Here is a 65,366-nt window from a genome sequence, read left to right on the forward strand (position 1 = left end):
AATTGACTCGATTACCCGGCAAACAAAAACAACTTGCCAACATAAACATGACAGACCAATAAAAGTAACAAAAAAAAGGGCAGCAAAACAAAAAAAATGCCACATAAAAACATTGTGGCAAGTGCAAAGAGTGCGTGTGAATGGATGTCGAACGGTCGGGAACATGGGTTAAGTGTGGGACGACCTCTGTTTAGTTTCCGGAGTCCTTAACACTAGATTTCACCCATCGCACTAAGGACTTTTCTGTCCGGATTCTCTGTGTGTTTTGATTTGAATAAATGTTTTTGATGCCCCATCCCTTTTTTAGTCTTTATTGGCCGAATTATTTACGCCGTTGCGAGTGCTTTAACCGCATTGTACTATTTGTGTTATTGTTATTTATGCCACAATTCACTTTTTTGCGAGTTTCGAAAAACGTTTCTAAAAAAAACCGCAAATCGTTTTATTGTATGTGTATTTTTTATTGCGAATGAAATATTAATTGGCATTTATGAACTGGCATGCACACAAAACATATGGCAATGTCATGTTACCTGAAAATAAATATTACAAATATTTTCAGATTCAAAAAAATGTTAAAGGTAAGAAAAATATAATTTGGCCTATGATTCTGATTTTAAAATTTTGTTTTTATTTTTATCTGAAATAAAAATAAATTGTCAACATTATTGGAAAACTAAATGTTCCAATTTTCATTTAGTTGATGTACATTATATGTATACTTTTAATTATTGTAGATACATATGTTCATTTTGGATTAAAAACTTTTCTTTAATGCTTAGAATTAAGAACTTCTTAAACAACAATCAGAAATGGAAAATTGGAGCTGAGCACCGCTGATTTAAAATATTCCTATTCTAGGCTAAATAATATTTCACTGAATGTACGCAAGATTTTCACTCCCTTAGTCCGCAATCCTCTTGGTCTTTTTTTTCTTCTTAGCACTCGATATTTGCTCCAGAGATGAATAGCCCGTGGACGTTGAATCACGACTTTGTCGATGGGTGTGAAGAGGCTTTTTGGTTAACCAGAATCGAATGAGAAAGTTAAACTCAGCCTTTAGAGCAAGCATGGGGGGTATCTAAAATGCATTTCTTTCTTAATTAAATTGTTTTTTATAAGAGATAAAGTTAACTTACCCTCTCCTTGACTGCAATGCGCTGCACATGCCACAAAAATTCTGCGACGCCGATCACAAATGCAACCATTACGCCTATGATCAGGACCACAAATAGACCCCCAACCGAATCCATATCATACTGGTCGGCTTTGGTGGTCGAGGCAGCCAGGTTACAGGTGCTTTGATTGTTGTTAAACCATTTGTTGCGCAGATTATAAAGCACCCCCTTCTCGCTGAGCTTGAGAATTCCCACGCTGAGATTGGAACGGAAGTTGGCATCTATCGCAAAAATTTTGGAAAGTCAAAAAGAAATTAAAGTTTTTATCACGGGTATGTAGAACAAGAATGAACTCTATACTTCAGTTTCCGAATATTTGATACCCATTACATTTTAACATTTAAAGGACTAATCTTTTATCTTTATCTTAATTTATCTTTATTTGTGTGCATCAACTATAATCAGCATTTTTTACACATCTGATCTGTTTCCGAGATTGAAATTGATAAATCTAACTGACGGTGGTTTAAAAAATTATAAAATTACAATTTACCTATTGTATCCCTAACATAATACCAATATTATTTTTTGATCCATATATTTTCATACACAGATAACTTTGATAAATATTGAAATCCTTAGCTTAAACATTAGTTTCGGTAGATAGCTCTTCTTTGGAACTTAAAACACCCTATTGACTTACTCAGTGGAACTGCAATCCCGTAGTGCTTCTCTCCAAAACTTGCCCCTGTCTGAGTAAGCTCGCAATTTCGCTGAACGTAGTACTGCAGATTGGTGGTCTCCATCAGGAAGGAGTAGGTTCCTTTGCTCAGCTTCACACGATCCACGCCCTCCTCGTTGTTCTTCGTAAAGGCATCCGGCTTAAAGGACAACATCTTGTTCCAAGCCATTCTGTTTTCAGTGTCGTTTGATTCCGAGAAATAAACCGAGGTAGCCCCTCCACGAACAGTGCCAAATTGCACCTTGTTCTGGTCAACAAGGCCGTGCAAGGAGCCTATTTCACCAGCAATTTTCGAAGAGGTAATAAATGAAGCTAACTTTGCTATGTAGGTCTGAGAGATTAGAAGGGCAAAGATCCACCAGAAAGCAGTCAGCAAACGCATGGGCAGTCCCCTGTAGAAAAGATCAAAATGTTTCTTTATTAGATAACTCCTGCAGTAGAAATAAGACTTTAGGGAAGGTTCCATTCTGATAGCTTTAAAACTGAGAGACTAGTTTTTGTAGAAACGGACAGACAGACGGACGGACAGACCGGCATGGCTAGATCAACTCGTCTAGTGATGCTGATCAAGAATATATATACTTTATGGGGTCGGAAGGTCTCCTTCACTGCCTTGCAAGCTTCTAACTGCAAGGGTATACAAATGAACTTAAGACTGTTTTAAAAGGATTTTATCTGGTAAATAACCAATTCCAAACTGGAACAACAATAACAATTAAGAACGCTATAGTCGAGTACCTCGACTATCAGATACCCGTTACTCGGCTAAAGGGACCAAAGGGAAATGGAGATATGCAAGCAGCAAAGCGAGATTGAAATGCGCCACCTATCGGCGGTAGGCAGCGTTATGGGCGTTATAGTGGGCGTGGCAAATCTTTTTTTGGGTCAATCGATAGGTATTGACGAGACCAATACAGGTCAGTTAAAATTTTGTATCTAGCATGAAAATTGTGGACGCCACAGGCTTGGGCGGTTTGTGGGCGTTAGAGTGGGCGTGGCATATTCGCGTAACAAACTTGCGCTAGGTACAAGGCTACGGAATCTAAATCTGAGATCCCAATTCTCTATATTTAATAGTTTCCGAGATATCCACGTTCATACTTACAATTTTTTGAAGTTTGTGGGCGGTTCGTGGGCGTAAAAGTAAGCGTGGCAAACTTTTTTTTGGGTCAATCCATAGGTAATGATAAGAACAATACACTTCAGCGTACTCTGCACTCTGCTGCGCAGGAATCTCAGGAATCTGCATGCCTAATCCCAGTATTGTAGCTTTTATAGTTTCCGAGATCTCAGCATTCATACGGACATACGGACATACGGACAGACGGACATGGCTATATCGAATCGGCTAGTGATCCCGATCAAGAGTATATATACTTTATGGGGTCGGAAACGCTTCCTTCTGCCTGTTGCATACTTTCCGACGAATCTAGTATACCCTTTTACTCTACGAGTAACGGGTATAAAAACAGCGCACGCAAGGTATCAAATACCTTCCGAACCTTAATAACCTTCTTAGAAAGTGATGATATTTTAAAATTGACTGTTTTTTGAGATTATAACATTATTTATTATTTTACTTGCCTGGGCAAAATATCGCAGCCCTGATTGAGTATCGAGCCCAACACCAGCCACATGGTGTTATGCAGATTCCAGATATTCTCCCGTTCCAATTCGTGATCCATATTTTCCACTGGCTGCTCCCACTCATATTGATCTATGCGGCCGGTAAGAATCAAGGCATAAGCCGTGATAATCATCGCAATCATGACACATAACCAAACTACCACTCCGTACGGATTAAGAAAGGTGTACATATTTGGCTTCGGTGGTGGCTCCTTATATGACAGAATACTTATTCCCAGTTGCATAAAGGGAACAGTAAAATCCACTACAGTGCGACGTGCCTGAGTAATGGTCAAGTCACAGATTCCAATTTGTGCATTCTAGCGTAAATTAAAACAGAATCAGGTAACAAATCTTTTAATCGAGCCTCATCATAAAAAAATATTAGCATTCCCAGTCTGTATTGACTGTGATATATTTTTCTAACTGGTAAAGATTATTCTAGAAAGTTAAAGCTATAATATTTTATATAGCATCTGACTATTAGTTTAGTTTACCATAACTGTTTTTAAAAAGACTTATAATTCAATTTAATATTTAAGTTTTTTCGTTTCTCAATAATGATGAAAAATCTCTGCTGTTTGAAAATTACTAGTAAATAATGAAAATTTTTTAGTAATTAAGATTTCAATAAATCGAACTATTCTTGTAATATAATAATACTTACATTATCAATCAATTGTCGAATAATGCCATCCCATTCATCTTTGGCAGCATCGTAACTTCCATATTTATTATCCCTGACTGGTTCGAAGTTGAAATCAAATTTGCATTCTTCTGCCAGCTTGTAAATTAAATCGACTGCATATCCCTCGAATCGTTCATTTCCCTCATAATGAACTCCTTCGGGTTCCTTACTAGAAGAATCCTTTTAATTAGAGATTAACTTTGTAACACTTTTTGCGTTGTGAACTAACCGCCAGCTGAAGTAGGGTTCTCCCACCCGAGTAGCAACTGTATAACGAACGGGCTTTTGGGAGAAATCCTCTTTGTCCTTAAGTCTTCTCTGCTTCACGGCTTGAGTTGAGTTCTCCCTTAATGTTTCATAGTCCACAAGCTGAAATTCCTTGTTCCATACGTGAGTTACACGATCGATGAGTGGGTTGTAAACTTCGAGATTAAAATCTTCGCGCTGGCCATCAGAATTTATCTGTAGGCGTTGAGTCTTGTAAGGAGGCTTCGCATTCTTTGGGGAAATCTGAAAAGCAACAGAAGACATTACATTAGGTATCATCTAAAGAACTTTTACAATAACTTACCATTTTCATTTGTTCTACCAGTCGTGGTCCTGGCTGCCAAAAGCCACGACCACAGCTAAACTGAGGAATGTAAAATGCAGATCGTTGGCTTATTTCCAAAAGGGCATTGTAGAAAAGTACGACCGAGTCATAGACAAGCTGGGTTCCAAGTGAGTCGAACTATAAAATAGGAACTAGTATGAGTCAATGATTAGATAAGTAAGATTCTGCAATCCTACCCTGGTATCAACGAAGTTGTCGAATACATCAATCTCATCGTGAACTGGCGGGGGAATATAGGATCGTATCCTGGCAGCCGCCACGGAAACCGTAAATTCCCTGGAATAGAATCGTTCAATGCCACTCACATGTGTATCCAAGTTCGTTAGAAATAAGTGCTACGCAAAATATAAAAAATAATTATAAACAATATAGTAAGCTTGAAGTAAACAAAGGCATTTTAATGCTCACATTAAATGGCCCAGTCATATTGAATCCGATGGAAGCATTTATTACGTCCACCAAAATGTCGGATGGACAATCAAGAAGAACAAACTTTTCTCGAGCGTTGTTTATTCGCTTCCAGAGAACTCGGTAGTCGCCTCCTCGTTCGAATTCCTGCATCTTGATCCCTGTTTTATGGAGCTGTTTCCAAGCTAAGATGTGCTGCAGGCGATTGAGGTCTTTTGGGGAAGGGATATGTTAGGATATCATAGGAGAGGTATACAACATACTACTTCAGAATTCAGAGTTAGATGATGGAACACAGAAAATGAAAAAAGAATTATTATATCTGTCTGCTTTTACTAAATTATTAAGATAAGGGTATATATTAACTGAATTTAAAAACGTTTAGAAAAATGTAAGAATTATCTATACTCAAAGTAACTTGAGGTTAAAAGTTCAACGTTTTACGTATGAAATTATAAATATAATTAAATTAAGAAAATTGTATGCCAATATTGATTATACAAATTTAATTATTGAATTACTTATACATACGAGCACTTTTCTCGTAGGCTATGGTAAAGGACTTCCAGTCGAAGCTCTTGCTAGCCAAGATATCTAAAAAAGCGGCAGACAGGTAAAGTTCCATTGGGGCCACATTCACGGTGAGTTGGCTGTTGATACGCTCCCTTCCCGACTGCTGAGGATGCCAATCGAACTGCAGATGCGGTATACCCGTCATGTTACACAGAACTTCGACAATATCTAAGGGTAAACAAGAGAAAGATATGGAAAGTGAGCGAAAATTGTTTATCCCTAGACTTGTATATTTTTGTTTAGAAAGAACCGGGGAACTACCGAATCACAGAAACGAAAGTGGTGATCACAACACAAAGAGCACAACAGAAACAAATGTGGTGGGGATTTTTCTTGGCACCCATTCAAATTGTCCCCAACCACCGGACGCTGTATTTACTGCAAAAATATTTGGATCCAATGCTTCGTAGCCCAATTTTACGCCAACATGTGTGAGAGTGTGTTTTGGATATTTTGAAGAATCATTAACGAGGTTGACGAGCCTTTAGAAGTTCTCTCTCTAGACTCGCCGCTCTTTCTCTATTTTTCTTTTATGGATTTTTATATATAGATATATGCAGCTAGACATTATTTTATGACGCCGAACCATATGATTCGTTTTAAAAATAATTTAACTAAGGGGAATATACAAAGAAAAGCGAAACTTACCGCTGTTTGTCTTTGAACTTGGTCCGAATATAGCAGCCACACCATTTCCAATCAATTCACAAGCTAATGGAGTGATAATCAAATGCATTCTTGAGCAGTAATCCTATATATTTAGCTGACTCACAAAGATCTTGCAGGACTATGCTGTCGTCGATGGTCAGATAGCGTTTAACGGCCTCCAATCTCAGAGCGGGATTTACGGCATTCACTTCCTCTACGGCCACACTAAAGGCTTCGGCCAACTTCATTTCGGTGTCGAAAAAAATGGCACCTATACAAAATCAGTGCGTATACATATCTTGAAAATCAGTCCATGTATTTTAAAACACTTTAGTTATTAACCAACCAATTTTCACCACTAAAGTTTCTTCATTGGCGCCACTGGATAGGATTATTGCGGCCAGTACTAAAAACTGTATAGCAGACATGCTGGCATCTATAGGAAGTCTCGTTTTCCTTCCCCCGAAAATCACTTTGAGTACCCCTCAAACAAAAATGAACACAATTTTTTAATCACGCCAACACAATAATTCCGACAAAAGATTTCGGCCAGATCCGGGGGACTGCTCGAAGAGCACTGAGAAGGCTTCTCAAAAAATGGAATTTTCGAACCTCTACCTTGTTCGATCTATGCGAGACTTACTGCGTCATCGAGAATAAAAAATATTATAAGTTCTCTGGATTTCCTACTCTCAAAAGAAGAGCAAGCATCACATGTCTAGACCATGCAGACACGAGCATAAGCATTTGCTGGAAATGGACCAATAAATGAAAACTAAATGTGCTCTAAAATTAGGCAAGCCGGACGCCCCCGCAACTAGCTAAACAGAAGAAAAGTGTGCGGGAGATGACAAAATGTTAGTCTGAAGATCTGAGAATTTCATACACAGAAACATAAATATTCTAATTTAAGAAAAAATAATAATTTTAATCATCTAAGGGGATATTAAAATATTATTATTATATTCAGGGTTATCAAAAAGACCTACCGAAAAATAACTTTTATCCAAAACATGTTCTTTATAAAGTATACTTATGCTGATTTGATACTTAATGTTACATAGTTAGTATATATTCTGTAATTTGTTTAGCTCAAAGAAAAGAAATACAAAGATTTCTAATTATATTTGTAGAGAACCATTTATTATGAACTTTTAAATCGTTAGAGCCAACAGAAAATATATATATTTAAAAGTTGTTCAGAGAATATCACAAAAAGTGTTTCAACAAGGTAATTTAAATAATGCACGACTATTTTATTATCTAAAGTTCTATTGCTCTGACAGACTGGCTCAATATTACCCTTTGAAATTCTCCAGCTCATTGAACATACCCAAATGCGCTTTCAGTGCTCTAAAGTAATTTTATAAATATAGCTCAATATATGTGTCAAATGGACCATGGTTTGCCCCATTTCTTAGACGACTCTTTATTGAAATGCCAAAGTAAAATATGTTTCACAGCTCCTAACTGATCGTCTTGCTGCGCGTCTTCTCCTTGGAACTGCGCCTGGAACCGGAGGATCGTCTGGACGAAGATTTGTCGCTGCTGCCGGAGATTCTCATCGGCTTCTTGCGAACCCAGAACTTGAGGGCAAAGACGAGTTCCGCTTTAAAAGCCTGCCAGGGCGTAACTCGTTCCTCCACCGCCACGTTTTGCACATTCCACAGAAACTCAAAGATGCCTAGGATTACGCCGGTTAGGACACCACCGGCCAGTACAAGGAATACGCCGCCCAGCTCAATAATGGACAACTCATCGCCGTCCACCTCGTGAAAGGCTTCGCAGGTGACATTGTGTTTCTTCCACCACTTGTTCTTCATCCTGTACAGCTCGCCCTTTTCGCTCAGCTGAAGAATGGAGACACTAAGGTTGGTTCGGTAATCAGCTCCTATTGAAATGGTTTAAAGAAATATCATAGAATTCATGTTTCCATATTCATAACTCACCCAATGGAACGGCCAGTCCATAGTGCTTCTCCCCAATCTGTTCGCCAATCTGGGTAAGATCGCAATTTCTTTCAATGTTATAAGTCAGACTGGTTGTCTCCATGAGGAAGGCATAATCGCCCTTCTCCTTGCGCACTCGTGCCACGCCCTCTTTATTGGTGCTAGTAAAGGCGGATGGGTTGAAGTCCTTCATCTGGTTCCAGGCCCGCTGGTAATCAGTGTCATTGGACTCGGAGAAGAACAACGAGGTGCTGCCACCTCGCATGCTCCCATAGTGCACCTTGTCCTGTTCGATGAGGTCCTGCAGGCTCTTTATGCTGCTCTGCCACTTGTTGCTGGTTAAGAAGGCGGCCAAGTTGGCCGTGTAGGTACTGAGCATCATCAAAGCGAAGAACCACCACATTCCCGTGAGAATACGCATGTGGGGACCTCTGTAAACGTTATACGTAGAATGGAAATTTACCAATTTGGAATATTTCTTAATACTAATATAAATAAAATTATATACAAAATAAAATTAACTGCGATAGAAAAAAAATCCGTTCTCTAGAGCTCCCAATCAGTTTTCATAATATACACAGACATAGAGGGAAATATCCAAGAAAATTGTTCTTGAATTGAGAACATTCGTTCTTAAAAACCATGTAAGTACATTTTTGTTCAATGCTCTCAATATAAGAACGAAATGGTGAAAAGAGAAAAGTTAAATTGAGTTTATTTAACAACTTTTTGATAAGTATAGACTACTGACTGGACTAATAGTTTATTTGTTGGATATACTATGGAAATACCGCCAATTCAATTCATTTTTAATTTAAAAATGTCATTCTATTTTTAAGAACATTTTCAACTCAGATGAGAACGTTAGTATTTTCTCTGTGTAGATGAAATGTTCTCGAGTTGCAAAACTATTTCCATTAAACAAAAAAAAATACAGACAACTTCCATCTCTATTTCAAGATCTACTTTCATTAACAAGCTTGAGAATACTTTTGTCTTGAATTTAAGAATGTTAAGAGGAGATTTCTCAAATTGTTTTAATGATTTTACCGAATGAAAATGTTAAGCAGACTATTATAATCCCCTTTTATCAAGGATATAATATAAGTAGTAAATTCGTTTAACAAACAATCTCCGACCTAGGTAGAATATCACAACCCTGTTGCATAATAGAGCCCACCATCAGCCATGTCGAGTTGTTCACATTCCATATATTCTCCAGTTCATCTGGATCCTGAATAGCGGGATTCGGTGGCAACCATTCGCGATAAGAAAGCCTGCAAAAAATATATTAAACACCTTCAAAACCGAATTGGTTTAGAGAGACCGCAAACCTGGCGATAAAAACAAATGCCAGAGTCATGACCAACTGAGCAAAGATCATATAAATCCAGACCTCTTTGGCAAAGGGTTCTAAGAAGGCAAACTGATTCTTTGGTTCCGGAGGGCTCTTGTAGTGCAGAATACTAATGCCCAACTGCATAAAGGGCACCGTAAAGTCCACTACAGAACGTCGAAGTTGAGTGATTGTCAGGTCGCAGACGCCAATTTGGGCATGCTGAGGGATAAGTAAAATAATTATATAACATAGGATTTACTTTTTTGAAGAAACCCACGTGGTCTATGAGTTTTCGTATAATACCATCCCACTGTTTTGTCTCTGGGTTATATTTTCCATTGCCATTGACGATCATAAACTCGTAATCGAAATCCAGTAGCTCAGACAGTTTTCTTATGAGATCCACGGCATAGCCCTCGTACTTTTCCCTGCCTCTTAAGTTCTCGTGATCCTCTCTAGCAGGGAGTAAGAAATACTATAATCTGCAGGGTGTTAACTATATAAGATCCAAACCAACTTCATCATAAAGTAGGGCTCCTCGTAGTGCGTTACCACGGTGTAAACCTTGCGCTGCACTGAGAAATCCTGGGTAGTGCCGCCACTATCTAGTTCCAGACTGAGGCGACGAGTCTTTATCCCACTGTCAGGCGTCCAGATCATCATGGGTTCGTTCACGGTAGGCTTGTAAATCTCGAGATTGAAGTTGGTTCGCTGCCCGTTTTCGTTCAGCCCCATATTCTCGGTCTTAAAGCGCGGTTCCACATCATCCTCGGAAATCGTCTTCATTTCGTTGACGATAAATGGTCCCAGCATCCAGGGTGAAGAACTGCCGCAATGCCGATTGGGTGGATGATAGGGCTGCATGGCAGCAATAACATTTCGGGCCGAGCTGGCAAAAAGGACCACTGCATCGAAGATGAGAATGGGCAGCATAGTTTGGTTTCCCAAAATTTGCTAGGAAATACAACAAATTAGTCTTAAGTCCTTGAGAATTTGCTATACTACTTACATCCACCATGGTAATGCGGGTCTTCTTTCTTTCAAACGGGTTTGGGTCAACTGTTTTTATTCTCACTGAGGTTATGTTGGCCTTGAAGTCTTCATTATAAATATCCCTCAGTCCCGAACTGTGCGTGTCCAGATGCGTGAGAAACCAGTTCTGAAAATATGATTTTCATTAATTCGGTTTGTTTTTATATTTCCAATTCACCTAACCTACCCTAAATGGTCCTTGCAGCTTGAAATCCATGGAAATCTTTAGCAGCTCTTTTAAAGTTTTCGGCTCACAGTCCAAAATTATACGCTGCTCATGGAAGGTCTCATCTGCTTCCTTCCACAAAACTCTGTAGTCACCTGCGTAGTCTGCCAAATTTCGGAGCTTGACATAGTCACTGTTGAGAGCTTGAATGTTCATCAGATCCTGAAGACGTGCGAGACCTAAGATATGTAGAAAACTATAATCGTAGTTGTGTACATAATATGATAATAATAGGTGCTACATTTTCGATAAGATTCATGTATAGCTAATGGATTCTACTTATGAAATTTTGTAACCGACTATTCATAAAAAATATTAGCCGTATTTTCTTAATTTACATAATACGATCTTTGTAAAATAATATTATCCATATTTCTTTGACTTACATAAATTTTCTCTCTTCTTTTAAAAGGGTACATATTTTAAACAAAGTATTTTTTTCAATACTCGGATATTTCGGATATCGGATATTTCTTGACTAGAGATCAAACATACATATATTTAATAAAGATTTCCCCATTTAACTAAGGTATTTCCTTGGAATTCGGATACAACTGCTCTAAACATAAGTATATGTCTGCCATATCTTTGATCCTAACTCATTACTTACCCTCTGGCGTCTCATAGATCAATGTGAAGGTACGCCATTCGTAGTTGGTTTTGATGATCTCGAAGTAGGCTCGCGATAAGACGGACAGTGAGGGCGCCACATTGACGGACATCTGGTGATTCAGGTGCTCCTGCCGAGTGGCCTCCAGTTTTAAGTCGTACTCTATGTGGGGAATGCCGGTCGTGTTTGCGATTTGCGCAACAATATCTGTGATATAAAGAAAAGCATCGTCACATCGCGAACATATGTTCCTAGCCATACCCTCTCTCTTTCTATGAGCATTGCGTACCACTGGCTGCCTTTGAACTTGGTCCGAAAATAGCCGCAACGCCATTGGAAATCAGCTCACACGCTACACACGGAAGATGAATTTCTCAAAACTTTGTTTTCGGAAAAACTGTGGATATTTACTTACTAATCTGCTGCAGAAGAAAACTATCGTTGGTGGGCATAAATCGCTTGATTGTTACGAATCGCAACTCGGCGAACTTTAAATTGTTGACCTCCCGAAAGGCCTGATCGAAGCTGAGTTCGATATCCTTTTCATTTTCATAGAAAATGGCACCTTAGATGGTAAAATATTGTGAATATAGCTTTTACCGATTGTCAAGTAAAACCTACCCACTGTGATTTCATTGCGACCATCAACGCCAATGGCGCGAATAGCGTCGAAAAAGGCGATTATAATTATGAATGCATAAATGCAGACTGGACCGAAATGCATTTTTCTTTTTCCTCCAATTACTTGTTTACCTCAAAACACTCGAAACTAATTGAATTTTCTAAATGCAGCAGCCATTTCGTATTCACTTCTGAACTGCATATGTACAAATCTATATCTATATCTACAAAAGGCACACACACACGCACACAAACTGGCACGAAGAAAAATCAAGTTAAATACAAAGTGGTGTGTTCTTGAGAATTTATTTATTCACGCAACGGAAGCACCCAGTCTTGGAGCGCTATGCACGCCAACTGACTGCCGGATCGACTGGTACTGAACTCAGTCAGGGGATCTCTCTCCAGTCTTTGAGAGTGGGTCCATCCCACTGCTCGTATACGCAACGTGCTCTGAGTCTTTCCCACAATACGTATACGCAACGTTCTCTCGCGGGATTCTTTATGGCGCCTGTCCATGACGTCGACGGCATCAGTCAGTCTGGCCGGCCATTAGGCACTTCCTCAAGATTTTCCTCTCAATTGTTTTTCCACTTTGCGATTTCGTGCCAACTATTTGATGATCGTGATATTGTTTTGGTTTCTGAAATGTTTTTTTCGTCTTCCTCTTGAAGTGTTTTTGTAAAACTATAGAGTATTTGGTTTGTACTTGAAAATATGATACAATTTACCTCAGCGGTGAGTCTAAGGTAAGACCCTTTCATATTTCAATTATAATCTATTACGACTGGCCATTAAAAATTCACTTTGAATTTGTAATACATCAATCACAAATCACATCTTTCGACGTATACGATGATCGTATATGACAGCCGATCCGTGTTTCGGCGACTCTATAAATGTGCATAATGAATGCTCTTCGGTTATATACTTCTCTATAGTGAGTATAGAGCCATCGCCCTTGTACAAAAAGCTCAAGCCCTTGACAGCATCTGGTATAATTTTGTAGTTATCCGAGTCGTTGTAAAATACCTTGCCATTGTTCCACGAGATGAAGCTCAGATCCTGTTGATCTGGTTCGAGGCGACGGTGACCTGAGAATATTTCTGCCCAGGGGTGACCTTTGACCCCAGCAGTCTTAAAGCTACGTAAACTCTGCTCCAAGTCGATGTAGCCAGACACGCTAAAACCTTTCGAATCACGTGTGCTCACGAAGATTATGGTCTAAAAAAAAAGTTATAGGTATTAGCTAGTAGTCGATATTCGGAAAAGTACTATATGACCGACCTTAGGGTGATACTTTTTATTTATTCCTAAAAATGTATTACTAAATATTGATTGAATTTGTAAATTTAGAAATGGTGAGCGTCAACTAATAATTATCAAAGAACAAGAACCAAATTTATAAATGTTTTACTCTTAATAGTTTCTCCCCCAGCATTTGGTATCATATATCTTGTATTTTAAAGATACGGTCGAAATCAATAATTATACAAACAAAGCGATTATTTTTCATTGAGTATATCTTACCGAAAGTGTTTTAAATGCATTTGGCTTTTCGCGCTCGGCAAGAGCTATGGTCAACGGATCGTTGGCGACATTTTGCTCGCTGAAATAGAAGAACGTTCCCAGGGGTGAAAAGTGGGCATCCTTGAACTGGGAGGGTGTCATCATAACAGTTCCCACTGGGGACCTCAAGCGAACTAATTGCTGAATTGCCCTATCGTTGGGAAGATACAGTCTGTCCTCCATTTTGATGAACGAATTTAGATAGTTATCGTAGGCTCTACAACGTATTGCATCCATAGCATTTCTCTTTTTCCCATCCTTCCCAGTTTGAAAATTCCTTGTACCTTGGGATTTCAGCTGCGAGTCGCCAAGGCGCAATCCCTTTTCTTCCATACTTGCTGTAGTTTATTTTCTAGTGTAATGTATGACAGTCAAACAAAATGTAGATAAATATCAAAAACACATAAACACACTAAACAATAACACTCTGTAAATAAAAGACTCTTATTTCGGGTGCATTTTCCCGTTCCACACAAAGAGCTGGACATTGCTCTTGGCTGAAGTCCATCCACACATCACAGTACTTCCCCATTAAGATGGCCACACAGGGCAAGAACGTGGACTTCAGCGTTTTGGAGTTCGACAACTACAGTGATTACATTACATCGTTTGCCACCGTCAAGGACTACAGATATCTGAGCAATCAGAACACGATCAAGACCATCGTTCAGCTGGGCTACCGCACCACAAAGATCCCCTATACCGCAGAGGAATATGTGAAGAGGGTGGATATAGCTTTAGAGGCTATAAGGCCAAAGACAGCCCATGTGGGCCTATTCAGCGATCTTATGGCGCCAACAAACCAAGACCCAGTGCTACTGGAGTTCAAGTCCCGCGAACTGCTGAACTTGAACAAGATTCTATCGGTGAGTTTTAAATTATATATAAAACATAATACAATATTATATTATTTCAGACCATTGTCTTTACCTCGTACATCCATATCGACGGTTCGGAGATCTCCGGCTACATAGATCTGGACATGAGTTGGCGTAACTGCTACCGCGAGGCCATGAAACATACCGATTGGCGGGGAGTATTTACAGGTCGATCCCGTCTAAAGCCCATGGCCCACCATCTTAGCTATTCGAACCCTCGCTATAACCTGGTTAAGTACACCGACAGTGATAACTACCAGGTGATGCACGATCACCACTTTGGACTGATGTTCATGCATCGGGGCGATCACAAAATGATATCGGTGGGCGGGCAGTTCAACAGGTACTCAAGCAATGCCAAGCGTTCGATGGTATACTCTCCGAAATTCGGCTATGTTGTCTTCTACGATCATTTTGTGCGCAAGAAGGTGTAGATCTTGAAGTCAAGGAACCCTGTATCAAAATTATGTCGGTGATTTGCATATTAAAGTGTCAATAGATTTAGAGTAAAGCCAAAGAAACATTATCAAAATAAAATCGTTTCAAAGAAATATAATTCTAAAATTTTGGACTAAGGATCCTGAACCATGCCAATCATGATATTGCCTAAAAACTGCGATATCTTAACTAATGTTAGGAATTACATTTTAAAAATTTCACAATAAATCGTTTTATTCTGTTTGTTGATATTAAAGAAAACATTTTAATGCTTTCTACTCTTCAAAAAAGGTTTTTTTTTAGGTTAAGTAAATCTACTATATAGTTTTATAGTCTACTAATAGTTTTCAAAAATGTAGAATGTATAGTAAAAATAGAAAAAAGATTTTTAAGAGTATATTATGCGCCATAAAACTTATAATAAATCATTATATTAAGGGCACATCGTTCTCACTGGAAGGTAAAGAATCTTAAGAAGCTTAAAAATTTAAAATACGATGAAATTAAAAATTTTGTACTTTCCCATAAATCATAGTGGAAGAACCCACTCTATTGGCACCGTTTCAAGTGAGAGCAAAAACATGCTGCCCATTGCTCTATGAACAATTAATATTGTTTAGAATATGCTGAGCAAAACAAACTGCATTGGACCCTCTCTCGGGATCTTTTTCGCTCGTGCGTCTTTAAAATTAGCATAGCTCTTCGATTGTGTTCTCATTTCAGATGTCGCCATTCCAATGCTCATTGCATTGCAGACCTCCGAACATCACAGTTGAAACGGTAGAAAGTGGGCGAAAATTGTATTCGGAAGCTTTACATCATCAGCAAAACCAGCCAATTTAGGCAGTTTCTTTTAATGGATATCTCCCAGTTATAAAATGCAAAATGTATTTGATATTCATCGCGCATATCCTAATGATTTTGTCCCCAGCAATCGCTGATAGAAATCAGTTTATGGTGGGTAAGTGCTTTAAAATTAGGTCACTGTCTCGACTGCGGCCATTCGGATGCAATTTTCGCACATTTTCTAGGTAGCATCTTTACATCAGACAAAGATGAATCGGAAATTGCATTCCGAACCGCCGTGGACCGTGCAAATATATTGGAGCGGAGCATAGAACTTGTTCCAATTGTTATGTATGCCAACACGGATGATAGTTTCATTATGGAAAAAATGGGTGAGAACACAAATAGGATCTTTAAAAATCTTCAAGCCCTTTACAAAATTCTATTTTAGTTTGCAATTTGATTTCGCAAGGAGTAATTGCCATTTTCGGACCCAGTACGGGCAGCAGTTCTGGCAAGTATTAACAATTGGAAATAAATGTACACAAATATTATAGTCCCTTTACTTTTCACAGACATAATTGCCTCCATATGTGACACACTTGATATACCACACATAGTCTATGACTGGATACCCAATGAATCTATACCAGATCGAGAGCACTCTACCATGACCCTTAATGTTCATCCCGATAACCTCTTGTTATCTCAGGGACTTGCAGAGATTGTTCAGAGCTTTGGCTGGCGTAGTTTTACGGTTGTCTATGAGTCCGATAGGGGTAAGCTCTAAAATAAAAAACCCCGATGAAAATTCTAATTTTGTTCACATCTAGAGCTTCAACAACTTCAGGATATTTTGCAAGTCGGTGAGCCAAGCAGCAATCCAACTACGGTAAAACAATTGGGACCAGATGACGATCATAGGCCATTTCTGAAGGAAATCAAACTATCCACCGATAACTGCCTGATTCTGCACTGTGCACCAGATAATCTATTGAAAATATTGGAACAAGCTAATGAAATGAAAATGTTGGGCGAGTATCAGGTTCGTGTTAAACATAAATGATAGAGAAAATATAATATTTCACACCACCTTCTTTAGAGCGTTTTCATACCGCATCTGGACACCCATACAATCGATTTTGGCGATCTTTCTCGTGTCGGGGCCAACATCACCATGGTGCGAATAATGGATCCAACCGATTTCCATGTCAGAAACGTTGTACACGACTGGGAGGAGCGGGAGAAACGCGAGGGGCGGTACTTTAAAGTCGAGTCAGATCGGGTAAAAACTCAGATGATACTGATCAACGATGCCGTTTGGCTGTTCTCCAAGGGTCTTACTGAGCTGGGAATTTTTGAGGAGCTCACAGCCCCCGAAGTAGAGTGCAGGCGAAAGAAACCCTGGCCATTTGGTAAACGTATTATTGAATTCATGAAAGCGGTAAGTTATTTTACTAATTCGATTAACACATCCAGAAACATTTGGAATGGAAAATAATCGATGTTCTTAATTTGAGAAATCGCCCTCTCACTTATTCGTAGAGAAAAGTTCTTGAGATGAAGACTAAATTACTCTTGATTTTGTATTGCGAGATTAAGTGATCAATAGAGAGGAAAGTATTCCCTCGAATAAAGTTTCGCAAACAATTAAGTGTTCAATTGTAAAGATATTGGATAACTTTTGAGTTCAAGAACACAGGTTTGAGAACGGTTTTTCTGACTGCAGTTCTTAAATGCTGTTGGGAACCCCTTATTTTCTTAGACTACATTACATCCATCTTGGACAATAAAAATCAATTAAATTTTTTAGCGCTCCGAGGAGACTTCCACGGGTCGAATTGACTTCAATGAGAATGGTCAGAGAAGCTTCTTCACGCTGCGATTCATGAATTTAAATGCTGACGGCTTTTCGAATTTAGCCACTTGGGATCCGGTGAACGGGTTAGATAAGCTCGGCGACGAAGCGGAGAGCGAGAAAAGAGTAGGTCAAATGCTGTCCAATAAAACCTTCATAGTGTCCTCCCGCCTGGGAGCCCCATTTCTCACGCTTCGAGAGTCGGAGGAAGGGGAAATCCTATCGGGAAATGCCCGATACGAGGGCTACTCCATAGACTTGATCGATGAAATTGCAAAAATGCTGAAATTCAAATACGAATTTCATTTGACATCCGACGGCAAGTACGGAGCTCTCAACAAGGTGACCCAGACTTGGGATGGTATTGTAAGACAACTAATTGATGGGGTAGGTAAAGTAGTAAGTTTTAAGAAGCTTAATAAAATATTACATATAAATAGATATAGATATTGTGCATGCAACAATACCAAACCCTTAGAAAAAAACCAAACTTCTAACTGATATTATTAAAACCTTCTGAAATGATCTTTTCTATTTCTTCCTATTCCTTAGAATGCTGATCTTGGAATCTGCGACTTGACGATGACATCTTCCCGACGCCAGGCCGTTGACTTTACACCCCCTTTCATGACCCTTGGAATCAGTATTTTGTTTTCTAAGCCTCCCACACCACCCACCGATCTATTCTCATTTTTGTCTCCATTCTCCCTGGATGTGTGGATCTACATGGGATCTGCGTATCTGTTCATTTCAACGCTGCTTTACGGACTGGCCCGAATGGCGCCCGACGATTGGGAAAATCCGCATCCCTGCAAGGAGCCCGAAGAGGTGGAGAATATATGGTGTATTATGAACACCACCTGGCTTTCGATCGGCTCATTGATGGGACAGGGCTGTGACATTCTGCCAAAGTAAGTGGAGGTTTACAAGCCACCGAGTTCTTTATTCTTAAAGTTAATTATTTTTCAGGGCTGCCTCAACCAGATTGGTCACCGGAATGTGGTGGTTCTTCGCTCTGATGATGCTGAACTCCTACACAGCCAACTTGGCTGCCTTTCTAACCAATTCCCGTCAGGGGAATTCCATCAGCAGTGCCGAGGATCTGGCTGCCCAGAATAAAATAAAATACGGTGCCATGGCCGGTGGTTCCACAATGGGTTTCTTTCGGGACTCGAACTTTAGCGTTTACCAAAAAATGTGGACGGCCATGGAAAGCGCTAGTCCCTCGGTTTTCACAAAAACCAACGACGAGGGAGTCGAGAGGGTTCAGAAGGGCAAGAATCTGTATGCTTTTTTGATGGAGTCCACCACCTTGGAGTACAATGTGGAGCGGAAGTGCGATCTGGTGCAGATCGGTGGATGGCTGGACTACAAGAGCTATGGCATCGCGATGCCCTTTAGTGAGTGTTGACTAAAATTAAAGTTCCATGCGAAGAATTGCCCAAAAAGAGTTGTGTTATCTTATATAATTTATAACCGTCGGATTTTATGTGATATAGTTTTCTTAACATACTGATGATGACTGAAAATCTCATTTAAAACAAACGATTTTTTTAAAAATCGACATCAAGTAATTTTTGTAATATAGTATAATATTATTTTTATATCTTTTTAGATTCCCCATATCGCAAACAGATCAGTGGGGCAGTATTAAAATTGGGTGAAAAGGGACAGCTGGCGGAACTAAAAAGAAAGTGGTGGAAGGAGATGCACGGCGGTGGAAACTGCGAGAAGAGCGACGATGAAGGCGGAGACACGCCGGAACTGGGATTGGAGAACGTGGGTGGTGTCTTCCTGGTGCTGGGACTCGGTTTGTTTGCAGCCATGGTCCTCGGATGTACGGAGTTCCTGTGGAACGTGAAATCTGTAGCTATCGAAGAAAAGGTAGTTTATATTAAGGCTAAACAGCATTAGGGGCTTATAATTTTAAATGTAAACCTTTTTATTAATACTATTTATATTTTAAACTCAAACACAAAGATTTTAAAGACTACTGTTAGAAACTAAAGCCTTATAACTTATGATTATGATTTTTGACTAACTAATTCGTTTGAAAAAGTGAAGGCATTTAAAAACATGATATAATATATCATTGACTTATTTACAGATCTCGCTAAAAGATGCTTTTAAATCAGAGGCCTTGTTTGCGGCCAAAATTTGGATAACTACAAAACCAGTACATGCAAGTTCTGGCTCGGGCAGCTCATCTTCGTCCAGTTCCTCTTCAAGTCGCACCAAGCATTCTTCGAAGTCCCAAGGCTTGTCCATGAAAAGTCTCAAGAGCTCTGGCGATCACGACGTAGAGGCATCTGTTCACAGTAAATTAAAGAAAATCGGTTCCATGTTCTCACTAAAATCACAGAAGACAACCACTCCACCGCCACCAGAGGTCGGCTGGAAAATCGACAAGTCAACGCAAATGGATGAAGATGAAGTACCAACTCCTGAAGCGGAACCCGAATTGATCCCGGAAGAAGAACCAGAGCAACCGCAACATCGGCATCATCATCACCATCATCATCATCGCCATCATCACCATCATCATCAAGATGATCAGGAACATGACGATGAAGAATAATAACGTTTGCCCAAAGAACTTAGTCATCCACCAAGTTTGTTAAGCGAAAAAAAATAGAGCAGCCTTCATTATATAAGCTTGATTTCGATTTCCACGATACCTAACATCACCACATTTATTCAATATTCACAGAGATCCGCATTTAATGTAAATTGTTTGAAGTATGCTATCCGACATTTCTTTAATCATATGCATCGCATATTTTAGCATCTCTTAAAATCCCATTTTCGTAAATTTCTAAAAAGCTTCTGTTAAATGTAACACTTTTCATCCGACGTTATTAATAAATTGTGACAATTAAAAAGTTTTGTTTTAAAAATCCAAAAACATAAAACATAATGAATTTTATAAAACGGACTTAAGTGGAATTATATATTATTAAACCCTTAAAGAGGGTATTCCATTTTGATCAAAAGTTTGTAAAGCAAAGTCGTACCATTTCCGAACCTATATAGCCACATCATCCTGTGGCGTCGACTCCTGAGAAATATTCTCTTGCTTCCAGAAGGGCACGATGGGTTAAGTGATTTGTTGGAAATGGGCCCTATTTTAAATGGTGGACACAAAGCCGATATGCTGCCGAACGAGGTAATGACCCCCAAGAATAACTTTGTTGTGCCCAAGGTCAACTTAAGTAATGAGTCATGGTCAAAAAGATGGTCAAACCACCATCTGTAAAAATAAAAACGAAAAGCCATTATTGATAGTAAATCACAAAAATGCTTAAAGTAATATGCAAACGATATTCTCTGATAAAAAAAACTTTTAATATATCGCATAATTTTAAATAATATTTATGGGCCCCTATGGGAGTTTCAAAAGATTTCGAATTCCGCCTAATAAAGAATTCTTTAACTTTGTTTTTGTCAAATATTGAAAATGGATAGGGTGTTTAGTCTACAGATACGACTTTTTCTTTGAAATCCAAAGCTCTATTAAAAAACTGTTATAAAAATCAAGTGTTGCCAATGTATTCATTTTTTTTCTACTGCATTTTCAAGCACTGGCTCCTACTTTTCTTGCCTAAAAAATATATCTTAAAATAGAAACGATTCTTTTTAGGGTTTTTTAATTTTTATTTGATTTTATTTTTATGGTTTTTTGGTTGTTTTTGTTTTTTTTTTTTGTTTTTGTTAAATGTTTTTTTTGTATTATTTTTACGTACATACATAATTTAAACATATTGCTAAGTATTTTCATAAAGTTTTTGAATTCAAATTCCTCTAGTAATTAATTTGTCCTATTTAAATAATATTTAAAAATATTTCATAAGAATACTTAAAATTTCCACTTCTACTCTTTTTTGCTTTAAATATTTATAATATTTACGATATTTTTCCATAATTAATATTAAAATTTTTTTGCAAAGCTAATTGAATACGTTTGTTATTTCTCTCCACTTTAAGGTACATTATTTGTTGCTTTTCTTCGTTTCCGTTCTTTGTTTGTTTTTTTTTTAGCGTCTTTCGCAATTTTTATACATTCTTTTGTTCTTAACTATTATTATATACTAATGCCTAAATTGGTATAATACAAAAATACAGAGTTTGAGTAATTGCATAGGATATAATCCGATTAAACGTTAGGACAAAAATAAATTATCAGAATGAGAAAATCAAGCATATTTTTAAGTGTTATTGTTTCAGATACATTCTTTAATATATACAGCTTTGGAAAAAAATTAAAAGTAATTATTCTTATATTATATTAATTGAAATACTTTCTTTAGAGTATTTTTGCTTCCATTTCGAACTTAGGATACATACATATGTCATAACTTTTCTTTGAGGCTATTTTTCTAAGGTAGTGTCCTTGGGGAATTTACTAAAGTGGCTAATGTATCTGGTGTTTATCAACTATGACCATATCATTGTGGCTGCGACGGCGTTGTCAATCCTTGGCGGCAATGGCCACGGGCGGAAACTGTCGCTCATCGTAGAGCTTCGTTGGAGTGTCGATGGCATCGCAGAGCTTCCGAAACTTGGCAGAATCTAAAAGTGATAAGATCTTAAAGGGATTTCTTTGGACATAACTATCTGTATAAACTCACCTGACATGGCATCTGCCTGATCACCTTTCAGAATGCTCGCATAGCTATTGTCCTGCATCGGATCCGGATTCTCGATGAGCACACTGGCCGCACAGCTCTTTAGCATTGTCAGCGAGGGCTGCGTCATAATCGTTGGATTCGTCGACTTGATCTGTGACCTCAGCACGCTTTCACTCAACTGCAACTCAATGATATCCTCCAGGGCTCCGCGCAGATCATGAACAGACAGCAGTTTGCAGGCCCCACCTCGATCCGCTGGAAATTCGTGCACGTAGAGAAAGCCATCCTCGCAGGCAATCAGTAGACGCAGCTCCTTCTGGACGCGGGTCAGGGCACAGATGTGCTTCAGACCGCCCTGGGCCAGCTGCACTGTGGCAAAGGATCGATCCTGGGCCAGGACTTCGCTGACTTGGGTGGGCAACAGCAGCGAGGACACCGCCTTGGAAAAGATGCCGCCCCAGCTGGCTACAGGCGCGGGCTCCTCCGCTGCGGCTGTCACTGATTCCTTGGCGGTGCCTTCCGACTTGGCCGCCACATCCGCTGGAATAAAAAAGTATCTTTAAGTCTCCGAGTACCAAGTATCCCTAAGATATTACTCACCTATTGCCTTCAGCTCGGCCGCCTCCACTGCCCGTCCATCGATCTTGAAGACATGGACCGTCTCCGTGTTGGAGGAGGCGCACAGGAAGTCCCCGCTGGCCGAGAAGACCAGGGAGGCAATGCGTACGCAGCTGACTCCTCGGCGGAACTCCTGCACCCTTTGGCCATTCTTGACGCAAAACACCCGGATGACAGTGCCCCGCTCGGAGGCGGTGGCCAGCAGGGAGCCGCTGGGCGAGAAGGCCAGCGCGGATAGGGGCGTGTCATGGGCCCTGATGGTCATGCCCGTTCGCAGCTTGTTGGCATTGAAGATGCGCAGCTCACCGCTGGTTTGGCAGACGGGAAAGGCCAAGTGGGAATTCAGGGAGAGGGCACACAGGCCCTGCTCATTTGGCGCAATGTTCTCGATGGAATGCAGGATCTTCATGTCGCGTATGTCATGGATGTGTATACTCTCCGCCAGGCAGACGATCAGCCTTTGCCGGTTCATGCGGACGCACAGGATCTCCGAGGGATAGAAGCAGTTGCAGATGTCCTGCTTCTTCTTGAAGTGCAGCATCTTGAGGCAGTTGGGCTTCTGGGCGGTGACCAGCACCACCAGCGAGCTGTTGAACAGCCGCTCCACTATCCGGATCTGCTCCGTGTTGTCCTTGGCGAAGATCTCCTCCACCTTGTCCTGGCTGGCGATCGAGTACAGGCGCAGGCCAGTGGGACTCAGGACGGAGAGGGAGCTGTGGGGAAAAATAAATTATAGGCAAGGGTTCAAATTAAATAGGGTATGTATCATATCTTGTCGGGTAACGTCCCAAAAACCTCTATAAGTTTGGTAAACTTTTTACAATTTTGTATTATTAATTCAGATACCCCACTTTCCCACTTTTCGAACCAATCTGTGGTCGTTAAATTCTTGTATAAGTAAAGGTAATTTTAAACACATCCTAACCAACTTTTTAATTCCTATAACTCTGTTTTTTTTTAAGATTTTTAATAGTATTTCTCACATGCATAGGTATGTTTGCTAAAAGCCATATTAATTAAAAAACCAATACATGTCTTACTTTTCTAAAGAGAGGCTGCTGTGGGGAAAAAATAAATATAAGCCAGAGTTTAGATTAAGTACTGAACATAACATATGTTGTCAGGTAATGTCCATAGAACCTCTATAAGCTTGGTAAACTTTAAAAAATGTTTATTACTGATTATATTTCCCACTTTTCTGACCAAACTGTGGTCGTTAAATTCTTGTATAAGTAAAGGTAAGTTAAAACTACATCCTAACCAACTGTTTAATGATTATAACTCTGTTTTTTTAAAGATTTTAATAATAATTCTTTCATAAATTGTACGTACGTTTGCAAAAAGCCATATTGATTTAAAAACCAATACATTCCCCACTTTTCTAAATTATCAATGGCTTGTAAACTTATAAATAAAGGGAGTTTTAAGCTACATTTTTATGACCTTTTTAGGTCAATTCCATTTGGTTTTTATTTATTTTACAAAGTATCAGACTTTATTTATTTGAAAATGCATTTTTATTTATTTTGTTAGCAATTCTGTTTAAATAAAGGTTTATTACTGATCCTAATTCTCTGAGTTTCATGGATGTGTGTACTCTAAGCTTAAGGCCACGTAGTTATAGCTAAATTTAAGTTCGCCTGTAAACTTAAGATTATAGTATAATAATAATAACTTCCCCTAATTCTATGAGTTTAGTGGATATAAGTACTTTGTGGACAAGAGTCTTATTTCTGACTGTCAAAATATTAATCAGAGCGGTCTTTTTTTAAATAAAGGATTCCAGAAACTCCTTTTAACAGTCCCTAATAATATTATTTAAATCAGCAGTTAATATATTATCTATAGAACCACTATTTGTCGTTGTAGGACTCTTTGATTCTACCAATTTTTTGATGTACTATAGGGATGCAAAAACATCGATGTCACTATCGATACTATCGATGTTTTTTAAAACAGCGATGTATCGATGCTTTTTTTCGAACATCGATGTTATCACTAAGAGATACACACGCAAAGCAAGTGGTACGTAAATTGGGAAAAAGTGCACATTTTTCCATTTTATTAAGTATTGTTACAGTTTGATACAGGTAAAACATATTAGGGCGGTTCCTCTCGGCACAATGGACAGGTTTCTGCACATAACAAGTAAGTTCCAGTCGCAGCAGTTGTTATTTCATAATTTTAACACTGTATTGCGTTTTAGACCACGTGTCTGCTGCTTCGTCGTCTGCTCCAACGTCTGCTGCTTCGTCGTCTGCTCCAACGTCTGCTCCAACGTCTGCTGCTTCGTCGTCTGCTCCAACGTCTGCTGCTTCGTCGTCTGCTCCAACATGTGCTGCTTCGTCGTCTACTCCAACGTCTGCTGCTTCGTGGTCTGCTCCTTCTACGTCTGCTGCTTCTACGTCTGCTCCTTCTACGTCTGCTGCTTCGTTGTCTGCTTCTTCTACGTCTGCTGCTTGGTCCTCTGCTGCTTCGTCCTCAGCTCCTGCGTGTGCTGCTATTTTGGAAAATGATGATTTGGAATTTGGCTTTGAGCCCCCAGATTGTAGAAAACGCAAGAAAACCGGATCAGATGTATGGAAATATTTTGAGAGGTGCAAGAACAAAATGTTTGCCAAATGTCGGTTTTGCGGAAAGGAGTATAAAACTTCCGGCAATACAACAAATTTATCCGATCATCTAAGGCGCCTTCATCCATTGAAAGTATCAGTAAGTACAGAAAACGCAATGAAAATGGACAATTTTGTTTTACGATCTGATGCGTACGACCCAAAATCATCCAGAAAGATTGAACTTGATAAATGTCTCGCTAAAATGGTGTCGTCAGATATTCAGCCGTTCAGCATAGTAGACGACAATGGGTTTAAAAATTTTATAAAATTACTCGATCCAAAGTACATTTTGCCCAGCCGTACTACATTGCAGAATGTGGTCACAAAAAATCTTTATGAAGAAGCGCTATCCAAATTAAAGGGTAAGCTGAGTACGGTCCAATATTGCTCATTAACAACGGATTGTTGGACGTCTCGTTCAAACGCCAGTTACCTAACGTTGACGTGCCACTTTATTGAAAATTTCGAGCTAAAAACGGTTGTTCTAGCCACACAGCCGTTATTAGACCAAACCAATCACTGCAGTGACAATATTGCAGGAACTATAAAAGCAATTTGCATGGACTTTGACATTTTTAATAAAGTGGTAACTATTGTAACGGACAACGCAGCTTCTATGAAAAAGGCCTGTGAGAATTTGCAAAAAAAGCACCTGGGTTGTTTTGCCCATTCATTAAATTTAATTGTTCAAAGCACGCTTGCCCTAAATGATGTGCAAGATGTTTTAAAAAGCGTTAAGAGCATTGTCACTTATTTTAAAAGCAGTGCGATTGCGTATGCCAAACTAAGAGCTGCACAAGGCGTTGAAAAGCCGTTAAACCTAATACAGGAAGTGCCTACTCGTTGGAATAGTGCATTCTATATGCTAAAGAGAATTTTACTCGTTCGAGAGGCAGTTTGCGGAGTTTTACTAAAATCTTTGAAGGCGCCACTACCGTTAAGTGAGGAACAATTTTCTATCATTCAAGACATCTGCACCGTTTTAGAGCCATTTGAAACGGCAACAGTGAATACGTCAGCTGCCAAAAAAGTAACGGTATCCTTAATAATACCCACAGTGCAGGGCCTTTTAATTCAAATGGATACGCTTAAGCCGCAAATGAAGACGAGTGTAGGGGCTGACACTTGCTTGTTTTTAACAAATCAGTTGAGAAGCAGACTTTACCCCTATGAATCTAGAACTGCTACGAGGATGACAACGATTCTCGATCCAAGATTTAAAAAGGAAGGATTTTACAATCCGATGAATGCAGAACAAGCAGTAGCAGCGTTGGAAAATGACTTGACTTTCGTCTTCAAAGATGTGCAGAACCAATGTCCAAATGAGGAACCGGCCGCCGAGAAAACACACCCCTCTGATTTGTACGGATTTATGGCCGAAAAAGTCAAAAATAAGCCAAGAACTTGGAGATCCGATGCAATAATCGAAATGCGGCAATATTTCGAGCAACAGAATGCGCATCAGAAAATAGATCCGCTCGAATACTGGAGGGTAAATTTTTTAATATTTTACATTTCTTCTTGAATAACCCTATTTTCTTACAGGTTAATGAAGTTCAATTCAGCAATCTTGCGCAGTGCGCGTTAAAATATTTATGTATACCTGCGACATCTACTGACTCGGAAAGGACTTTCAGCAAGGCAGGACAAATCGCGGACGAAAAGAGATCTCGACTTAAACCTAAAACTTTGAACATGCTGTTGTTTTTACAGAAAAACCAGTGGATTATTAGTTAAGATATAGATATCGATTAGATAAGTAAGATAAGTAAGAACTGAACTGAACTGAACTGAACTGAACTGAAGTGAACTGAACTGAAATAATGTGATTCCATTTTTCTTTATGATTTCGTTAAAATATGTATTAAGATTATGCTTTTTTATTTGTTTCTGAAAATATTGTTGTTGTTTTGTTTGAATAAATATAAGTTTATAATAAGTTTCATAAAAACAATATTTTAATTAATATTTGGAGGGTTTTATGGTATATATTCATAAATTGAAGAAAATTTCGATGTTTTTAGCGAAATTTCGAGGTTTTAGCAAAATTTCGATGTTTTCGCGAAATTTCGATGTTTTAGCGATATATCGATGCTTACAAACATCGATGTTGAAAACATCGATGTACTCACTATCGATGTTTTTGCATCCCTAATAAATTGAAGAAAATTTCGATGTTTTTAGCGAAATTTCGAGGTTTTAGCAAAATTTCGATGTTTTAGCGATATATCGATGCTTACAAACATCGATGTTGAAAACATCGATGTACTCACTATCGATGTTTTTGCATCCCTAATGTACTACCACTCTAATTACTACTAAATCGTCATATTTATCATAAAATTAGCCCTCTCGGGCTTCCAAAAATTGCCGTAGTGGACGGTATTTCACGTCCCCATGGCGGGGTATTGGTTAAAGTTTTCAACTAGCAATAACCGCACCTCAGTAGAACTTCATCGGTTACGGTATTGCCACTGCGCAAAGATAACCATACACCGACATTCGACCTCCGCTCCATGCTGGCGGCGCCAGAAGCAGTTGGGAATTATATGCGCACACGCACGCGAAAATATCTCAAGCAACGAATTTGCAGCTGGCCAAAAGGTGCAGCATGCTTTTAGGCTCCTTTGTTCTTGTAGTTGTGATTCAGGCTGTGTGTTTGGACTGCTGCCGATGCACAAATTTATTTGGGGATGTTTCCTAAGGGTGGATTTCCTTGCAGGCGAGTTGAAGGTCACCGAAAGGGCGCAACCGGACGTTGCACAATCGAATTAAGAACATTTCGTCGGTATTTCATATTTTGTTTTATGAATTATCTAGGGTACAACTGATTTATTTTGTGTTTGGCCTTTATAATAAATATTATTGAAATAAAGGAGATATGCAACCACTTGTTGCAGTAGAATCAAGGAATAGTCTTACAGAAAAGGAAAACATCTTTTCTTTCAAGCCCAGTGTATCTATCAATATAAATTTCTAAACTTTTTAAGGAAGAAAGGGGTGCCAGCCTCAAGCATATGGCCTTAAATAATTTAATTATTAAGCCCCTACAAAAATAAAAATAAGTAGAAACAAACAGGCAAAATGTTTGATTTCCGTTTAAGCAATCTTCGTTTATATTTAAAATTATTTATTCCAAAATTTCCCAAATTGCGATATATGGTAATTGAGAAACATGTATTTCTGTACCATTTATCAAGCCTTTATTTATTTTTCTACGTAAATTAAATTCCTTTAAAATCAAATAAATCTTATATAAATACAAGATTTTGTAAATACCAGAAATGACTGGTTTGTTGAAATAAATGTGCACATATTTAAAGACTAGCCGCCAAAATTGTAGTGACGTTTCAATAAAAATAAATATTTCAAAGTTTCAGTTTCAAGCTTAGAGATGCTAATTAATTTACAACTATTTTGCAGTTGAACTTTGCATTTGAAAATACCCTATTATTATGGTTCTCTATTCTCTGCCTCATTTCCTACTAAAAACAATCTTGAGATCAAGCTTTGAACATGTTCGAATTGCGCCACTGCACTTTGTACTTGGTGCCAATTGCCAGGTTGCAGTTCATCCTACTTTGATTCCCTTATTATAAAAGGTCGCTAGGCGACAGCTGGGATTCTCCCTCCGCCAGATAAATGTGCATGGCCTTGAGGAGCAGTGCGATGCCCAGTTGCTTCTTCTGTTTCATCGTCCACGACTGGGCAGGACCGTAGTAATCCCCGCGCTTTAGGTTCGTGAGGTGCGTCAGACCCAAGGCGTCTATAATAGCAGCCTCGCGGGTATACGCATCAATGGGCAAGATGTTGTGGAAGACGTGCAAGCATACGACTCCATTGCCGTGCTGCCAAATGTCCAGGATGCGCTCCAGCTTTCGGCTTCCCATTTTGCCATCACCCGGTGGCGGCGAGCGGAAAACATCCGGCTGCAGGGTGCGAAATCCACCGCCACGATCCTTATTCTTCTTCTCCTTGTCCCTCTTCTGATGGAGTCGAGTGTGCTGGCGCATGGCATCGTAGAGATGAGCATATGGCCGCGAGGATTTGCCCTTGCCCACGTAAAAAATGGAGTCAAGGAACCGCTGCCACACTCCGAACTTTTCAAGAAAAGCACTCTCGCCGGGCAGATTTCGCGAGATGCGCGGATCGATTAACATGTAGATGAAGCTCTGCTTGAGATGGCCCTCCCGCAGGTTCTTCTTCGGTACGCCGGACTTGGCGAAATGCGCTGCAGAGGCTGCCTCGTGCGGCAAGTACTCGCTGATCCGGGCAAAGTCCTCCGGCGATCGGAGAGTGCGATGCAGCTCCACCGAGTAGCGGATTTGCGCCTCCTGGGCGTGCTTTTGGGCGGCCAGTAGCGCCTCCGTATTCCGCTTGTACTTGATCAGCTGCTTGATGTACAGCCGCTTGGTTGTCTTCGTAATGGGGCCAACCGGAGCACCCATTTGGGTTAACTCCCGTCGCAGGGCATCCGTTTCGTAGTCCAGTGGCACGGTATGATTTGTGCTCACCGTGCTGTCCAAATCGGGCTTCTTCTCCTTGATGGCTTGGTCAGCCGCCTCCCGCTTCTCGGCATTTTGTAGGAACTTGGCCTCGTAGAAGACTAAACCATTCTCGTCATCGGTGTGAACGTAGGCCTCCTTGATCTGCAGGAAGTATTCATCCTGGCGTGGGGAGTTATTCGAAGCGGCTGCCTCCTCCTCACCCTGGGCCGTGAAGAAGCTGTGCTCTGGCTCCGGCTCCACGACCGCCTGGGCGACTTGCTCCACCAGCAACTCGAAGACCTGGCGACCCGAGCAAGGAGCTTCCTCACCCTGATCCTTGGGATTATCTTCGCCGCGCAGCTGCTGTTGCAGGTGCTGCTCGTAGCTGAAGTCCTCCTGCTCGAGGGCCTCGTCCACCAGCGCCTCCACATGCTCGTCGTACTGATGCAGCAGGGATTGGCGGGCACGAGACCTCTCGACCTTCTCGCGCCAGCTTTCGATGAGGGTGCGCCGCTTTGGCTGATCGGGATCCTCCGGCTGGTTCTCCCGCTGGCTCTGGATGAGCTGCGTGAGATGGGCCTCGGTCAGGGCGAACAGATTGACCGACTCCTCATCCGGCAATGGGGGAATCTGTGTGCCATCGATCTCCTCCTCTGGTTCCGGGAACTTTGGCTGCGGCCTATGCCGCCTGTGGGTGATATTGATGTAGTAGGGCGAGGTGACATCGTGGTTGTACCTCGGCTGATTGGGCGTCAGAGCGTCGACTCGCTGTTGCTGCTTTTGCTTCTTCTGGTGCTGTTTCTCGCGGAAGATGTGATCCCGCAGCAGTTGCAGCACCTCGAAGTGGCATTCCTCGATGGCATAGTGCACGGGCAGCTTGTTCTCCTCGTCGGCCAGATCCGCACGAGCACCACGCTCCAGCAGCATCCTCACCAGCTCCGCCCGCCCATAGATGCTGGCGATGTGCAGCGCCGTTGTCTGGCCATCGCACAGGGCATCCACATCGAGATCGGGACACTCGAGGAACCGCTCCAGGATCCGCTGGGCAAGCTCCCCATTTCGCATGCCGCAAACATAGTGCAGCGGGGCCAAACCGCGATCGCAGGGCACTATGCCAGCATTTATGCTATTCCTCTCCAGCATCGACATGATGTCCGACTCGTTCTCGTCCTCCAGGGCGTCCAGGAGGGTCAGGGCCAGGAAGTTGGCGCGCTGCTCCATCGCTGCTGCTCGGCGTATTGATTTTTACCCATTCACACACTCGCTTGCTCCAATTGCAAACTGCAATCAATTGGCAATTAAATCTATTCTCCCCTTTTCAATGTCAGCGCACTGGAAACTGGGCTTCCAATGTACTTTGTGATGTGAATACCAATGGTTAGCTTAGCTTAGCAGGCCTTCTCTTCTTTGCACATCCTAAATTGGCTTGAAAACTATTTATATTTGTTAAAATTTTAATTTAATTCAAAAATATAAATAGGTTTCGATAACAAGAGGCGTTCTTCGATAGTTCGATGATTTCCAGTGCATTTTCCAGTGCTGCCACTTGCAGTGCTGCCAGATGCTTGGCATTCCAGTTGGTATTTTTTGTTGGCCTGTACTTTTTGAGCGCCACATTTAAAACCGGTTTTAGTGTAAGTCTTCCCATTCGCATTTTGGCACATAATTGGCTTACGAGCACGCTCTATGCGATATGCTTTGCGCAGTAGCTTGATCTGTGTGAGCGCCACACGTGTTGTTGCTGTTTCTGATTTTGCCATGGGTTCTCTTGAAGTTGAAACCGAAACTAGTTCCCGCCAAAGGCTGAAATAATGGGGCCCAAGGTCACTAGGCCCCTTGTTTTGTTATGCGATAGCGCTTTGAGGTCTCTATTTGTTATTGTTTTCGCGTTGTTAGTAAACAAACGCAGTGACTAACATAAATAAGCGATTACGTTTGCAATTTTTTTTTGTTTTTGTATTACATCGGGCATCGAACATGAACCATACCATTTTGCACGGCTGTCAAAAGTGCACTTACGGTCGTTTGCATTAAAAAATTTACGCTGAATGAGCAATTGCAGGTTATCAAATGAAAAACAATAAACACAAAAAACAATGGTGACTCTCGCAAAAAAACAACCTTTATCAGATCACTTACAAAAAATAAAGTAAGAAATAACACCTGTTAACAGAGCTAAACAATTTAAGAAAGTAAATATTTTTCTGCCAGGATTGAAACCAGTCTGTAGGTTGCCTGAGTACCCATTCCAGATATTAGATATTAGATATTATTGAACATACTATAAGTAAATAGTGGGTAAGGGTTATAAGCCAGAATGACAAGATAAATATAGAGAATATAGTCTATCCATTTTATTGAAATTAAAAACATCCTTTAAAAATTGTTCAATTGATATTTTTAAATTCTTATAAATGCCTCGTAATTAATTATTTTTGGGTAAAATAAGTAAATAGTGGGTAAGGGTTATAAACCATAATGACAAGATAAATCTAGAGAGTATAGTCTTTCCATTTTATTGAAATTAAAAACATCCTTTAAAAATTGTTCAATTAATATTTTCCAATTCTTATAGATGCCTCGTAATTAATTATTTTTCCAGCACAACAAAAACCAAGGGAAATGCCCCGAATGATTATGATAACATAATATTTTACGTCCATTCACCCATTCTGATTAGAAATTTCTCTGTTTTTTTTTCGCCCAACGCAATTTTAGCCTCTCTATTCAAGTTCCTTTGTTCTCTTTTGGTCTATGACGCGCACCGATCAGCTGCCGATTTCATTGGATTGTTTATGTGTTTACTTTTTTCGATTTTCACCATAGGGTGTCATATGGACTGTTTTTGTTGCTTTCTTTCCTGTTTTTACACAATGAATAAAACAATAAGCAGAAAAAAAACCGATAGATTTGCACTTTTACCTATACCTTATTTTTAAATGACATCAGCATCAGCTGAGTGAAAATAAACGTAACTGTGCAATAGCAGAACAGGTTAATTAAGCTTGGGAATAAAGATTGTTCTTGTACACGGAAGAAAATTACACGTTTAATTTTTGACATTTCGGAAATGGTCTTTTATAAATATTCGTAAATGCAAAGAGTGAAAAGTAAAAGCGAGAAGGTCATGTTACAACTACTTTATTTCGAACTGTTACGAAATTGTATCATTTTGCTATATCATTCTTATCAAATTATTTTATCAAGGTAGTTAGTAGAAGCAAACACTATATTAATACCCCTTCCCGTTCATTACAAAATGTTTTCATTAACTGATACGAAATTGTATCAAATTGTTTCATATCAATATATTTATCATAGCAGCTACAGTGCTCTCTAAAATGAGTAAAGACCAGAGACCGAAAATAATCATTATTTGTTATTTTTATTTTAAATGATTTACTAAGAATTTTTGGTATTTATTTTTACAAATTCGCTGATTTTTAGATACATTGCGGGCAAGAGTAAAAAGAATGTTTTTTTTTTAGACAATAGTGAAATTAGTGGCATTTCTGATGTGTAAAGGCAAGAATCACAGTAGTCTTTCCAAAATAAAGCGCACAAACAATGATTATTTTCGGTCCCTGGTAAAGACTTCATACTAAAACACTGCATTTTGTTCAAGCTGGAAAGAAATTTTTTCTAAGAAGTACACATGTATTATTTATTATAAATGCGTGTATCAGAGTAGCTAGAGTTCTCTTTAAAATTAGTAAAGTCTTCATATTCCATTTTTTTGTATATTAAAAATGTTTTTTTTTTGTTTTGGAAAACAATTTTTTTTTAAATTCTATTTTTGTTTATGCCTGTATGTACTTTGATTTCCTATTCTGTCCGCAGATTAAAAATGCATAAAGTATCGCGACATCAGCTGTTGCACATAGAGTGCTCTTCAAAATGAGTAAGGACTTTATATTTCCTTTTTTCGTAAAAAAAAATTTTTTTTTGTTTTAGAAAAAAAATTTTTTTTTAATACTATCTTTGAATATGCATTTTCAAAAATCATTGTATGTACATCCATTTTTTGCAGTGCACTTATTCAGACCGCAGATTTAACATGCATAGAGTATCGCGACATCAGCTGTTGCACATAAAACCGCGATTGTGTGCCATTTGTGGGAGTGTGGGTTGAGAGGCTCACAAAGTGGCCATCAGAATGAGAATACTGCATTTAATGGGCCAGTGTTGGTAAGCGGGGTTGGGCCACCTATATTATATTCAACCCCAAGTCTTGTTGGGCAGTGTATTAAAAGTGCCCTCCCCCGTGAAATTCTCAACGGGAACGGAATATTTCGTTATAGATGACTGCATGTCATTGTAATTGGGAACTGCTTGTTTGCATGTTCTAATAAACTAACAAACACACAAGCAAATAAATGACGCCAATCCACGCTCACCCACAAACACCCCCCTTTCCACCCCCTCAGCAGCTGTTTTCGCCTTGTTTACCCGTCTCATTTGTCGATTTTTGTATCTCAATTGTTAGCAGTGGTTTTGCCATTTTTTTTTTGATGACCTTCCTGGCTTGGAACCAAGGATTCTAGCACTATTGTTGCTACTTACGTAAAGTCCTGGTTGAAGTTCATCTGATATGTGGTCATTGTTGCTGGATTTTCTTCTTCGTTTTTTTTTTGCTAATTGTATCTATTTATCTCGTTACACTTTCACTGGCCTTTAGATGTTTTTGTATCTTTTTTTTCGCTGTATCCAAATGTTGTGCACACAAAAAATACAAATCTACGCAGGCTGATGAGCAATGCGAATCGATTTGATTGGTTTTCGTAGAGTTAAATTCGTTTTGTTTGCGTCGTCTTTGTTGTTTTGCTGCGAATGTTTTTCTCGTTCTATCTCAACAAATTCCCTCAACAAATTCACACACACAGAAATAAACAAATGGCTCATTGGAACTGGTTCCGGGAACTGAACTAGCTTTGCTTTCAAAAATACCAAATAAACCGTTACGATATTTGTATAACAGATATGGTTAAAAAAGTTAGTTTCCCACTACCACTAAAAAACCGTTAGAAATTGTTAAAGTTTGTTTATAATTATATCGAAAGGAAAAATAACGGTTATTGTTCGTGTTTAATTATATCGGTAGGAAGAAAAAAGCTACCTTTAACCTAACAGAAAACTCGTCGTAGCTTTCGGAAACTATTATTCTTCATTTTTTGTTTTTTGTCATATTTTTTAGTTTAAAGCTCAGAGAAAAGCGGAGACATAGCATTAATCATTAGATTTTTATTTACATCTAGGTCTGTAACGATTGCATTATAACAGTTTTTTACAATGAAAAATTTTCAAAAATGTCCTAAAGGAATCTTTGATCCATTTTGAATTTACGCAAGAAAACTTACGATGTTAATTGTTTTCAAATTCTTTGTGATTATTTGCTATTTTTCATGGTACTCAGACATATACATAAGTACTTACAAGTTTTATTCTAGTAAATGTCTATAATGATCGTAATAGTATGACATTCATACCATTGTTCTTTTTTTTTTATTTTTTATAATATATTTTTTATAGTTTAAAGCCCAGAGAAAAGCTGAGACATATCATTAAACATTAGAATTTTATTTACATCAAGGTGTGTAACGATTGCATTATAACAGTTTTGTACAATGAAATATTGGCAAAATGCCCTAATGGAATCTTTGATCCATTGTGAATTCACGCAAGAAAACTTACGAAGTTAATTGTTTTCAGATTCTTTGTGATTAATTGCTATTTTTCATGGTACTCAGACATATAAGTACTTTTAAGTTTTATTCTAGAAAATGTCTATAATGATCGTAATAGTATGGCTTACATAGCATGAATGACTCTTTGAAACTTATGGAAATATTTTTGAATGGTCAGTCTCCGAAGGCCAGTGAAGATATATAGCAAGTTCAATTCAATTCCATTATATTTAAAAAATCCATTTCCGAGGAAAAACTGGAATGTCCTCGCTTGCGTTCAAAATGTGAAATTGCAGTGGACATGGACCAGAAAATACTGCCCATACCATTATATTTAAAAAACCATTTCCGAGGAAAAACTGAAATGTCCCCACTTGCATTCAAAATGTGAAATTGCATTGGACACGGACCACAAAAAATACTGCAAACTAGTTCGCTTATGCCCAAAGAGAACCAGTAACTGGCTCTTCACTGCAGTATTTTCGGGCAACGCGGACGCGGTCACACTGCAACTCGCAACAAAAAAATAAAGGCTTTTCTTTTGCTTTAAAATAGGGATTTACGCCTGTAAAAGCGCAGTTTCGCGGCCAGAAATATGAGCTCTCGACGCCTCGAAGTGCCGTGCAAACAGAGTGCTTGAACTTGGGCCAAATGCCCAGCGTTTTCAGTGCCTATTGTGCGGTTTAGCCAGTGTAGTATACAGCTAAACAGCCCACGAACATTTTCACCCGTTCTCGGGACGCATGAAAAATGGCGGCGTCCTCAGCTGCTGCGGCGACCACGAATTCAATCCCGATTCCCATTCCCATTCCGGCGGAGGCGATATCCGAGGAGTGCAAGGACGACGACGTCCTCACCTCCACGCTGCACACGTGCGCCAACGATCCCGATTTCGCCGTCATTTGCGCCTTCCTGCAGAAGTTCGCCAAGGATTTGGGCCTCAATTTGCCGAATTTCAAGCATTTGCAGGAGTGGTTGACAAACAACAACGAAGGTGAGTGTGTGTGTGTGTTTGGCGAGAGAGGGAGAGCCACAGAGAGAGAGTGGGGAAATGGAGGCACATATTTTTTAAATTAAGTTATGCCAGGTTGAATTGTTGAAAACCCAGGAATTAGTGTTTTTAAATTGGTCTTCTGCGGAGGGTAACCCATTCTCTTTTAGTTTCACTTCGAGAGAGAGCGCTCGTTTTACTTTGTGGTGGTAAAATGAGTGTAAGAGAGAATGCAATCACACAGAGAGAGAGAGAGAGAGAGAGAGTGCATCTTAGTTTGTTTTCTTCTCCATCAACAAAAACAAATCGAGAGAGAAATTAACATATCGTATTAGTATCTCTTGTTTTGGAAGGATCCTCTATAAGTCTAGCAGTAATTTTGGATTATTTTGGAATTTAGTTTGTTTTTTTTTTCTCTTCCTAGGGCTTAAGCTTTAATTAACTTTTCCTTCTCATAATAATATGACACTATGATAACTTGACAATTTCGTTAAAAAAATTGTAATTCCTAATTTAATTTAAATATTATTACATTAAAAAAAAAAAAAAACAATTTCTATGAATATTTCTAAAAGTGGTTGTTTGTTTAACATTAAAAAATTTTAATCATGGTTTAGGTTTCGAGTTAGGAGTTGATTCTTCATTTTTTTTTTAAGAACAAAGTATTAAAATAGTTTAAAATAGTTTGTTTTCTTCATCAATCATCATCATCAACAAAAAAAAATCGAGAGAGAAATTAACATATCGAATTAGAATCTCTTGTTTTGGAAGGATCCTCTATAAGTCTAGCAGTAATTTTGGAATATTTTGGAATTTAGTTTGTTTTTATTTTTCTCTTCCTAAGGCTAAAGCTTTAATTAACTTTTCTATCTCATAATAATATGACACTATGATAATTTAACAATTTAATTTAATTCTTAATTTAATTTAAATATTTTTAAATTTAAAAAAAAAATTTCTATGAATATTTTTAAAAGTGGTTGTTTATTTAACAGTAAATAGATTTTAATCACTAAATTCTTTGAGTTCGTATATTTAAAGATTCGAGTTAGGAGTTGAATATACTATTTTTAAAAAATTTAATGGATTTCGTAATCATTGTAGGACATAATATTTATATTATAATAGTAAAAAAATTCCATTAAATAATTGGTACCCAAAATTTCCTCTCATCCTATTTCCCCTATAAAAAAAAACCATAAAATGAGTTCCCAATAACTAATAATAACCTATCATTGCAGTTCCCGAACTGAAGGACTTGCACATTAAGCTGCTGCGGAAAACCCGTAAGACGGTCCACGAGAAGAGCTGGGAATCGGCCCTCAGCAAGTTCTGCTTCGGTTATTCTGTGCAAGATGCCTGGGAAATCGAGCGATTTGGTTACAAGAACTCCAGCTTGAAAGTCAAGCTTAGAATATTTAGGGTAAGGTACAAATGGTGACTATGATTAATTATTAATCAACCAACATTTATGCTTACAGGAACTTCTCGAGAGTCAGTTCGAGCGCAATGTTAAATTCCGAAGCCACGTCCTTACTTTAAATGCGAACACCCTGCGCTCGGAGCCGATTGGGCGCGATCGGTTGGGTCACGCCTACTGGCTGACCCAGGATGCGGACTGCAATCTGCGTGTCTATCAAGAGCATCTGGACGAGGAGATCTGGCAGGTGGTGGCCACGAACCGCGAAGAGTTCGTCAACCTCATTGCCAGGCTGCGGGGCAATGAGGTAGTGTTGCCCTCGAAGGACATTGGCGAGGCCGATGAGGACACCAGCAGCAGCAACAGTTGTCCCGCCAAGCCACCGCCTCCGGAGGAAAGGGAAGAAGAGGATGAGGAGGAAGAGGGAGGGGAAGACGAAGAGGAACCCGTGAAAACGGTGCCCAATCTGAAGATTAAACTCCGCTCGCCCGAGCAAGAGGAGCCAAAGTCCAAAAGGGTCAAGGTGTGTATGCAAGAAATCAATCAATCAAGCATTCCATACAAGTATCAATTTTTGCCACTCTTTCAGCCACTGCTCATCAGCCAAACCAAGCTTGGGGGCAATGGTTCCCCAGCCCCAGCTAAAAAGCGTTCCATCGAGGACGTGGACAGCAGCCCCACAGCTTCCCAGGAAGAACAGCAGAAGAAGCACCGGCCCACACTGCTGGATACCAAGCGCATTAAGAAGCCGAGTCGCTACGAGAGCACCAAGGACGAAAACGAAGGAGAGTCCGGTGAGGAAGAAGGTGAGGAGGAGGAAGAAGATGATGAGGAGGATTCTGAACTGGACGAGGGCGAGGAGGAGGAGGACATCGACAGTGCGGCGGCGGATATCGAGGAAGATGACGACGAAGATGAAGTTGGGGAGCCCATCGAGGATCCAACGATAGAGGTGCGGGGCGAAGGATCTGGACGCGACAATGAGGCCATGCCCCATAATCTTATGGGCGACTATCTTGGCAGCTTCGACTACGAGGACGACCTGGAGCTCAGTGAAGCCATTGCCGATCCGGTGCTCAGTGTGATGGGCGAAGGTTGGGGGTCTGATTGTCTTGTGGGCAATGGCAAAACCGAAGCTCCCACGGAGGAGACAACTGCCGAGTCATCAGAGCCAAAGGCCACCTTCTTCTTTGGCGAGCCGGGATGCCTTAAGCTGAGTCCCATGAAGCAAACACCAAAGCCGGAGACGAAGCGCAGCATTTTCGACAGCTTGAGCGAGGAGAAAACGAACGGAGAGACCGAAAACTGCAGGGAGAGCACCCCGCCACGAAATGGCAGCGAGCTCAAAGATACTTCACCAGATGGTGATGAAGCTACTGCATCTGCAGCTGCAACCGAAGAGACTAACAGAAGCCAAGAAGCTGAAAAAATTACAATCTCACAAGAACAAATCAAAGAGGAAGAATACGAGCCAGTGGCTAAACAGGAATTGCAGGAATATAAAATAAAAGTGATCGAAACGAATGAAAAAATCTCCAAAGGACAGGATAAAACTGTAGGAGTAGAAGTTGAAGAAACAAATCAGAAAGGAGAAGTTTCAGTTACACAAAACCACTCAGATGAAGGTGAACCATCCTCATTTAAGAAGAAGGATCTGGGTGAAGCTATAGAAAAAGAAGGTGATGCAAAGGATCGTGTGAAAGAAGCTATTACCAAGGAAAACGGTCCTGTTAAAATAGAAAATGAAGTATCCCAAAAGGATCACAATAATTCTAATAATGCAGTTGGTGCATGCAATGACAAAGTTTCAAGAGAAACTACACCTGAGGGTACACCTACACCTAATCAAAACGAAACGAGAACAAAAATTGAACCGGAAACGGTAACAAATACTAAGGAAACAACGTCAAGCCCAACCACAAGCGAAATGGAAATTCAATCTGCCCAAGACACTAATAAATCTAATTCTTCAATCGATGATGTCAGTTTTCTGAAGGAGAATAAGAGTATTCCAGAGGAGGATACAAAAAGCTTTGAAAATGCGCCAGAAACGCTTCCGTCTGACAATTCCTCCGATCCACCTAAAAATCGGTTAGGATCTAGTAGCGATGCAATCACAATCTGTAACGAGACCATTAAAGTAAATAGCTCCTCCCCAGCAGAAGATAAATTTAAGGAACAAGTACAAAAGGAAATGCAAGGTACTTCCATAAACCCGAAACCCGATGAAATTGAAAAACCGATGGACAGTGCTGGGAAGCACAAGCCAGATGCAGAGCCACACCTAGCCAGGGAGAAAATTTCAGTACCTAAGCCCTCTACACTATTAAATCGAAAGAGACGTCTTAATGACTCTCAGCCCGCTCTCAGGAATTCCACCTCCGAAAGCGAAGTGCAGGAGGAGGAGCCCCAGGAAGATGATCCTACCGCAGATGATTTAGATGTGGGCGGCAAGCGCATTAAGATGCGACCGAAGATCACAAATGTGGAGGCCAGGCGTAAGGTAGAGGCGCAAAAGACGCACATCGAGGAAACTACTTCGTCCAGCGGCGAGGAGGATGCGCGTAGCCGGCGCAAGATTATAGTTCCTCAGACTAAGCAAAAACCCACTTTGGAGGAAATTATTGAAAAGAAGCTAAAGAAAACGGCTGAGAGGGACTTGCCCGAGAAGGACGACCAGGAGAAGATGCCTGAAAAGATCGCAGAGAAGACTCTGCAACCACCACAGCCAGTTAGAGAAGCTACACCTCCTACCAGCTCCTTTAGTCCCCCAAAGAAATCGCCGATTACCAAGCCGCTAAAGAAAAATCTCCTAACTCAACTGCGGCAGGAGGAGAGTGAGGAGGAAGCCATCCCCAGAAAACGAACGAACAGTGAGACCATCGTGCCTGCCGTTCCTGCAGTTCCCAATGCTACCCTTGGTCACCTGGAGGAACGCCATCGCAAGCGCCGTAGCAGCGAAGATGCCAAGGAGTCCTTTTCCAAGGAATCCTCGCCCAGCGAACCACCTCCCTCCGCCGAGAAACTAAAGCGCAATAACGAGCAAGACATCGAAGAGGAGTTTGAGGATCCACTTGCATCGCCAGTCAGGGATTCTCCGCCTCCTGTTAAGGAGCCATCTCCTCCACCGGAGGGATCAGCTCGTCGTTCTGGTCGCCGAGGTGGTGCTGCTGTCGTTCACTCCGAGCTACCTCAGCCAAAAAGGACGCGTGGTGGAGCCAGGGATAAAGCCCAGTCAGAGGTAAAAGCGGAGGTGAAGCCGGAGTCCGAAGATGAGGAAGAAGAAACTTCTAATGTGTCAGCCAAATTAAAATCGGAGGTCAAAGAGGATCCGGTCAAGGAAACACCAGCAAAAGAGAAGTCTTCAGAGAAGGAAGACATTAAGGAGGAACCCAAAGAGGAGCCCAAAGAGAAGCCAAAGGTGGGCCGGGGACGTGGACCGCGAAAAAAGCGTGAGGTGGATACCACCAATATCATCGAGGCCAACGACTCGGAGACTCCAGTCCGTCAATCTCGGCGTATTGCCCAGCAGAAGATCAAAGAGGAGGCGGAGCGACGGAAGCAAGAGGAGGTGGCCCTACGGAGCATGAAGCAGGAGCTTAAGAAAAAGAAGAAGGCCGAGAAGGAGGCAGATCCCACAGTGCTGGAGCCCTCGGGCGAGGAATCCGAGTCGGAGGCCAGCGAGGCGGAAGAGGAGGCGCGCAGTAAAAAGAAAAAGAAGTTCCCCGGCAAGGATGGGGCCTGGTCCTCCGATTCAGAAGAGCAACCGGAGAGTGAGGAAGAGGAGGAGGAACCTCCGCACTATGAAACGGATCCCGGTTCGCCGCTCTTCCGTTCCGACCACGAATTCTCGCCAGAGTCCGAGCTTGAAGATGAATCCCAGGCGGTGCCTATGAAGCGGGCGCGCACAGTACGGAAGGAGAACGCTGATGATCAGGAAGAGGTAAGGATTTTATTTTGGTTAAAAAAAAAGAAGCAAATTGAAATAACATCTTTAACAGGAGGATGCAGAGGAAGCGTGCCAAAAGTGCGGGAAGTCTGACCATCCCGAGTGGATTCTGCTTTGCGACACGCCCGCCTGCAACAAGGGCTACCACTGCTCCTGCCTCTCGCCAGTGCTCTTCTACATTCCCGAGGGCGACTGGCATTGTCCTCCCTGTCAGCAGGAGCAGCTCATAACCGCCTTGGAGCGCCAACTGCAACAGTTCGACACACTGGTGGCCCAGAAACAACAGGAACGTATCTTGGCCGAAGAGCAGGCTGAGCTAGCACGGCAGGCGGCCACACTGGCGGCGGAGGACGAAAACTTAAAGAGGGAGAAGGATGAGGACGAAGACGAAGATGAGAAGGATGATGAGGTTGTCAGCAAGGCGGAAAAGGTAAAGAGGCGTCGCGGCGATGGACGCAGTAACAGGCGCGCTGCCAAGCGGGGCACCAGACGACGCCGTGGCAACGAGTCCAACTCCAGCAATGGCAAATCCGGAGGCAGTGGCTCTGGATCCGGCTCTGGATCTGGTTCCGGCTCAAGCAGCGACAACAGCAGCAGCTTCTCGGACTCGGACGACGAACCCATATACAAGTTGCGCAAGCGTCGGCAGATCAACGTGAGCTATCGTCTCAACGAGTATGACGATCTAATCAACTCGGCCTTGAAGAAGGAGATGGACGAGGTAGCGGGTGCTGGGAATCTGGGTCGCGGCAAGGACATATCCACCATTATTGAGGCGGACAAGGATAAGGCACGGCGAGATGATGAGCCTGCCGAGGGAGAGGTGGATGAGAAGAAAACCGATGAGAAGGCGGAGGAGAAGGTTAAATCCAGCGGCAGTAGTCAGTCGTCGTCTGAGGACGAGGTACCCCTCAAGCGCAACAACAAGTTCAAGCAACCTCCTGCCAAGAAGAAGCCTCGCAAGTTAACCACTTTAGATGTGAGCAGCGAGGAAGATCATGGCAGCGATGAGGATTTCAAGACGTCCAGTTACTCGGACGAGGATACCTCACAGTCCGGATCCGGGGACTCTGACTCCAGTTTGGAGGTGTACAGGCGACCGGGTCGAGGAAAAAAGCAGAGGAAGGCTGCCAGGAGAGCGGCGCGTGAGAGGCGCAAGGATCGAAAGTTTGTGGTCGAAGGGAGTGACGAAAGTGAAGAGGAGGATCAAAAGCGGCGCACTACAAAGTCCAAGAAAAAGAAGAAGGAGGATTCGGACTACACGGAAACCGAAACCGAAGATGACGACGATAATGAGTTGTCCGAAAACGTGGACAGTGCCGATTTGTGCGACGACACCACTTCCGAGAGTGAGGATGGCGCCTGGAATCCTTCGTCTAAGAAGAAAAAGGCGGCGGCCGCTAAAAAGTCAAGTTCGGCTGTTGGCATCGCCAGGAAGTCACCCAAGCTGAAGAAGCCAGCCACACAGCCTGCGAAGAAAGTCAAGCGACTGGAGTACTCCGACGACGACATCAGCGAAAGCGATCTTGGCGAGGAGGAGGATGAGGACGACGAGGATGGCGAGGGTGCCCCCTTATCGGGCAAGGGATCTGGCAAGCAGCCCCGTTCCCAGCCTCTGAAATCGAGTGCATCTGCATCGCAGGCAGGCAAAGGAAAGGGAAAAGGCAAGGCCAAAAAGAAAAAGCCGGCGTCCTCCGAGGATGAGGATGGCGCAGCTTCCGACGATCGCACTCGCACCCGTGGACGACGATACGCCTACATCGAGGATGGTAAGTACTTAATTGGATATCTTTTATCATCTACTTATAATTACTTACTTTTAATCCAGACGACGACAGCTCTGACGGCGGCATCAAACCCGGCGTCCATAGGCCAGACACGCCACCTGAGGAGCGACAAAAGTTCATCCAGCGACAGGAGGAAATCAAGCGTATGCTGGCAGAGAAGAATGCAGAAGGCGCCAAACTGGCGGCTACACCACGTCTCACACCCATTAAGGCGGGCGCCACTGTGCCGGAGAAACGCACACCGGGCAAGTCAGCTGGCGGGGATTCTCTCTCCACGGTGCCGCTCTCAGTGATTCGGCAGGCCAAGGTGCTGGACATCGATTACCTGCAACGCAAGGGAGAAACAATTGGCGATCTGGACGACGTGGATGAGTCGGAGCTGGATGACGCTGAGCTGCCCGACGACTTGCCGGAGGACATGGAAGACGCCATTGCTCGAATGGTTGAGGAGGAAGAGCAGTTTAGCGCGGCGGTGGCCGCCCGCGAGTTACCTGGAGCAGAGGAAGTTCTGCGTACTACACCCTCCAAGTCCAAGCAATCCAGCAAGGCAACGCCCGAGACGACGCCAGCTTCGAATCCCACTCCCGTACACAGTGCATCTGGTTTGCAGGAGCCACACCGAAAGCGTCTTCCCATGCCCACCATGCATCCGCCGCTTTTGCGCCATCCGTTCCCCGGCCATGGTCATCCTTCCGCGTCCCTGCTGCCTCCACACCCTCCTCACGGAATGCATCCAATGCTACAGCGCCATCTGTCGCAGACTGTTCCCCCACCACAGGCCATGCATCTGCTGCAGAACGCCCTCTCCGCTCCTCTTGGTCAGCCGCTGGGCTGTGGCAACTATCCTACCGGCCCCGGATCTGCCCAGCACATGCCTCTGGTAATGTCCATGCCATCGGCCGCGGCGGCGGCGGCAGCTGCTCATCTTATGCAATCGTCGGCCGCATCGGCTGCAGTACGTCCACCCGAGACAGGAGCGGGAAACTCGGCGCCTGATTCCAAGCCAAGAGGCAGACGGAAAAAGGTGACACCACTCAGGGATCAGTTGCAGAAGCAGCAAACGGCGGCGGCTGTTACGGCGGCCACATCCTCAACAACTCCGGGACCAGGTCCTCCGGAGAAGGTCAAGGGACAGCCACTCTTCAAGCCGCACGAGGATGCTGCCGCCAGCCCGCCCAATCCGCAAGCCTCTGTGATCACCCGGATGCCGGCGCACCTGCCTCCGCCCCATGGACGAAATCACGGACCGCCCGGTGGCATGTATCCCAGCAGCGCGGAACTGGCTCGATTCTACAGCCAAGTGGCTAGCCAGCAACCGAGCCCTGGGTCTCGTTCCCCCTCATCGCCGTCTGGACCGCCTAGACATCTCTTGCGACCGCAGATGCCGCCTGGTTTACCTCCAGCCCACGCATCCCTGCGACCCACCTATGGACCGCCGCCGCCACTGCGGGGATCGGTGCCACCCACATCCACGGCAAGCGGCGGTGCGTCCAATTCAAGGCCGCCTTACCTACACGGAGCCGAGCATCACGGTGGACCTCCTGGCCCACCCTTGGGAGGAGTCTTCGGCTCCGGACCGCCACCAGCTAGGCATGCATCGTCTCATCTGAACCACTACAGGTGAGCTGGAAACGAAAACATTTGTATTTGTCAAATCGATTTAACAACTTATTTTTCCACAGAGCACCCCCAATTTATGGCAATCCCAACTACTCGCCTCGTATCGGCGGACCTCCAGGTCCTGGTGGTATGCGCCCTGGATCTGTTGACTATGCGGCCGGAGCACGTAAGCATCTTAGTAAAATAGTTTTATTGGTCGGCAGCGTCTTATTAAGCGGGTAAAGGGAATAGTTCAGCTATTCCGTATCCTCGCTTAATGGGAAGTAGCCTACTGCTGCATTTACAAATGTTTAGAAATATGTACTCATTAATTTTATATGTTACAGGTGGATATTCCCCATATGGCTACTATCCGCCGCCTCCACCGCTGACCACTCCTGCCCATGCGGCGCCAAGTTCGGTGATTGTAAGTGCTCCGCCTGCGGTGACGCCAACGAATCACTCGGTAACCACTCTGACGCACGGAAAGACCCTACCTCCAGCACCTGCGACCCCGACGGCTGGTCCACCAACCGCCGCAGCACCTCCACCAGCAATACCCAGCGAAGCCGGTAGCCACAAGCCATCAGTGACCTCTGTGATAACCAGCAAAAAGCTGACCACCCTGGAGGCGTACCCCATTAGGAAATCCCCGATAGCTGCAGTGGGTGAGGTTACGATTCCGGCGGAATCCACAAGCTCACCGGCTGCCATCGCCGAGGATGACTCGGGATCGGCCCATGACACCAGAGCGCCGCCATCCGCAGCGGGAGCACCTGCCGTGGGCGAGTTTAGTGGTTTGGTTAGCTACTTCAGTTCGCAACAGGATGATTATGACACATAACAAACGCCGCCGGGCGCATAAAAGAATTTGTATATATCGATTTTTAGAGTTACAAATTAAATTACATAATAGAAGTAGCAACCCTGGCAATAATTTATCCTTAAAAGCTTTGTGTTTAATTCGTACTTCAGCAAAAGAAACCTGATCCAAATTCTCTTAAAAGTTGTCCAAAGATACTTTTTATGCCGCGTTTGGCAATAACTTGATGTTTTACTGAAATGTATTACAAAACTTTGAATTTGTATGTTCGTTTGATTTGTACTTTCACTCTCAGCAGCTTTCTTTTTAATTAACTTAGTTCCCTTGTTTGTGCTCTTACTGTTAGGCTGACATCAAGCATCAACTACTTTTAGTATTCTGTACATTTTTTGAACTCTAACAAAATATGCGTAAGTTATTATGACACATACCATTAATATTATATGAACATAAAAGAAACTAATGATCATAAATAAATATAGTCAATAAATATAAACTTAATACAATGCAAAAGCTTGTCTGCGTAGACCTGTACACAAATTATAGTTTGAGTTAATTAAATAATTAAGCAATTGAAACGATAATGCAGTGCATAATTCAAAAATTAAACCATTATAATATAACGCAAATGGTATACTAAAATCAAAGATGGACAAGAACCTAATGTTCATAATAAAACTATTTATCATTAGTTGCAACCATTATAAAACATCGTTTTAAATGTAATGAAGAGTTATTTCATAATGAAAGAACGTGTTCCGGAATGCATTCATCTCCGACTGGGTAGGCATACATCTTTAAATATATACAAATATTATGAATCAGCTTCCATCTGCCTGACAGTTTTTAGGCGATTACTCTCATAGTTACAGAGCTACGATGACGAAATGTTCACGATTTTAAGGTTAAAACAAAAGGTCAGCCTTGTAAATATTTTCATAGCATAAAGCTGCCCAAAGAAACCTAAAGAATATATATTTTTGTTTATAATTTCTTTTATATATTTTGTGTTCAACAGGGAATTCTTCAAGAGGTATAAAATCGCTTTTGATCCAAAACGCTTATACCCAGTAATTTAATCAGTACTTTAATATGTTAAAGCGAGCTGCCCAAAAGAACTTGCCGGAATTAAGGAGTTTCTATTTTATTTTATTTTTTTATATTTTGGGAACCGCTCCCGCTCCATGTACATTCGTCCATCAGCAGCGCCAAGATGGCGCTTTCACACAATCCTTAGTTGAAGACACGCTCCACCGACGCTTAATCCTGATACATCTTATACTGGATATGTTATAGTGGGGAATACAATGGTATTACAAGCTTATGTACTTGAAAACGCCGTCAATTTCGATGTGGCAGCGACTCATGGGGAGCAGGGCAAGATGAAGTAGAGGATCTGGCCCTGTGTGACATCGTTTCGGGATGAGACATCGTTTTCGATGGAGAAGTCGACGATGAGGTCGCCGCGGCACGAGCCGCGACTGATGGAGCAGTCCCAGGCGACGTGGTCCTCGTTCTTCGGGACAAGCCACACCCGATCTTCCGCCGGGAGGGGTGCGACTTACGCTACACAGCCCTGATCTCACTGAAGCAGGCGTGGTGTGGTACCCTCCTGGAGTTGCCGACGCTCTTGGGCGAGCTCCTGCACCTAAGCACCCAGGGTGAGGTGATCAGCCCGGACTCCACGCACCGCTTCCCGGGTCAGGGACTGTCCCGTCCGATAAACGGCTCGTGCCGCGGCGACCTCATCGTCGACTTCCTCATCGACTTTCCGAAAACGATGTCACATAAGGCCAGATCCCCGCTCTAATTCCTCTTGCCCTGGACCCCATAAGCTTGTAACCGCGTCTTATGGGGAGCAGGGCAAGATGAAGCACAGCGAGGATATGGCCTTCTCTGACATCGTGTCGGGAATTCGATGAAGAAGACGACGATTAAGCCGCCGCGCACGAGCCGTTTGGGGCAGTCCCAGACCCGGGAAGCGGAGCGACGAGTCCGGACTGATCACCTCAGCATGGGTGGAGAGATGCAGCGGCTCATCCAAGAGCGTCGCCACTTCCAGGGAAGTATCATACCGCGCCTGCTTCAGCGCGTGTAGCGTAAACCACACCACTTCCGGCGGAAGATCGGGTGAGGCCTGGCGCACGGTTGGGCACCACGTCGCCCTCCTTTGGGAAGATGATCCTGGTGCCCCCTTCCAGCTCGGACGGATCTCGACGTTCAGCGGCTTCTCCCGTTGAATCACACGGCCGATTGATGAAAAATGCTCAGTTACACCCTATGGTTATTTCCTCCAGAGCCACAAAAAGATCATAGTCTTTCGCCGGAGTCCTTGATCCTGGTCCAACCGCCGTCGTCGTTGTCGGAGATCTCGGAGCCCATGGTTCTAATGGATTTCTAATTAATGGTCTCAGAAAAAAAAAAATTTTTTTAATTACCTTGAATGGCACAAATTGGTTAAACTGAAATGTCTACGGTGTCTATGACTATAGCTTGTCAAAAGGACTTACTTCGATTTATTTTCGACTTAAGACAAGCACATTATACCCTCTGCACACAGCCGCTCATAATTGCAACAGCAATTCTTGTTAACATTGAGAATCGCTGAAGCGAACAGCTGATCGACAATGGCAAACACAAGGGGGTTTTCGCATCAACGACTGAATTTCCCTGGCGGGATTTTTCCGTCCATAAGAAATGTACGTGTAGGAAAGAGACGGAAAAAGGGCGCTACAACTCGCTGCAGCGGAAAATGGGACCGCACACCCAAATCGATTCAGTATTCATTTATTCAGTATTTTTTTTACGAACTTACGTGATTTTTGTACTTTGCGGTTTAGAATTTCTTCAGAAGGAAATGCATTGGAACTGAAATGCCGCCGTTATGAGGAAATTGTTGTTGGTGCAGGCCCAAGGAGCCTCTCAACGGCTCGGAAACAGCAATTGATCTCATCTTGAATATAAATATTGCTATGCTATTTTTTAAGGAAAAGATTAACCTCCAGCTTATGTCCCTCTTGGCAAGATCTTGCACATGCTACACCAAAACGTACATTATTTATCTCGTCTCCCTTCGGATACGGTTTGCTTATGCCGATCAGCTTTCACTTAAAGTTGCAACAGCGATTCTTAAGCGGCTGTGTGCAGAGGGTAATATATCCTTAAGCCTAGTAATCACATCGTCGAAAACCTCGAGCTAACCATAGGAGTAAGCGAGAGGCAAATACGCGACTAACGCTTTTCGTCGCTGAAAAACTAAGGAAATACCAGAAAAAATACCTGATTAAGCGAGTGTATTTCGATGAACGCCGTTAGCCGCGGCCCAAAGAATAAGAAATTTTATCTTTGGCGGTGTTTGTGCAAAAGCATTGTGGAAACAAAGAGTTAAAAACGGAAGAAGAACCCCAAAAACGCCTGCAGAATGCCAGTGCAGATAAAAAAGGACGCCTTATCCAAGCTGTTGCTTGTTATTTGTGGGACATCATCGACAAGAAGCAATACCACAACAGGGCAAATCCGCAGAATAGTTGAAGTGCTGGAGGAGATCCAGAGGGAAGGAACATAGGGAGTGGGACTTCGCTCCCATCCTCGCAAAGCAAGGAAGAAAAAAAGAATTTGGTTACGTTGTACTAATAGAAGTATCTTTTTAGCAGAACCACCAGAATTATCTCCATCGAGCTCTCCACTGGGGAACCACAGGACTCAACCTCCACCAGCTATTTGGCAGCTAACACGGATGTGGAGGACGCGCCGGCTTCTATAGGGAGGGGGCGCCCGCTAATTGCCATTGCCAGGATGCTGGGCGACTTCCTGCAGCATGAGGAGAAAAAACCCCGTTCCCAATCCGGCTCCAACTTCCTCGAGGTCCAATATGCTTATTGGGATTCGGAGCTGGCCTAAAGATGGCGCGGGAAAGATGGCGAAGCATGCTTGGAAGGAGAAGAAGAAATAAAAACATTCGTTGAACATTCCAATTACTTTTATTTTAATTTCGTTGTGTACCAGCAGACTCTTCTTTTTTAAATTGCTCCAGTTGATTTGTTTTCCGTTTGGCAACATGCCCAGCTGCTTTACAGTACTACCATGCCTGATGCATTGCGGGTGAACTTTGAAAACTTCGGTCACACTACGAAGAATAAGATTTTTCGACTAGTGGAACTCTAAGCCGATCTGAGTAGCTTTACCTAAGCTAAGTAATTTGCATATCCTTGGATAAATTATTAGGGCAATGCCTACTAATACGGGCAAAAAGTTTTTTTTTTATATTTTAAGGTGGGCTTAAAACCATTTATTTTACGCTAAGATTAAATAAAAACTAGCTTACAAAACAAAAACCCTAGCTCAAAAAAAAAAGAAACATGTTTTTAAAACATACATTTGAATACTCGGGACTTTTGATCTTTAAAGTAAAAACTAACGCTCGATCAAACGCTTGTATATAGCTTTCTACTTTATGGGTGAACTTTGTTTTCGTAAATAATAACTAAACAGGATGTTAAACTTCATTTTAAAAATGTTTTTCGTTATGAAAAGGGTTAAAGTGAGGATTTTAGGGAACTGATAACAAATAATTTTCTTGGAAAACCGTTACTAATAGCTCTGTTAGTTGAAACTCTTTCATCCGACAAACATATTTCAAGCGGAATACTCACCTCTGAAAAGTGGCAGGCTCAGTGGCAGCTCCCCGAAGGGTGGCAACGTTGGCCACACATCGATAGCCGATATTCAGGCAAGTCGATAGGCTGTTGTCGATTTCGGGATTCGTCGGCAAAACAGTCATTTGGCTTTTATCACCGCGTGCGGGTCTAACCGCAAGCACTCCATCTGCTGGAGATGAATATCTGAATATTGGTTATTAAATAAAAAACATAAATTTAATACATTTTAATGTTGACATTAAACATTTTATTAAAGTAAATATAATTAACTACTTAAAAATTTAATTCATAAACATAAAGTTGGATTCAAACGCCCTAGACTTGCTGAACTATTTTGTCCAGCAAGCTAGACACTAGGATCTGAAATTAAAATTAAATCAAATTCAATTGATTATTTCTGTAAAAAATTTACTTGCAATAAATTGATCCCCCACTGACCTCCCGCGACTGGGGGGACATCGAGGACTCCCTGGAAGCAGGCGGCTGCATCACCCCTTTGTTCAGCTCCGCCCAGTGTTGCCGCAGGGTAAAGAAAATGTATTAGTATTTACTTTTAAAATAATATTAAATGCTTTAATATTTAAGCAGCTCCAACTATGATTTAAACATTACCTGCATCCGCAATCAGTCCGGCGTGGCCGCTCGGGAGCCTCCAATGTCATTTACTTACGTTCAGGGAAGGATCTGAAATTAATATAAAAATTATAATTTAAGTTAAAAATCAAATCAAATTTTATGAATACTTACAGCAAGGCATTAATCCCTTCGCTTAGTTCCCGCGCCGTGGGGGACATTGACGACTCCCTCGAAGGCTGCTGCACCTCCCCGTTGTTTATGCCCGCCCAATGTCGCCGCAGGGTGGCATGTGGGCCATCCGGCAAGTAAACCGTGACCCCGTCCCCTTCGCACTTTGCCCTGTGCCCACTAGGGTTCTTCACAGTGGAACTGTAGGGGCAAGAATACGTCAGGGACGAGGCCAAGCAGGTGTGGCGCCTGGCTCTAAACGGATGACCGCATTTCTGCCAGCACATCCAGTACTGGAAAGGCACCGTCGTCCATTGCCTTCCATCGCCATCGAAGTGCCTCTGCAGTTCCCTTGTGGGGAGCTGTGGCCACTGAGACACTTCGATATCATTGTTAGGCAACGGAAGACGGGGCGTTCCCAGTGCTGGATATGGGCGCCCTGGCCGCTCCCGAGGAGCGACAGGACGCCTACGTCCTGCTGATGGCCGCGGCGGCACAGTTATGGGGGCCAACGGGGGATGGCAGCCTGGGCCTCCGGCTCCACCAACACCTTCTCAAACACCACCTCTTTTGGCGGTGGCGCCTGAAGTGGTGGTGGTGGCGGCATCTGTGGCGCTGGACTCCACATCCATTTGCCTGCCGGAGGTGGATGTGGTGTTGGCGCCACAGGCTCCTCCTCCGACGCCACCACCAGCGCCGCAACAGGAGCCTGCTGGTCCTCCTGTATGGCCTGTACAGGTGGCGCCTGTTGCGGCTGTGGCGGATTCTGCATGGCCAAAAACTGCGCCGCCGCCGCCATACCATCAGCCACCGCTGCCATCATTGCCTCGCCATCACCGCCACCAAACTCCCGACGAGGAGGAGGGCCTGATCCTCATCCTCCATGACCTCTGGGAACACCGACAGGGCTTCCTTGACCGCCTCGTCCAACGCTAAAGCCCATTTCTGGCCGATGTCCTCCAAGAGGTCAGAATTGATGAGCGCTGTTGTAGTCGTCCTGGGATGAGCGCTGTTGTAGTCGTCTTGGGATATGCGCTGTTGCAATCGCTTGTCATCTTTAAGCAGTTGGTTGGCAGTTGGCAGTAGGCGGGTTGCAGTAGGTGGTTGGCAGTAAGCGGTTGGTTGGCGGTGTTAGGAAAACTCCTGTGGTCGTCCGCCCCTCTTACGTGCCATGCCAGTGTCCAATTGGCGGTTGACCACGGTTGACCCAGATTAAACTGGAAGCGATGTCCACTTCAGCAGTTGCAGGCACACAACGACATCGAACCCCCAAGCCTCGGTAGTGCGTCGGGGTTAGAGGGTAGCCAGCCGCAGTAGCATAATGACAGAGGGGGAGAAAAAACAAAACAAAACAAGGTAGGGTAATGAATTGTAGCATCCCTCGCCGTTGCTGTCCTCCCGGGATGAGCGCTTTGTAGTCGTCTTGGGGTGAGCGCTGCTGTAGTTGTCTTGGAATGAGCGCTGTTGTAATCGTTTGCAATTTAGTTGTGCAGGTGACAAACAAACGCACCGACATACAAACTTAAGCGAAGTCTTTCCAATTCCCGCAACGTTATTCCGCTATTCGCACCCCACATATGTATATGTACAGTGTGCATACATACGTATATCGCCAGTGCACAGTGGGTCAAGAGCTCACAAAAAGTGTTCTTTTCAAACAAACAATATTAAAGTCCGTAATTCCTTACATAAGTCCGACATTCCGATATAATAAATATTTATTGCCTATCCGACAGTGTGACCGTATATATTTACAATCTTAATTGGTTCCTAAATTCCAATTTGATTCCAATCCGTTTCCTTACATCTGAATTAAAATTCTAAATTATTTAACGTCATGGCAACATCAGTAAAATCCGCTTTAACCCGATTTATGGCCACAGCTGACTGTCTGATCCACTTTGAGGCCACTGTGAACGCTCCAGGTGCTCCTACACCAACGTTATCCGCCTGTAACATCCGTCGCGATCACCTCAATTCCTTGTGGCAAACGGTAAAGGCAGCATACGACATATGCTCCGACAGCATTATATCTGCCGGCGAGAGCGCCGCAGACACAAAATCCATACTAAAGTCCACGTATTACCAAACGTACTCCACTTACGAAATATTTGCCGCGCAGTTGATGGAACAAATCCAAAAAGGCTCCTCCCAAATACCTCAAGCTCCAGTAACTCCGTCCCGAAATTCCACGTCTTATGGCTGTCGGCTCCCTCCTATCGACACAGAGGTTTTCTCTGGCGACTATCTTCGCTGGCCGACTTTCCGGGACCTTTTCACGGCAATATACATAGACAATCCGAGTCTAACGCCCGTTGAAAAATTATTCCACTTAAATTCAAAAACAAGTGGCGAAGCTCATTCCATAGTTTCAAGATCCCCACTCACCAATGATGGCTTTCGCTCAGCCTGGAATAACCTAATTGAGCGTTTCGAAAATAAGCGATTGCAGGTGAACAGTCACCTGAAAACACTTTTCAATGTGCAATCCATAGCACAGGAGTCGGGAGCAGCCTTAAAGGAACTTCAACGCACTTTTCAAGGTTGCTTAACTTCCTTAAAATTTTCCGGTGTTAATATTGAGAATTGGGACCCTATCCTGGTTTATATGTGCTCGACAAAACTACCAAAGTTCACTCTCTCATTATGGGAGCAATCCATCCAAAATAAAGCCGAGATTCCTACGTGGCTTGGGCTTGATTCATATTTGACAGAGCGCAATCGAACTCTTGAGGCCGTCGATAGCTTCCGATCTGCCAATTTCCACCACGTCCAGTCCAAAGACACAAATCGAGTGGCAGAATTTCCAAAAATAAATTCCTTCAACACAAGGTTAGTTCCGATACCCAAGGGCTGCGATCTGTGTTCCAAGAAGAACCACCCCGTGCGTATATGTCCACGCTTCCTACAGATGACGGTAGACGATCGCCTAGCCTATATTCAAAGGAAGCAGTTGTGCTCCAATTGCTTTGCAAGTAGCCATCAATTCCGGGATTGCACAAGCGCTCACAACTGTCTCACTTGCCAAGATCGGCATCACACATTGCTGCATCGAAACAGCGGCCCTACTACTCCGACGATTCCATCCGACCCTCCAAGGCCAGTAACCGCCTCAGTTCCACACATCATTTCGTCCTATTCAGCGCAAGTTTCCGTACAAAAAGTCCCTCCTAAGAATACTCCATCCGAGTATTGGGTTCCATACCCATCCTTGGATGGCAGACGTACTCGAGGTATTAAATCCTACCAATGCCGAGTCTGCCAAAAGATCCATCCCCTACGGAAGTGCCACCACTTTCTACGGCTAAGCCCCCAGAATCGGCTCCAGGAAGTACATATCCAGAAGTATTGCTCCAATTGCTTGGCTCACAATCATACCAAGGACTCCTGCCGTAGTGGTCATCACTGCCACAAGTGTGGAAAGGACCACCACACTCTCCTACATACGGACGACCGATCTACACTTCCAACGTATTCCTGAGCCTACTATCCTGAGGTTCTTGCTACGGGTGTCCTCGCAAGGGGGGGGGAGAATGTTCACGTCAAAAGGGCGTTTAATTTCAGGAGGCAGTGTCGAGCGGCAGTTTTATCCAGATGTCTACATCTCGCGCGCTCGCACTGCCGTCCGCTCTCCCTCTCCATCTCTCCCCTAAGTCTCCGCTCTGCTCTGGAGCGCTTAAGTTAAGTTAGGCTTAGGCAGTTCATGTTTCAAAGTGTACTAATAAACACCTACGCTCGTCGCGAAAAAACCCCAAAAGTACTCCCGTGTTTTTTGGGTACCATTCAGTCTTGGGGCTTCAACTATTTCCATTGATCAAGCCGCACCGCCCCAACAAGTAATGTAAAGGAAGAAATGTACTGTATCATTAAAATTAAATTAAAAATATTATTATACATATATTATTATTATTATTATATTATAAATTATTTAAAAAAATTTAGCAACCCAGGCAATGATGGCAGCGGTGGCTGATGGTATGGCGGCGGCGGCGCAGTTTTTGGCCATGCAGAACCCGCCACAGCCGCAACAGGCGCCACCTGTACAGGCCATACAGGAGGACCAGCAGGCTACTCCTCCGACGCCACCACCAGCGCCGCAACAGGAGCCTGTGGCGCCAACACCACCTCCACCTCCGGAAGGCAAATGGACGTGGAGTCCAGCGCCGGCGCAGGAGCATGTGGCGCCAACACCACCTCCACCTCCGGAAGGCAAATGGACGTGGAGTCCAGCGCCGGCGCAGGAGCATGTGGCGCCAACACCACATCCACCTCCGGAAGGCAAATGGATGTGGAGTCCAGCGCCACAGATGCCGCCACCACCACCACTTCAGGCGCCACCGCCAAAAGAGGTGGTGTTTGAGAAGGTGTTGGTGGAGCCGGAGGCCCAGGCTGCCATCCCCCGTTGGCCCCCATAACTGTGCCGCCGCGGCCATCAGCAGGACGTAGGCGTCCTGTCGCTCCTCGGGAGCGGCCAGGGCGCCCATATCCAGCACTGGGAACGCCCCGTCTTCCGTTGCCTAACAATGATATCGAAGTGTCTCAGTGGCCACAGCTCCCCACAAGGGAACTGCAGAGGCACTTCGATGGCGATGGAAGGCAATGGACGACGGTGCCTTTCCAGTACTGGATGTGCTGGCAGAAATGCGGTCATCCGTTTAGAGCCAGGCGCCACACCTGCTTGGCCTCGTCCCTGACGTATTCTTGCCCCTACAGTTCCACTGTGAAGAACCCTAGTGGGCACAGGGCAAAGTGCGAAGGGGACGGGGTCACGGTTTACTTGCCGGATGGCCCACATGCCACCCTGCGGCGACATTGGGCGGGCATAAACAACGGGGAGGTGCAGCAGCCTTCGAGGGAGTCGTCAATGTCCCCCACGGCGCGGGAACTAAGCGAAGGGATTAATGCCTTGCTGTAAGTATTCATAAAATTTGATTTGATTTTTAACTTAAATTATAATTTTTATATTAATTTCAGATCCTTCCCTGAACGTAAGTAAATGACATTGGAGGCTCCCGAGCGGCCACGCCGGACTGATTGCGGATGCAGGTAATGTTTAAATCATAGTTGGAGCTGCTTAAATATTAAAGCATTTAATATTATTTTAAAAGTAAATACTAATACATTTTCTTTACCCTGCGGCAACACTGGGCGGAGCTGAACAAAGGGGTGATGCAGCCGCCTGCTTCCAGGGAGTCCTCGATGTCCCCCCAGTCGCGGGAGGTCAGTGGGGGATCAATTTATTGCAAGTAAATTTTTTACAGAAATAATCAATTGAATTTGATTTAATTTTAATTTCAGATCCTAGTGTCTAGCTTGCTGGACAAAATAGTTCAGCAAGTCTAGGGCGTTTGAATCCAACTTTATGTTTATGAATTAAATTTTTAAGTAGTTAATTATATTTACTTTAATAAAATGTTTAATGTCAACATTAAAATGTATTAAATTTATGTTTTTTATTTAATAACCAATATTCAGATATTCATCTCCAGCAGATGGAGTGCTTGCGGTTAGACCCGCACGCGGTGATAAAAGCCAAATGACTGTTTTGCCGACGAATCCCGAAATCGACAACAGCCTATCGACTTGCCTGAATATCGGCTATCGATGTGTGGCCAACGTTGCCACCCTTCGGGGAGCTGCCACTGAGCCTGCCACTTTTCAGAGGTGAGTATTCCGCTTGAAATATGTTTGTCGGATGAAAGAGTTTCAACTAACAGAGCTATTAGTAACGGTTTTCCAAGAAAATTATTTGTTATCAGTTCCCTAAAATCCTCACTTTAACCCTTTTCATAACGAAAAACATTTTTAAAATGAAGTTTAACATCCTGTTTAGTTATTATTTACGAAAACAAAGTTCACCCATAAAGTAGAAAGCTATATACAAGCGTTTGATCGAGCGTTAGTTTTTACTTTAAAGATCAAAAGTCCCGAGTATTCAAATGTATGTTTTAAAAACATGTTTCTTTTTTTTTTGAGCTAGGGTTTTTGTTTTGTAAGCTAGTTTTTATTTAATCTTAGCGTAAAATAAATGGTTTTAAGCCCACCTTAAAATATAAAAAAAAAACTTTTTGCCCGTATTAGTAGGCATTGCCCTAATAATTTATCCAAGGATATGCAAATTACTTAGCTTAGGTAAAGCTACTCAGATCGGCTTAGAGTTCCACTAGTCGAAAAATCTTATTCTTCGTAGTGTGACCGAAGTTTTCAAAGTTCACCCGCAATGCATCAGGCATGGTAGTACTGTAAAGCAGCTGGGCATGTTGCCAAACGGAAAACAAATCAACTGGAGCAATTTAAAAAAGAAGAGTCTGCTGGTACACAACGAAATTAAAATAAAAGTAATTGGAATGTTCAACGAATGTTTTTATTTCTTCTTCTCCTTCCAAGCATGCTTCGCCATCTTTCCCGCGCCATCTTTAGGCCAGCTCCGAATCCCAATAAGCATATTGGACCTCGAGGAAGTTGGAGCCGGATTGGGAACGGGGTTTTTTCTCCTCATGCTGCAGGAAGTCGCCCAGCATCCTGGCAATGGCAATTAGCGGGCGCCCCCTCCCTATAGAAGCCGGCGCGTCCTCCACATCCGTGTTAGCTGCCAAATAGCTGGTGGAGGTTGAGTCCTGTGGTTCCCCAGTGGAGAGCTCGATGGAGATAATTCTGGTGGTTCTGCTAAAAAGATACTTCTATTAGTACAACGTAACCAAATTCTTTTTTTCTTCCTTGCTTTGCGAGGATGGGAGCGAAGTCCCACTCCCTATGTTCCTTCCCTCTGGATCTCCTCCAGCACTTCAACTATTCTGCGGATTTGCCCTGTTGTGGTATTGCTTCTTGTCGATGATGTCCCACAAATAACAAGCAACAGCTTGGATAAGGCGTCCTTTTTTATCTGCACTGGCATTCTGCAGGCGTTTTTGGGGTTCTTCTTCCGTTTTTAACTCTTTGTTTCCACAATGCTTTTGCACAAACACCGCCAAAGATAAAATTTCTTATTCTTTGGGCCGCGGCTAACGGCGTTCATCGAAATACACTCGCTTAATCAGGTATTTTTTCTGGTATTTCCTTAGTTTTTCAGCGACGAAAAGCGTTAGTCGCGTATTTGCCTCTCGCTTACTCCTATGGTTAGCTCGAGGTTTTCGACGATGTGATTACTAGGCTTAAGGATATATTACCCTCTGCACACAGCCGCTTAAGAATCGCTGTTGCAACTTTAAGTGAAAGCTGATCGGCATAAGCAAACCGTATCCGAAGGGAGACGAGATAAATAATGTACGTTTTGGTGTAGCATGTGCAAGATCTTGCCAAGAGGGACATAAGCTGGAGGTTAATCTTTTCCTTAAAAAATAGCATAGCAATATTTATATTCAAGATGAGATCAATTGCTGTTTCCGAGCCGTTGAGAGGCTCCTTGGGCCTGCACCAACAACAATTTCCTCATAACGGCGGCATTTCAGTTCCAATGCATTTCCTTCTGAAGAAATTCTAAGCCGCAAAGTACAAAAATCACGTAAGTTCGTAAAAAAAATACTGAATAAATCAGTGGAATACTGAATCGATTTGGGTGTGCGGTCCCATTTTCCGCTGCAGCGAGTTGTAGCGCCCTTTTTCCGTCTCTTTCCTACACGTACATTTCTTATGGACGGAAAAATCCCGCCAGGGAAATTCAGTCGTTGATGCGAAAACCCCCTTGTGTTTGCCATTGTCGATCAGCTGTTCGCTTCAGCGATTCTCAATGTTAACAAGAATTGCTGTTGCAATTATGAGCGGCTGTGTGCAGAGGGTATAATGTGCTTGTCTTAAGTCGAAAATAAATCGAAGTAAGTCCTTTTGACAAGCTATAGTCATAGACACCGTAGACATTTCAGTTTAACCAATTTGTGCCATTCAAGGTAATTAAAAAAATTTTTTTTTTTCTGAGACCATTAATTAGAAATCCATTAGAACCATGGGCTCCGAGATCTCCGACAACGACGACGGCGGTTGGACCAGGATCAAGGACTCCGGCGAAAGACTATGATCTTTTTGTGGCTCTGGAGGAAATAACCATAGGGTGTAACTGAGCATTTTTCATCAATCGGCCGTGTGATTCAACGGGAGAAGCCGCTGAACGTCGAGATCCGTCCGAGCTGGAAGGGGGCACCAGGATCATCTTCCCAAAGGAGGGCGACGTGGTGCCCAACCGTGCGCCAGGCCTCACCCGATCTTCCGCCGGAAGTGGTGTGGTTTACGCTACACGCGCTGAAGCAGGCGCGGTATGATACTTCCCTGGAAGTGGCGACGCTCTTGGATGAGCCGCTGCATCTCTCCACCCATGCTGAGGTGATCAGTCCGGACTCGTCGCTCCGCTTCCCGGGTCTGGGACTGCCCCAAACGGCTCGTGCGCGGCGGCTTAATCGTCGTCTTCTTCATCGAATTCCCGACACGATGTCAGAGAAGGCCATATCCTCGCTGTGCTTCATCTTGCCCTGCTCCCCATAAGACGCGGTTACAAGCTTATGGGGTCCAGGGCAAGAGGAATTAGAGCGGGGATCTGGCCTTATGTGACATCGTTTTCGGAAAGTCGATGAGGAAGTCGACGATGAGGTCGCCGCGGCACGAGCCGTTTATCGGACGGGACAGTCCCTGACCCGGGAAGCGGTGCGTGGAGTCCGGGCTGATCACCTCACCCTGGGTGCTTAGGTGCAGGAGCTCGCCCAAGAGCGTCGGCAACTCCAGGAGGGTACCACACCACGCCTGCTTCAGTGAGATCAGGGCTGTGTAGCGTAAGTCGCACCCCTCCCGGCGGAAGATCGGGTGTGGCTTGTCCCGAAGAACGAGGACCACGTCGCCTGGGACTGCTCCATCAGTCGCGGCTCGTGCCGCGGCGACCTCATCGTCGACTTCTCCATCGAAAACGATGTCTCATCCCGAAACGATGTCACACAGGGCCAGATCCTCTACTTCATCTTGCCCTGCTCCCCATGAGTCGCTGCCACATCGAAATTGACGGCGTTTTCAAGTACATAAGCTTGTAATACCATTGTATTCCCCACTATAACATATCCAGTATAAGATGTATCAGGATTAAGCGTCGGTGGAGCGTGTCTTCAACTAAGGATTGTGTGAAAGCGCCATCTTGGCGCTGCTGATGGACGAATGTACATGGAGCGGGAGCGGTTCCCAAAATATAAAAAAATAAAATAAAATAGAAACTCCTTAATTCCGGCAAGTTCTTTTGGGCAGCTCGCTTTAACATATTAAAGTACTGATTAAATTACTGGGTATAAGCGTTTTGGATCAAAAGCGATTTTATACCTCTTGAAGAATTCGCTGTTGAACACAAAATATGTAAAAGAAATAATCAAAATAGAAACAAGTATATCTCTATATGTTCTTTGGGTTTCTTTGGGCAGCTTTAAGCCATGATACCAAGACGGTAGCCCATCTGAGCACTAGAACGCCATAAAAGGCTCCCAACGATAAAATCGGCTTCAGGGCACCCATTCACATATGTTAGTATACAACTGATCCTGAAAATAAAATATTTTTCGCAGAGATAAAGGTATTATTCTTATATATAACCATAGTTGGTGTAATTTAAAGTACTAAATCGATTTAATGATACTAATTTAGCATTATACCACTTAAGATATATAGACAAAGCGGATTTGGCAAAAAAAGCAACCAAATAGGTTAAGTTTTAACGAAATAGTTATTAATAACACAAGTGTGCCAAGACTTTTGTGCAGCTAATTTTAAAATTTTAGTTTTAAGTGATAATTCAATAAAGCAAAATTAATTTATTTGTTAAATATTCCCATTATCCAAAATAACTTTGTTGATTTATATAAAAATACCAAAAGTCATAGCCCCTATACAAAATTACATAGATTGCCCATACAAAGATTACCAAACTCCATGTAAGCTTATTTATTTTTTAATAAACAATAAATATTTACATCACAATCTTGTGCGAGATACATTTAATCCTTGTCTTTGCAGATTCTAGATGTCATTTCCTGCAGCGGTTCCAGCTCTTTGGCCGAAACCATGTCGAATTCTTGCACAAAGTAGTAAAAATGTTTATAGCAGGCATTTACGTGGGCTTCCTAAATCAACGTAAATGTTAATTAATTTGATAATGCTGATGGGGGTTTATCATATGCTAATACTCACTGCGCCAATGCTGACTATACGATCAAAGTGGTGGATATAGACGTGGACAAACACACGAAACAGACGGGTTAAAATTTTCCGACTAATGGCTGAGAAGTTTTTCGGAAAAGGAACATCTGAAATAAAGTCGGGGAATAAGTGATTATCGAGAACGCCAACGGACAAGGCTCTGAAACCCACCAGTGGATACGGGAAAAACAGATTCATTATTGATTTGTGTCTCAATCCAGTCCATTAAGTGTTCAATATATTTTTGGGCTGAGAGGGCAGTTGGCTTTTTATATCTAATATTAGAAAACAATTTTAATAATATGAAAATGGGTTTACCGGGTGATTTACTTACAGATCTCCATCAGCCCATAAATACTCATACCGGGATCCACCAGACATTGTGGGACATGTAGTTTCGTTGCAAAACTCGGAGACAGTGCCGTAGAGGAGATTTATGCGATTGAAAAAGTCCACAACTAGGATTAAACATTATACATATGGAAATTAGGCAATACGATATTTATAATATAGTTTTTACCATGTACAGCCAGCCAGTCGTTCAAATTCTCTCCCTGGGGCAGCCGCACAACTTGCCGAAGATTTATCCCTGATTGCAGACTCGCCTGAGCTTGCTTGTGCAGAGAATATCTAATTGTTCCCGAGGCAAAGGGCTTCTTTGGCCTAAAAGTCTGAAATACAATGTGAATATATGCTATTTGTGTATTATTTTGCATTAAACCAACCCCACCTTGCCCTTTTGAAAGAACTCTAAAAATCCATTTAATGCCATATTATCTTGTTTGAGATTCCGGTTTTAAAGTAAGGATTGTACGTTGGCACATATGTATAAGCTACAAAGTAACACAAGTTCCTAAACAATGGCGAACTATTCACGCTTATCAATTATGTTTACATTTGATTCTGTATTTATTTCTATTATCTGTATTTTTATGCCGTGAAAGAGATGGTAAGCCCTCGATAGGTTTCTTCACAAAAAGGTAATCGAATAGTTCTCCACTTAGAAAATAATTGTTTCACTACCACTGTTCCTCTAACAAAAGGTTCACACTTAAAAAAACGTTCTAGTTATAAAAACAAAATGGGTCTAAATGTTTACCTTTTTTGAATAAATCAATGACCTTACTTTGTATTTAGTCGTTTTATTTAAAGTCTCTAGCAAACGCACAAAACAGAATCGTTCAATGTGTTAACAAAAAGCAAAATACCCTACAAATTGTACGTTTAAAGTTCTGTATAAAAAGCATCCCAATACAAATACCATATTTAAAAAAACCAATCTAGTTAACTTACACATGTTTTGGTTAAAAATATAAATAGTAACTGCCGTATATTTATCATTATTTTATGTTAAGAATAAAAATATAGGTCATTCTTGTTTGAGGATACCGATTTCCTGAAGCAACTGGTCATTGTTGATTGGAGTGTTATTTTCACTTAACTGTCTATTCCATTGTATTAACTGCAATAGAGATGGGAATAAATAAATTGGTTGAACCCGGCTTGATAAGTTATATACCGACGCGCTCCAGTTCGGCACGCAAAGCCACTACAGCCTTCTCCCGATCCGCAACCAACTCTTCGAGGTACTGATAGCGTAGTTTCTTACGTGCCCGGCATTCTCTAGCACTTTGCCTGCTACGCTCTGTAAATGCAAAAGAAAATATATTAGATAGTGAATACATTCACAGGGTCTCGATAAAAAACGGTTTGAATTGGTTTCATGGTCGCAAAAGTAACCTTAGTTTTCAGAAATTATAATATACTCTATAAGGGTGAGCTGCGGGACACCAAATCTCTTCGGTTGGAATTGAGACGTATGCACAATGTGCAAAAAGAAATTAGATCCATAAAGATTTCGAAATAACCCCGGATACAATTATTTTTACAATGTCTTACCAAGTTTGGCCTTCATATCCAATTTTTCAGTCGATGTCTTTCTTCCTGGTTTCCGTCCTCTTTTTCCGCATTCTTTCCGAGTCTGCTGAAACACATTTACAAAAACATTGAATGAAATAAAGTATAATTTAGAAGATAAATGCAAAATCATTGTCTTATTATCCGATTTCCGTGTTAACAAACAACCCTCTAAAGCGTTTCCAAACATACATATGTATGTAGTATAATATGTATAAGTTAATAAGACAAAATTCCAATATTTCTTTGATAAAGTAATGATAGTAATAATTTAAAAATCGGTTTAAAAGTTAGCGCTCTTTACACGCTTACAAACACATTTGTGTACAATGTACATACATATTTACAAAAAGCCTAACTGCGCATTAACACATAGTCCGTAATTCCCTATTCGAAACGAAATGAATACAACCATTAAACATCTTATTACCGCTTGTGCTTCCTCTGTGATAGACATTTTATTACTTTGCATTTCCATTTCTGCCATTGCAACTCTTAAAAAATGCCAAAACCAATTCTTTGTTATTATGCGTCGTTTCGTAAATACTCAAGATAACAATAAACAAACTAATACATATGTATGTACAAAGATAGCAAAATATATCTCATTTGGAACAGTGGGAAATATCGAACTATCGGGAACTACCACAAAGCACTTCGATAAGAAGCACTTCGGTTTTTGATAGATGTGGAACTAGGATTCCCACAAAGTACATCCAGGATACTCGATACACCATCCAGAACTGCCGCGATTACTATTTTTAAGAAAAGATTTCCCTTTGGTGAATCTGTTTCAACATTATTTTGTATATTTTTTATAATTTTATTATGAAAAAATTATCCGAAAATGTTTCCACTGACGAGAGGAAAAGTTTATAGTAAGAAAAACCATCAACATATTCAAAGCGTATCAAAACAAATCATCAAATAGATGGTGCTTTATAGGAATCTGGTATTTTTTGCCATACAAATTTAAATACAAAATGGAACTTCGTATTTTTTATTTTTTATATTTTTGTTGTTAGTAAGGTACTATTTTTCCTAAGCTGTTGAATTACTGAATATGGAATAGGGTATACTCTAACAGCCCCTTCCCTTGAGGGCAATTTATTTATCAACTACTTTTCTTATATACAATAACGCTGTGAAAATGCTGTTATGGCATTTGATCAAGGATTATTTCAAGAATTAAGACAGCAAGTTGAGTTAGCGACAAAGTATTTTTCTAAACCCTTTTTAAGTACGCTAAAGTACCTATAAATTAAAATAATATTTTATTGAGCATATTGCTCCATGCGACAGTCATTAAAGTAATGGAAAGTCCCTTTTTTAAGGTCCCCGAATACTATAAATAAAACACAATTTTCGCCCGATTTCAGAGTTCCAAATGCGAGGCTATTTTTAAAAATTAGCATTTTTGCAACGAGTTTAACCACCCTGGTTGAAAACTTGATATAGATACAAACGCTTAAATTGTCCGGTGGTGATAACTTATTGATTATTTATTTTTCAAGCAGGTATCTGAAAGGGATATCGCTGAAACAGTAAAATTAGATGTCTAGCATG

General features: G+C 42.2%; 13 protein-coding genes, 1 long non-coding RNA gene and 1 other non-coding gene across 20 annotated transcripts in view; 7 read left to right on the forward strand and 8 right to left on the reverse strand.

The window, feature by feature from the left end:
• Positions 1-832: 832 nt before the first annotated feature.
• Positions 833-6,844, reverse strand: LOC119547150 (glutamate receptor ionotropic, kainate 2). Its single transcript, XM_037853869.1, has 13 exons — positions 6,763-6,844; positions 6,541-6,687; positions 6,417-6,479; positions 5,727-5,936; positions 5,196-5,407; positions 4,964-5,122; positions 4,746-4,904; positions 4,404-4,684; positions 4,154-4,343; positions 3,445-3,806; positions 1,822-2,252; positions 1,140-1,399; positions 833-1,081 (listed from the first exon to the last, which is right to left on the reverse strand). The coding sequence occupies exons 1-13, from the start codon at positions 6,842-6,844 to the stop codon at positions 905-907; spliced, it is 2,733 nt and encodes a 910-aa protein (XP_037709797.1). The 3' UTR covers positions 833-904.
• A 985-nt stretch (positions 6,845-7,829) lies between these two features.
• Positions 7,830-12,871, reverse strand: LOC119548118 (glutamate receptor ionotropic, kainate 2). Its single transcript, XM_037855214.1, has 12 exons — positions 12,194-12,871; positions 11,988-12,137; positions 11,862-11,924; positions 11,573-11,779; positions 10,924-11,141; positions 10,714-10,863; positions 10,222-10,658; positions 9,982-10,159; positions 9,700-9,923; positions 9,505-9,642; positions 8,366-8,796; positions 7,830-8,307 (listed from the first exon to the last, which is right to left on the reverse strand). Exons 1-12 carry the CDS (start codon positions 12,294-12,296, stop codon positions 7,883-7,885), a joined length of 2,724 nt encoding a protein of 907 aa, XP_037711142.1. The 5' UTR covers positions 12,297-12,871; the 3' UTR covers positions 7,830-7,882.
• A 133-nt stretch (positions 12,872-13,004) lies between these two features.
• LOC119548119 (cilia- and flagella-associated protein 299) lies at positions 13,005-14,137 on the reverse strand. The gene is made up of 2 exons (XM_037855215.1): positions 13,724-14,137; positions 13,005-13,417 (listed from the first exon to the last, which is right to left on the reverse strand). Exons 1-2 carry the CDS (start codon positions 14,093-14,095, stop codon positions 13,028-13,030), a joined length of 762 nt encoding a protein of 253 aa, XP_037711143.1. The 5' UTR covers positions 14,096-14,137; the 3' UTR covers positions 13,005-13,027.
• LOC119548120 (cilia- and flagella-associated protein 299) lies at positions 14,126-15,156 on the forward strand. The gene is made up of 2 exons (XM_037855216.1): positions 14,126-14,628; positions 14,679-15,156. Exons 1-2 carry the CDS (start codon positions 14,299-14,301, stop codon positions 15,072-15,074), a joined length of 726 nt encoding a protein of 241 aa, XP_037711144.1. The 5' UTR covers positions 14,126-14,298; the 3' UTR covers positions 15,075-15,156.
• Positions 15,157-15,840: 684 nt separating this feature from the next.
• LOC119547928 (glutamate receptor ionotropic, kainate 2) lies at positions 15,841-20,354 on the forward strand. Of its 2 annotated transcripts, none has more exons than XM_037854973.1 (11): positions 15,841-16,039; positions 16,110-16,256; positions 16,316-16,378; positions 16,440-16,643; positions 16,698-16,909; positions 16,967-17,308; positions 17,678-18,109; positions 18,275-18,633; positions 18,692-19,122; positions 19,338-19,606; positions 19,830-20,354. In XM_037854973.1, exons 1-11 carry the CDS (start codon positions 15,964-15,966, stop codon positions 20,298-20,300), a joined length of 3,006 nt encoding a protein of 1,001 aa, XP_037710901.1. In that variant the 5' UTR covers positions 15,841-15,963; the 3' UTR covers positions 20,301-20,354. The 2 variants fall into 2 exon arrangements, with proteins under 2 accessions (XP_037710901.1, XP_037710902.1); XM_037854974.1 differs by having other exon boundaries at positions 15,898-16,035.
• A 1,302-nt stretch (positions 20,355-21,656) lies between these two features.
• On the reverse strand, positions 21,657-34,945 carry LOC119546109 (WD repeat domain phosphoinositide-interacting protein 2). The gene is made up of 4 exons (XM_037852195.1): positions 34,634-34,945; positions 22,951-23,681; positions 22,351-22,890; positions 21,657-22,291 (listed from the first exon to the last, which is right to left on the reverse strand). Exons 1-4 carry the CDS (start codon positions 34,669-34,671, stop codon positions 22,191-22,193), a joined length of 1,410 nt encoding a protein of 469 aa, XP_037708123.1. The 5' UTR covers positions 34,672-34,945; the 3' UTR covers positions 21,657-22,190.
• LOC119546107 (E3 SUMO-protein ligase ZBED1-like) lies at positions 24,926-27,534 on the forward strand. Its single transcript, XM_037852193.1, has 4 exons — positions 24,926-24,993; positions 25,049-25,116; positions 25,175-27,075; positions 27,129-27,534. The coding sequence occupies exons 2-4, from the start codon at positions 25,092-25,094 to the stop codon at positions 27,318-27,320; spliced, it is 2,118 nt and encodes a 705-aa protein (XP_037708121.1). The 5' UTR covers positions 24,926-24,993; positions 25,049-25,091; the 3' UTR covers positions 27,321-27,534.
• LOC119546108 lies at positions 27,926-32,269 on the reverse strand. Its single transcript, XM_037852194.1, has 2 exons — positions 31,443-32,269; positions 27,926-31,351 (listed from the first exon to the last, which is right to left on the reverse strand). Exon 2 carries the CDS (start codon positions 31,289-31,291, stop codon positions 29,177-29,179), a length of 2,115 nt encoding a protein of 704 aa, XP_037708122.1. The 5' UTR covers positions 31,292-31,351; positions 31,443-32,269; the 3' UTR covers positions 27,926-29,176.
• On the reverse strand, positions 27,930-28,069 carry LOC119548904. Its single transcript, XR_005219346.1, has one exon. It is a non-coding gene; the product is annotated as a U4 spliceosomal RNA (small nuclear RNA).
• Positions 34,946-36,244: 1,299 nt separating the features above from the next.
• LOC119545945 (remodeling and spacing factor 1) lies at positions 36,245-46,824 on the forward strand. Its single transcript, XM_037851894.1, has 8 exons — positions 36,245-36,748; positions 37,987-38,168; positions 38,227-38,688; positions 38,755-42,108; positions 42,167-43,883; positions 43,943-45,521; positions 45,584-45,687; positions 45,848-46,824. The coding sequence occupies exons 1-8, from the start codon at positions 36,505-36,507 to the stop codon at positions 46,342-46,344; spliced, it is 8,139 nt and encodes a 2,712-aa protein (XP_037707822.1). The 5' UTR covers positions 36,245-36,504; the 3' UTR covers positions 46,345-46,824.
• An 8,643-nt stretch (positions 46,825-55,467) lies between these two features.
• Positions 55,468-57,103, forward strand: LOC119546833 (leucine-rich repeat extensin-like protein 3). Of its 2 annotated transcripts, XM_037853426.1 has the most exons (5): positions 55,468-55,580; positions 55,668-56,636; positions 56,700-56,771; positions 56,834-56,971; positions 57,024-57,103. In XM_037853426.1, the coding sequence occupies exon 2, from the start codon at positions 55,679-55,681 to the stop codon at positions 56,138-56,140; it is 462 nt and encodes a 153-aa protein (XP_037709354.1). In that variant the 5' UTR covers positions 55,468-55,580; positions 55,668-55,678; the 3' UTR covers positions 56,141-56,636; positions 56,700-56,771; positions 56,834-56,971; positions 57,024-57,103. The 2 variants fall into 2 exon arrangements, with proteins under 2 accessions (XP_037709354.1, XP_037709353.1); XM_037853425.1 differs by having other exon boundaries at positions 56,700-56,971; positions 57,024-57,102.
• Positions 57,104-59,424: 2,321 nt separating this feature from the next.
• On the forward strand, positions 59,425-61,839 carry LOC119548439. Of its 2 annotated transcripts, none has more exons than XR_005219297.1 (3): positions 59,425-59,536; positions 59,638-61,618; positions 61,701-61,839. It is a non-coding gene; the product is annotated as an uncharacterized LOC119548439 (long non-coding RNA). The 2 variants fall into 2 exon arrangements; XR_005219296.1 differs by having other exon boundaries at positions 59,487-59,608; positions 59,661-61,618.
• On the reverse strand, positions 61,605-62,842 carry LOC119548438 (MOB kinase activator-like 3). Its single transcript, XM_037855697.1, has 6 exons — positions 62,614-62,842; positions 62,404-62,554; positions 62,218-62,341; positions 62,055-62,158; positions 61,875-61,990; positions 61,605-61,807 (listed from the first exon to the last, which is right to left on the reverse strand). The coding sequence occupies exons 1-6, from the start codon at positions 62,653-62,655 to the stop codon at positions 61,682-61,684; spliced, it is 663 nt and encodes a 220-aa protein (XP_037711625.1). The 5' UTR covers positions 62,656-62,842; the 3' UTR covers positions 61,605-61,681.
• A 339-nt stretch (positions 62,843-63,181) lies between these two features.
• Positions 63,182-64,389, reverse strand: LOC119547056 (REPTOR-binding partner). 3 transcript variants are annotated; one of them, XM_037853735.1, is made up of 4 exons: positions 64,231-64,369; positions 63,783-63,867; positions 63,407-63,528; positions 63,182-63,345 (listed from the first exon to the last, which is right to left on the reverse strand). In XM_037853735.1, exons 1-4 carry the CDS (start codon positions 64,285-64,287, stop codon positions 63,253-63,255), a joined length of 357 nt encoding a protein of 118 aa, XP_037709663.1. In that variant the 5' UTR covers positions 64,288-64,369; the 3' UTR covers positions 63,182-63,252. The 3 variants fall into 3 exon arrangements, with proteins under 3 accessions (XP_037709663.1, XP_037709665.1, XP_037709664.1); XM_037853737.1 differs by having other exon boundaries at positions 63,197-63,345; positions 63,403-63,528; positions 64,231-64,365; XM_037853736.1 differs by having other exon boundaries at positions 63,253-63,345; positions 63,783-63,864; positions 64,231-64,389.
• A 749-nt stretch (positions 64,390-65,138) lies between these two features.
• Positions 65,139-65,366, forward strand: part of LOC119548223 (RNA-binding protein Rsf1) — a 1,834-nt gene continuing 1,606 nt past the window's right edge. Inside the window, exon 1 of the mRNA XM_037855359.1 lies at positions 65,139-65,366. This exon is cut by the window's right edge and continues 1,606 nt beyond it. Within this exon, the coding sequence (XP_037711287.1) occupies positions 65,355-65,366 (12 nt within the window). The 5' untranslated portion in view covers positions 65,139-65,354.

This window comes from Drosophila subpulchrella, chromosome 2L, assembly GCF_014743375.2.
Source record: "Drosophila subpulchrella strain 33 F10 #4 breed RU33 chromosome 2L, RU_Dsub_v1.1 Primary Assembly, whole genome shotgun sequence".
In the NCBI taxonomy this organism is placed as follows: domain Eukaryota; kingdom Metazoa; phylum Arthropoda; class Insecta; order Diptera; family Drosophilidae; genus Drosophila; species Drosophila subpulchrella.

What these genes read in the sequence shown, in the direction of transcription:
- LOC119547150 (XM_037853869.1), bottom strand. Translation starts at nt 6,844, where the DNA reads ATGTCTGCTATACAGTTTTTAGTACTGGCCGCAATAATCCTATCCAGT. An exon ending in GAACCCTACTTCAGCTGGCG is followed by an intron (nt 4,344 to 4,403) that starts GTTAGTTCACAA and finishes GGATTCTTCTAG; the next exon opens with TAAGGAACCCGAAGGAGTTC. An exon ending in GGCTGCGATATTTTGCCCAG is followed by an intron (nt 2,253 to 3,444) that starts GCAAGTAAAATA and finishes TCTTTTCTACAG; the next exon opens with GGGACTGCCCATGCGTTTGC.
- LOC119548118 (XM_037855214.1), bottom strand. Translation starts at nt 12,296, where the DNA reads ATGCATTTCGGTCCAGTCTGCATTTATGCATTCATAATTATAATCGCC. An exon ending in CCCGCATTACCATGGTGGAT is followed by an intron (nt 10,659 to 10,713) that starts GTAAGTAGTATA and finishes TGTATTTCCTAG; the next exon opens with CAAATTTTGGGAAACCAAAC. An exon ending in GGTTGTGATATTCTACCTAG is followed by an intron (nt 8,797 to 9,504) that starts GTCGGAGATTGT and finishes TAACGTTTACAG; the next exon opens with AGGTCCCCACATGCGTATTC.
- LOC119548119 (XM_037855215.1), bottom strand. Translation starts at nt 14,095, where the DNA reads ATGGAAGAAAAGGGATTGCGCCTTGGCGACTCGCAGCTGAAATCCCAA. An exon ending in ATGCATTTAAAACACTTTCG is followed by an intron (nt 13,418 to 13,723) that starts GTAAGATATACT and finishes CTTTTTTTTTAG; the next exon opens with ACCATAATCTTCGTGAGCAC.
- LOC119548120 (XM_037855216.1), top strand. Translation starts at nt 14,299, where the DNA reads ATGGCCACACAGGGCAAGAACGTGGACTTCAGCGTTTTGGAGTTCGAC. An exon ending in ACTTGAACAAGATTCTATCG is followed by an intron (nt 14,629 to 14,678) that starts GTGAGTTTTAAA and finishes ATATTATTTCAG; the next exon opens with ACCATTGTCTTTACCTCGTA.
- LOC119547928 (XM_037854973.1), top strand. Translation starts at nt 15,964, where the DNA reads ATGTATTTGATATTCATCGCGCATATCCTAATGATTTTGTCCCCAGCA. An exon ending in CAGTACGGGCAGCAGTTCTG is followed by an intron (nt 16,379 to 16,439) that starts GCAAGTATTAAC and finishes TACTTTTCACAG; the next exon opens with ACATAATTGCCTCCATATGT. An exon ending in TGGCATCGCGATGCCCTTTA is followed by an intron (nt 19,123 to 19,337) that starts GTGAGTGTTGAC and finishes ATATCTTTTTAG; the next exon opens with ATTCCCCATATCGCAAACAG.
- LOC119546107 (XM_037852193.1), top strand. Translation starts at nt 25,092, where the DNA reads ATGGACAGGTTTCTGCACATAACAA. An exon ending in CAGGTTTCTGCACATAACAA is followed by an intron (nt 25,117 to 25,174) that starts GTAAGTTCCAGT and finishes ATTGCGTTTTAG; the next exon opens with ACCACGTGTCTGCTGCTTCG. An exon ending in ATCCGCTCGAATACTGGAGG is followed by an intron (nt 27,076 to 27,128) that starts GTAAATTTTTTA and finishes ATTTTCTTACAG; the next exon opens with GTTAATGAAGTTCAATTCAG.
- LOC119546108 (XM_037852194.1), bottom strand. Translation starts at nt 31,291, where the DNA reads ATGGAGCAGCGCGCCAACTTCCTGGCCCTGACCCTCCTGGACGCCCTG.
- LOC119546109 (XM_037852195.1), bottom strand. Translation starts at nt 34,671, where the DNA reads ATGACCACATATCAGATGAACTTCAACCAGGACTTTAC. An exon ending in AACTTCAACCAGGACTTTAC is followed by an intron (nt 23,682 to 34,633) that starts GTAAGTAGCAAC and finishes TTTTCCCCACAG; the next exon opens with CTCCCTCTCCGTCCTGAGTC. An exon ending in GGCCGAGCTGAAGGCAATAG is followed by an intron (nt 22,891 to 22,950) that starts GTGAGTAATATC and finishes TTTTTATTCCAG; the next exon opens with CGGATGTGGCGGCCAAGTCG.
- LOC119545945 (XM_037851894.1), top strand. Translation starts at nt 36,505, where the DNA reads ATGGCGGCGTCCTCAGCTGCTGCGGCGACCACGAATTCAATCCCGATT. An exon ending in ACGCTGATGATCAGGAAGAG is followed by an intron (nt 42,109 to 42,166) that starts GTAAGGATTTTA and finishes CATCTTTAACAG; the next exon opens with GAGGATGCAGAGGAAGCGTG. An exon ending in ATACGCCTACATCGAGGATG is followed by an intron (nt 43,884 to 43,942) that starts GTAAGTACTTAA and finishes CTTTTAATCCAG; the next exon opens with ACGACGACAGCTCTGACGGC.
- LOC119546833 (XM_037853426.1), top strand. Translation starts at nt 55,679, where the DNA reads ATGATGGCAGCGGTGGCTGATGGTATGGCGGCGGCGGCGCAGTTTTTG.
- LOC119548438 (XM_037855697.1), bottom strand. Translation starts at nt 62,655, where the DNA reads ATGGCATTAAATGGATTTTTAGAGTTCTTTCAAAAGGGCAAG. An exon ending in TGTTTTTCCCGTATCCACTG is followed by an intron (nt 61,991 to 62,054) that starts GTGGGTTTCAGA and finishes ACTTTATTTCAG; the next exon opens with ATGTTCCTTTTCCGAAAAAC. An exon ending in GTATAGTCAGCATTGGCGCA is followed by an intron (nt 61,808 to 61,874) that starts GTGAGTATTAGC and finishes ACGTTGATTTAG; the next exon opens with GAAGCCCACGTAAATGCCTG.
- LOC119547056 (XM_037853735.1), bottom strand. Translation starts at nt 64,287, where the DNA reads ATGGCAGAAATGGAAATGCAAAGTAATAAAATGTCTATCACAGAGGAA. An exon ending in TCACAGAGGAAGCACAAGCG is followed by an intron (nt 63,868 to 64,230) that starts GTAATAAGATGT and finishes AATGTGTTTCAG; the next exon opens with CAGACTCGGAAAGAATGCGG. An exon ending in TGCGTGCCGAACTGGAGCGC is followed by an intron (nt 63,346 to 63,406) that starts GTCGGTATATAA and finishes TCTCTATTGCAG; the next exon opens with TTAATACAATGGAATAGACA.